Source organism: Crassostrea angulata, chromosome 2 (assembly GCF_025612915.1).
Source record: "Crassostrea angulata isolate pt1a10 chromosome 2, ASM2561291v2, whole genome shotgun sequence".
NCBI lineage: Eukaryota > Metazoa > Mollusca > Bivalvia > Ostreida > Ostreidae > Magallana > Magallana angulata.
Genome location: NC_069112.1, coordinates 528472 through 598121, shown reverse-complemented (window position 1 = coordinate 598121; position 69650 = coordinate 528472). Strand labels below are relative to the sequence as shown.

General features: G+C 35.0%; 1 protein-coding gene and 1 pseudogene across 1 annotated transcript; both read right to left on the bottom strand.

The window, feature by feature from the left end:
* Nucleotides 1-19651: 19651 nt before the first annotated feature.
* LOC128171867 (uncharacterized protein F54H12.2-like) lies at nucleotides 19652-20968 on the bottom strand. The gene has a single exon (XM_052837641.1). It carries the CDS (start codon nucleotides 20966-20968, stop codon nucleotides 19652-19654), a length of 1317 nt encoding a protein of 438 aa, XP_052693601.1.
* Nucleotides 20969-30038: 9070 nt separating this feature from the next.
* On the bottom strand, nucleotides 30039-31311 carry LOC128174952 (uncharacterized; annotated as a pseudogene).
* Between the last annotated feature and the right edge of the window lie 38339 nt (nucleotides 31312-69650).

Sequence of the window (69650 nt, the reverse complement as noted above, 5' to 3'; positions counted from 1 at the left end):
TCCCTTCACATATCAATAACAATTTCAATGATATCAATGATGTGTGCCATCATTTTTAAGACACCCCTAATTTACCCTCTCCATCAACCCGCCTGACCTGTTACATAAATAAACATTTCTAATGTCACGAGACATAAAATCAATAGTCTCGCGCGATTTTCCCGCCAAATTAAAATTTACCTAGCAAGGAAGATGTGGAAGTTGTTCATTGTGTTCATCTTGACCATGTTGACAGTTTTTGCAAACTGTTGCGATTTGTGTTTCAAATTTACTGGACAAATTGCGTACTGTACACACAGTACGAAATGTGTGAAAGTTCTGAACGCTGGCCAACGGTTGCGCGAAGTTCGAGTTAGAAACTGTAACGTAACAGTGACGTTAAGCCGCAATCTTATCAACAACGTTATTAATATTAAGGATCGAACTGGAAAAAGATGCTATGGTAAGTAATTTTTTTTTCTTGAATGTATGAACAATGTTCAATCTCCATATGCTGTTACGCAGCTCAGCGTAAGGTGAAAAGGCGTGTTGGCCGAACATACATCTGTGTATATCTTCGCACTTTTAGTCCCTGTAAATTGACGCTGATAAAAAAATCTGATGTTCATATTATCATTTGGATTTTTACTATTTTAGATTCTTACTAAATTTTCAATAGATAGATAATTTATAAATATTGGATAGATCATGCAGATACAAGGGCAATTGCGAGTAAAAAATAGCACACTTCCACAAAGCGTGGATGATTCAATTATTGGCCTGAATGGGAGGGGGTTGAAAGTTAAGAAAGAAAATTATCTGAAATTCAATTACTTTTACGTTAAAATATAAAATAAGTCCGAATAAAGTGTAATTCAACGCCCAGGAGTGCATTATGTACTTTGATTTTATTTTGTTCGGACGTTTTGGATATTAATTATAAAGACTTTACCGGAAAAATATATCTAGGTTAGAGTTGCTATAGAAATCACATCACCAGTTGTCCGTTTAAAAAGAACTTACGATTATGACCACAATTATAAGTTGACTGTAAAATTTTGCAATCAATAGTTTGAATTCGCTAACATTAAAGAAACCTATCTAGACCTCAAAAATCGTGAATGAAAAGTCACATGATCTACGTTGTCCAATGAACGATCGATATGTGTGTAGTGGCTGTTATGAATGGAGTAATATGTCACGTGATGAATTGTCGAGTCGTGTAGATCAAATGTAAACAACGCGTTCGTTTAATCAATGTATTTTTTGAAAGAAATGTAAGTTATTTTAATTAGTTACGGTCTTTTTAAAAACTAAAAATTATTTTTTAATTAGGTTAAATTAGAGAGTAATCATGGTAATGAGTAGAATAAAAATTTGGTCGTAGTCTTTGGTATAAATGGAATAACTCACATGATCTGTAATTGTTCAATCAAGGTAAATGGTGAATGATTGAGACGTGTCTAGTGGCTGTTATGAATGCATGAGTAATATAATGAACTGACATTGCTTTTTAGGTCTTTCCACCTTTCAGGTGAAAGACCTTTTGTTTTTCTTATGTTTTTTATTATTTTTTTTCTTCTCTTTTTTTCCAGGGACAGCTTTTTTGTTTCAAGAGATATTGAAACAATTTTTTCTTTATGTTATTGGCCATTAAAAGTTATGGTACCAAATGACCCTTTGCTTGATAACTCCCAGAACTTACAAAGTTATTGCCCTTGTGTACGAAAAGCTTGTTATCGCTACTCCTCTGAAACCATAAGAGATAGATACTTAAAACTTTTACCAATGTCTTCAGTACACCTAGAGGGTTCTTCAATCTACTAATACCGAATGGATCCGAAACCCCCTTCTATCAGTTATTGCCCCTGAAAGTATTTGAATTTCCATAAAACCACTTCCAACTTTTTTATTATTTATCATAGAGACGTCGGACCACTTGGGTTGGAAGCGTCTACCTTGGCCGAACAAAATAACATAAAGGTTAAAGGTCAAGGTCATTTAGAAATCTGTTGATTAATGAGTTTTTAGATCTCTTTTGTTAAGGGTGGTAGAGAAAAAACTTTTTCATGGATGTATTAGGACATCTTAAGACATTTTAAAATAAAGCCCTTCGGCTCATACTTTTGAATAAACACAAAGTTATTGCCCCTATTGTACGAAATGTTTGTTATCGCTACTCCTCTGAAACCATAAGAGATAGAGACTTGAAACTTTTACCAATGTCTTCAGTACACATAGACGGTTCTTCAATCTATTCATACTGAAAGGATCTGAGGTCCACATCTAGAAGTTATTGCCCTTGAAAGTATTTACATTTCCATAAAATCACTTCAAACTTTTTTATTACTTATCATAGAGACTTTGGACCACTTGGAATGGAAGCATCTACCTTGGCCAAACAAAATAATATAAAGGTCAAAGGTCAAGGTCATTTGAAACTCTCTTAATTAATGAGTGTTTGTATCTCTTTTGTTAAGGATGGTAGAGAAAAACTTTTTCATGGATGTAGTAGGACATCTTAAGACATTTCAAAATATAACCCTTTGACTCTTACCATGTAACAATTATAGAGTTATTGCCCCTATTGTACAAAATGCTTGTTATCGCAACTCCTCATTAACCATTAGAGATAGAGACTTGAAACTTTTACTAATGTATTCAGTATACTTAGACGCTTCTCCAGTCAATTCATACCGACAGGGTCGAAAGTCCCTTTCTAGCAGTTATTGCCCCTGAATTTTTCGAACATTCAATAAAGAAACACAAATAACTTTTGAATCAAAAATTATAGATACATCGGACCATTTGGTATTGAAGCGTCTACCTTGTCAGATGAAAATGACATGAAGGTCAAAGGTCAAGGTCAAGCATTAAAAAATTGAAAACTTAATCGTTTGACACTTTTTTTATGAAGTAACGCAGAAAAAATAATTTATTCTATTGAAGCAATCTTATTTCAAACATAGAAAACAATGAGGTGGAAAGACCTCTAATTGTTCGAGAACAATTAGTCTACTAGTTTTAAATAATTTTTTAAAAATAACCATCATATCTACAGAAACCACCCTAAGGACCCAACCCACAACCAAGGCCTCGAGAGATCTCGGACAAGCGTCCCAACCCACAACCAAGGCCCCGAGAGATCTCGGACAAGCGTCCCAACCCACAACCAAGGCCCCGAGAGATCTCGGAGAAACGTCCCAACCCACAACCATGGCTTCGAGAGAACTCGGAGAAGCCATCCACCCGAGAGAACTCGGAGAAGCCACCGAACCATCAACCGAAACCCCGAAGGAAATTGCAGAAACAACACTATCTGCCTTTAAACAAACAGGTAATTTTTAATATTTAAGAAGATTTTTAATATACATGTATCAATGCCTTACCTGTTTTAAACATTTTGGAAAATTGCATCACTGGATGAAATATCTGGTTTCAGCGCTGCGGAAACCCTTTGGAAACTCTGCGGAAACTTAAGGTTACTTTAAGTTTCCGACAGGTTTCAGCACGGAAACTTCAAGTTTCATTAAGTTTCCGCAGTGCTGAAACTTAGGCTGTCCATGAATCCAAATGGTTTCCGCAATGGAAACTTACTGAAACTTGAAGCTTCTGCATAGTTTCAATCTCCTTATACGTTTGGGATACATATTGTTTACAAATGGTTTCCGCGACGGAAACTTACTGAAACTTGAAGTTTCTGCATAGTTTCAACCTCCATATACAATTGGGAAACATATTGTTTACAAAGGGTTTCCGCATCTGAAACTTACTGAAACTTTTTATATTTTTGCTTTCACAAAAGCTGAGCAAGGTTTCTACTTTAAGTAAAAACAAAACAATTTCAAACAGTTCCAAATTTATTTTGTTCAAAAATCTGAAATTGTTTCCAATAATAATTAAAATACAGCCAAGATACAATAATGGAGAAACATCCATATGGCAATTCCCTTATTGGGGACTTTTATTTAAAAAATGATAAAATTGCACAAGAAGAAAACTCCCATAGAAATCTTTACATTTGTATTTTTTTTCATCTCGATTAAATGCCTATCAAATCTCCCTTTAAAATGCAACAAAGATCTTACTTTTTTAAAAATATGAATGCACTTTACAAAATAACTGCACGTACATGAATAAACAAAGAAAACTTCACTGTTACATGAATATGATACACTTGTCACTTGTCTCAATTTGTTTTGAACTACAATGAATATGTACACCATAAAATATTTTTGAAAAGTCTAAAGTATCCATCTTTAAAAAAAAAAATTACACTACATGATAGTAATTGACTATAAAGGTATGACCCAGATTTGATGTGAATATGTCAATAAATTCCAAAATGAGGTCAAGGTGACCTACTTACAAGTTGGGATAAACCTTTTCTTTGTTAGTAATATAATGTAATGTTTTACAATAGAACAGGATTTGATATCATTTATTTGATAATCCATTAAGTCCAAAGTGAACTTTTCATTTCCAACCATGATGTACCAACTGATCAGATTTTAATATCATAAGCCTGTCAGTATTTAATAGATGACCCAGAGGGAGATATGAAAAGCTTGTTGGCCAATAAAAAGCTAACAATGGAGCAGTCTGTCAAATCATGTGCAAAAATATGATGTACACATTTAATTAATTATGCTGATTGCAACACACTTCATTCCTGATGAATATTCTTCTTTACACACGGTTTACCTTCTACATTTCACTACTTTACCTACATTAATATTTTTAAATCCAAGACATGAAGTAAAAAATACATTGTTTATATATGACAAGTATTACTACATGTACATGTACTTGCTTTTTGTAGCATGAATGTATAAAATACAAAGTAACACACAGATCATTCACCTTACAATTCTCATCAATACCAGCATTTTACTTATGATATAAAAGCTAATTCCAATTATATATTAGTTACATAACACAGATTAAAATAAAACCCAAATGGAAACAACGTTCCATCAAAGTAATTTTGTTATATAAAAATTGTCATACATAGGGTATACGTTGTCTTTATATATTTTCATATACGACATAATTGAATATTGTTTAGTGTATTTTATCATTTCTATGACCCATGCATTCATCTCCTAATGCAGTGTTTTTACATTTAAGATTGGTTTTTTGAATTTTTCATATATTGCTGCAAATAAAAACTAAGTTATCAATAAATGTTTAAACAAAGAAAATGGAAAAAAAAGTAGTTAACACTTATCAACTTGGAGGTGTGAGGATATATTTTACATGGAGTCAGGGTTGGCCGGGAAATACCAGTGCTGGGAATTACCGGTGGTAAATACCGGTATTTCCCGTCCCGGTAAATACTACTAATTTTCACTAAACTGGGAAATACTGGGAAATACAAATTTTTAATCTTAATTTCTTTAATTTGTTCAAAGTAAAACGTATGTTTAGGATATAAGATATTAACAATAAGCATCAAAACACAATTTAGCATACTTTGCCATTTCACTGTCAGTTTATGAATCTTAAAACTCACCTATTCCCAAAGACTTCTATAGCTACTAGTGAACAAATTTTAGTCCAGCTTTTTGAACCCCAAGTTTTGTGTTTTACAGATTTATAATTCAAAGCACAAAATAAACTGTTATAATTACTGTAGGTATTACAAGTAACAATTAAATAATCATACATGTTGTTTTAATGAATAATTGACTCCTGACAGTTTTGTGCTCCTGTTTTGGGGAGATATATACTATGAGTGTGGTTAATTGGCTTCTTCTTGGGTGTGTTGCATACTGAGGTAGTGACACAGTCACACTTTAATTTTCATAATTTTCTTGGCCCATTTTCACATACATCAAATAACTAGAAAACAGAACTTTTGATATCATGTTTATGACAACTTATAGATACACCTATACATGTACCAGACTTATGTACCTTAAAAACAAATAACAATGGTGTATGAATGAACCATGTTTGGAGTATTCATGTAAGAAGATAACCAATGCATTACTGGCCATTTAAAACTTGTTAAAATCAAAGACAATTATAAAATGTCATTGCTGACAAAGTGTACTATTGTCTACATCTATACAGATTTGATTTAGACTGAGTATGAAGTACTTTAATATGTAGTTGTACTTTATTTCCCAGTATTTCCCGGGAAATACCAGTAATTCCCGGGAATTACCAGTATTTCCCACCGTCCTGGGAAATATGAGTATTTCCCGCTTTTTTGCCAACCCTGCATGGAGTCTAATATTTTATGCAATATTTGCAAATATGACAAATTATTTAAGAAAATGAAAGTTAATATCTGCAAGGTCTAATCAATCATTTAATAAGTCAAAACCATGTGATTTTCTAAGATTCTAGCTTATAGACAGACATTGTAATATACTGGTATTTGATTATATAAAAAAAGTACTTTTATAGTTTATAGGTTTTTTGAAATGAGAATACTTTACAGTTAAAAAGTCTTGTTCTGCAGAGGTTTAGTCGGGTCGTAGAGATGTGTCCATTCGAATCAATAAGGGGTGTCCTTGGCTGTTGTTGATGTAACCCGAGTCGTAGTTTATGAAATAGGCCTTTTGGGGGACTTTCGAGCATTGTCCAGACCGGTGAAGCACTCATATGATCACATCATGGCTACAGCAGACTTAGTAGTTCTGGACAGTGGTAGCATTAAAATTCTTCTTCTTGCGATGAACTTGTTCCTTTCACTGGGCTATACTTTATGTCTGTTCTATTTATCTTAAACATGAATAATAAAGTTTCATTTAGATTTTTAAACAATAAACATAAGTCATTCAGCCTAACATGTAATAAAAGCATTCTGAATAAAATTCTGAATACAGAAGCTACTATGCAGTTGCCAGTTGCTGTTTAAACTATGTCGTATAATGACTACAGTAGTATCTGGTCTAAAATGTTTCATTTCATGTTTGAAGCTATGTTATTTTCATTTTGATTCAATTATTGTTTGTTGAACAATGGAAAAACTTATCAACAATAAGTGTGTTTCACCCCCTCCTCCCCCCCCCCCCCCCCCATCAACCTCCTTTTCAAGAACTTTGACCTGGATTTCCCAAAAATTACTACAGTAAATTATAAACATCCAACACATGTATAAGTTAATGGTAAAAATAATCAATTTCAAAGCAATACCTTGCGTTTACATCGTCCAGCTGGTCAAAACATTCACCCGAATCACCGAACAGAGGATGCAACTAATCACCGGAAACATTGACTTTGTATGCTGTCATTGCTGAAAAAGAAAAACGTGAAAGATTTCATTTTCCGGATTTAATTAATAAATTTTTTTCCTTACATTTAGAGTTTGTAAATTGTATAATGTGCGAAAGATTCATTGTTCGTCTTGTTTACCAACCAAGCATTCATATATTAGGGACGTTTATATAATTATATATGTGTATACCCTGGATAATCTTGATTATTATGCATATAAAGTTGGTTAATGGTTAACTTAGTCAAAACGTATATTTAAAAGAGATACGGTAATAAAAATTAAAACGCCGAACCAAGTTTGAAAAAATGACGCCATCTTGATTTGATGGCGCGAGATCTCGTTTACAAATGAGAGATAAATTAGAGCCTTGAAAATATTATTGGGAGTATCTATATTGTGAATTAAGTTACCTTGACATGAGTTCTTCGTTCCTGCATTATCTCCTTGTTGAAGAGGCTATTAATGCTTCTCAATTCTCCATTTTACAACAGCACCTTCTTGTCCATTTTAACCTTCGCTCGGAATCATAAAGTTCGCCAATACTGACCAATCAGAACCCGCTAAATCTTGGAAAAGTGCATCTTGGGATAGTATAAAATGAATAATGTTTAATCAAAATTATCATTTTTTACCGAATAGTATACTTTTTACATGTATATTTATTTTTAATAAGAACTGTCGGAGTCAGTATTTCCTGGTTAAATACGACAAAGTATTGGCGTGTGTTTGTTACAATTGTATTTGTAACACGTGATTAACCCCCCCCAAAAAAATGGCCGACCGTTTGTTTACAAATGTCTAATGAAATTAAACAAGTTTTAATGAGACATATATATCAGATTTTGTCTTTAACTATATTTTATTTACATGTACTGATGATTTTGCCAAACTAAATATGATAGAGCCATATATAGTTTACCGACAAGTTAGTCTTGACTTGTCCAATTTTCATCGCGATTCTACACTGTTCTAAGCACGGTCATATTCTTATTCAAAATATAGAGGTGTGAGAATATTGTGTTCATCACAGAGCAGGTTCTGCATGAACACACAGAAATCACAAATATAATTAGATGCCGATCAATTAACGGGGTCCTGTTAACAGCGGGACCCGTACGGTGAATTTGCAACTACGATGAATTGATGGCAATTATTTTACAGTTACACATGTGCACTGGTTGGTCATGCGATGAACAGTACGTTAAGAATACTTGTGAAATTAAAATACAAACGCGTTAAACAAGCCAAGAAGTAAGACGTATACGTCGGACTGATATATAAAAAAAATATAATTTTAATTATTTGGTATACTTTCTACATCAAATGTAGGATGTACATAAAATGGGATTAAAATCACGTGCACCACATGGCTAGTGCTGGATTTTAAACTGATTTTGTAATATAAATAACTTCAGTAAAATTATAAATAATGCTTATTATATCTTATAACAGAACAATGTGCTTGTTTCATAAACATGTATCAATATCTGTGTTTACAGTACAGAAAGTAAATACAAAGTATAGAAATGCACGAATCACATAGGCGTCGAACCGGGGGGGGGGGGGGGGGGGGGCTTGGTGCAAAGTTAGACTTAACCAATAGGCATATAGCCCCCCCCCCCCCCACTTTTTATCGCCCGAAATGTAATTGTTCCTAAATTTACCTTGAAAGATTGAGAAGTTGGAGTAATAGGCATACTAGCCCCCCCCCCCCCCCCCCCCCCCCGGACACGGATTAGGAATTTCATGATTTTGGGAAAAAATTGGGTAGGGAAATTTATTTTCGGAAGTATATAGTATACGTATACCCCCCCCCCCCCGTATTAGGATTTTCATGATTTTTGGAATTAGGGTTTTTCCTCAATATTTCTGAGGATTAGTCTAGCCCCCCCCCCCCCCCACACTTTCAATTTGCTTCCGACGACAGTGAATCATGATACAGTCATACATGTAGTAAAGTCTGAAATGCATGTAAATAATTAAACAATTATTATATTAGACTCAAACTCCAAGTGGGTTTTACTTGTTATTATCAACTGTAGAATTTTTTAAAAAAAATTCCTGTGTACATGTGTTGGCGTGGTATTAAAAAAGAAATGAATTAGCTCTAAACTTCAGGCTGTACGAATATTTGGTACGATTTGTAAAAATTTACAACGACTTTACCTTAATTTGTTTGCTTAATTAGTTACTGTAGCTCAAGGTTCATTCAAATGATAACTAAATGATTTAAGAAGGAGTCTTACAAAATAGGTATATTAATTTATTTTACTAAATAATTATAATTTACTTATCAGTTTTACTAACTCAGGTACACACAAATTGAAAAAAAAATCCCGCCGGGCTCCAGTTATAAATTCACGCTTCGTACTGTGTATATGTTATGTAACAGTCTTTTGTTCACTCCTGACAGACAAAACATTGCAATCCACACAGAATATACAGGAAAATCACAGAGGAGGTCACCTGGACAAAGAATGTATATACACATGTATACACGTGCCCGAATACCTAAGATTAATGATTTCATCATATGCATTAAACAAGATCAGACATCAGTTTTTCTTTTCAAATTCAATTAATTACTTAGTAAGGTTCTTGATCGCCTTATTTGCCACATTTGAAGATAGTTACATGTATACATATAGTTTCAGTCACGCTGAAACCTTACTATACATTTTAGTATCATTAGGCTAGAATTAAACTTAAACCTGTTGAAAATAAATGATATCACTATTAAACTCAAATCAATTTTAGTAATAGTTTCAGCAATGCGTAAACCATTTGGAATCTTAACTTAAAGTTTCAGCATCCTGAAACCTAGCGGAAATGTTCTAAAACTGATTGATATTTCCATAATAATTTACACAACTTTTCACATGATTCAAATTTAGTTTCCGCATTGCGGAAACCATCAGGAATCTTAACTTAAAGTTTCAGCATACTGAAACCTAGCGGAAATGTTCTGAAACTGATTGATATTTCCATAATAATTTACACAACTATTCACACGATTCAAATTTAGTTTCCGCATTGCGGAAACCATCAGGAATCTTAGACTAAAGTTTCTGCTGACTGAAACCTAACGGATACTTGCTGAATCGATATAATGGTTTCCGCATTGCGGAAACTATACATGAAACTTCAACTTCAAGTTTCAGCAAGGTTTCCATATAGTTTCAGTTTTGCTGAAACTTGATTTTTCATCCAGTGCATAATCTATACCAACTGTTGTAATCAATAGGAAAAGACACTATTTATTACTCATTTAACTTAAAATGATACACTAATTGTTTCAATAGATTTTGAAAAATCATGAAAATGTTTTTTGTTAAGCTTTTTTTTTTTTTTTTACAGTATCTGCCACGTTCATCAAGAGATTCCTAGAATCACTAAAAACGGAGGATGATGAGAACATCATGGAGAAGACCTGGGGTAATTTGGTTCATTATATTACCTTGTATTTTAATGTTCCTTAATTGATTTTTATTTTTAATAGATAAATTTTAATTTTAGCTGTAATGCTGTTTAAAGTTTGGACTTTAAAATGAAAAAAAAAACATAATTTTACATTTGTGTATTTAGAAGCCATAAAATTTTTATTTGTTAAATGTAAGTGAAAATAAGGAAGACGTCATTCGAATGGAAGCGATTAAACTTTATTATTTTTTTTATTTAAGGACTTTTAACTTGGTTGTTGGCCACAACCTTTACAGTAGTTCTGTTGATTATTAAGAAATGGCTAGCAAAGAAATGCAACCAACTGTTGGAGATAAACTCGGTCAACAACAATGATGTTGAGACGCCCCCACAGGATGATGATGTTGAGCTCGAGACACCCCACATGATGAACCACCCACTCCTCTGAATGAGAGCCAGATCCCTCTACTTCATAGACCATCATCGGAAGCCATCACAACATCTGATGATGATGCGGATGAGGAGAATAACATTGCCTCCAGGACCCGTAGTCAGACAAGGGTAGTGAATTTGTAGAGGCGAATGACAGGACAGGGATCCTACCAATGGTCACTCAGTGTTCATATTTTAGGGCTTTTCCCCTAAAGTATTTTTTAATAATTTTTATATCTTTCTTTTTTTATTATTTGGAAGTAGAGTTGTTTGGAAAAATACTCTTAATATTTGTTGTGGCTTATATAATTTGATTATTAGTTTTTTATTTTTCCCTTAAAGTCATTTTGGCAATTTTGTTAACTTTTTTTTTATTGTTTAGAAGCAGACTGCGAATTGTTTCATAAAATACTCTTCAATTTTGTTTTTTGTTTTTGTGGCTGCATATATTTTGACTATTTTTGTTCGTTAATACTCTGTTTTTTATTTCTCCCTTAAAGTCAGTTTTGCAACTTTTATTATTATTTGGAAGCAGAGTTGTTTGATAAAATACTCTTAATTTTTTGTAGTTTTTGTGGCTGTATTTGACTATTTTTGTTCGTTCATGTTAAATGTTTTTCAGGTATAAAAGTGTATAAATTGAATTCATTGCTAAGGGGCAAAATCCCTCTGCTCTGAGGGATAACTTCTTTCCCAAGATCAGCTATAAATTTCAAAAACTAGATCTGTTGTATGACTCTAAAGAATTTGGCGAAAGTCAAAAATGAGATAATTTGTAAACTGCATTATGTCGCACTGTAAAAGGTTTTAATAGCTTAAAAATCATTCCAATATATTAAATTATATACATGTAGTTGATTTTTAAAAAAAACCATACATTACATCTCTTTATATACACACAGATATTTACAGGGCATTATTAAATTAAAAAAAGGAAGACAACTCTTGCTTTTTAGAAAAACATTTCAAAATTATTTTGTGAAAACAATGCACAATTCTGGTCTTCAATGCATCGCCTGGATATATCTTAAATTTTATGAGTAAGTAATAACTGAGGATAATATTCTTACACATTTTTATATTTTAAATTTATGTCTTGATTGTAAATTATTTATTTTTCTGTTAACTGTCACATATTAGACAAAATAAAAAAAAAAATTAAGGGGAGCTTCATACCATAAACATATTATCTTTAGCATCAATTTCTATTGTATTTTATGGAAATCAATATATTTTATAAATGTCTCATGAAATATGTAGCAGAGGGACATTGCCCTCTGGGTGCTTCTTTTGTATAAATGTTACCATGTCAGTATTTTTCTATGAAAGCATAATATGTGTGTGTTGATTTGAAAGATTTCTCAGACAGAGAATAGGCTGTATTATTATCATTTTAAATATTTTGACTGTAGTTTGTTGCATTGTTAAAGAGTTCAGATGTTATCATGACTCTATTTTTTTATTATAAAAGTATAATATGAACATGTTTTTGTTGGCTTTAAAATATCTCAAACAGAGAACTGGTTGTATTATTTTTTTTTTATTTTTCATATAAAAGAAAAAAAAATCTTATCTTTCTTGTTGAGTTTTGATATTTGATATATTAAAAACCTTATCTTATAGTCGTGTAAATTTGATGACTTAAATTATTACACATGCGAAATGGAGAGAGAGAAAAAAATTAAACTCGTCTAATTATAGACTACACAAATGATTTAAGATATATTAGAGGGGTATAATAGCGGTTAAGTGTTTTCCATTGAGGTGATGTAATCAAGACTTGTTCGCCATATTGTAGGTCAACATTCATTCTCATCAAGTTGTACTGGTTACTGTGGTCACTAAAATTATAAATAAACTGCATCTTCTTATTCATATTTTTTAAAATTAATAAACACGTCTATATATAATTATGTCATATAACGTTATATTATTTATATTATTAAAGAATGGCAGACGGTAGCATATTGAAAGAAATACTAGACTCCTTGCATGACGTGGATAGCATCAATTTCTTTGCGGCTGCCAATGGTTTAACTGGAGACGATGAGGTCGAAAACCGACTGAAGGAAGTCCACATTGATAATTTATGGGAGGAGCTTCTTCTTGATCTTGGATCCGATTTTAAGAAACCTAGACACTCCTTTGACATTGAAGGTCCCTCTACCAGCATTCAGTCAGGGGGTAGGGATGAAAAAGAAGAGAAACCTTTTTTTATATGGAAGAAGGATACCCGGATCTTCAGGAAAAACCTGGCCCGTGACACCACATTCAAAGTCAAGTTCAATGAGCAATGGAGGGGGGATAAATTAATAGATGTACCAACTAAATTACACGAGATGTTTGACGACCTGTTGTCGCTGGCAAGGGGTCACGATGCAGATCTTGGTAGGGTGGTCTTGAGTCATCCGAGTTTAAACAATCCTATCGTTGTCCCGTTACAGTCCTGGGAAATTTTAAATGCAGATGTTGTCATGTCTGAGATTACCAAAGTACTCAATTCGAACGAAAGTTTACCCATAGACGAAAACCTGATAGTCACCATCGGATCCATTGATTTGCTTAAAGGAGGAGGTAACCCTAGGAAACTACCCATCACTTCTCTTTTCGGACCCAAAAATAGCATAGAAAGAAAGAAATCACTTTTTCGCGTACAAAATGATAACAATTTATGTCTGGCCATTTCGATCGGTCTATGTTTTCTTAAAACGTGTAAAAAAGTGGACGCTAATACATGGTCATAATTGGCGAGGGATGATTCCAAACAGATGTTAGATCATGTTCTCAAATACCGCACCGTTTCCAAGACTTATTATAACAATATCTTAAAAAAGTCGAGAAAAAAAATGCAAATCAAGTTGGCGATGTGGCTGTGTGAAAGAGCCGGAGTGCCCACTAACAGATATCTAGGTCTAAATGACATCGAGCCTTTCGAAACCTTACTCGATGTCTCTATCAACGTCGTGTCCTCTAGAGTAGGAAACAAGTTTGTCAAGGTGACGAAGGACCAGGAAAAACCTCGTCTCTATCTGTATCACATCGACTCGGAAAACGAAAAACACTGGCACGGGATCGCCAGAATACAAGGGTTTTTCAAAGCCTCGTACTTTTGTCATACCTGTTTGAAACCGTATAAAGATAAATCGAAGCACTCTTGCGCCACCTCTTGTATGGTGTGTTTACATGACAAATGTCGAGAAACGGATGTCCAAATGGGCTGTCGTTCCTGTGGTCGAGTTTGTCGATCTTTGGAATGTTTTAAAAGACATAAAGAAAAACGAAAAGTCAAAAAAGAGAGTTATCCCCCTGCCTGTGAATTGTTTCACCAATGTACAAAATGTAGAGTCATTCTGGAATGTGCCAAGCGCTCTCCCGATTTACATGTTTGTGAAGAATGGCAGTGCCCTAACTGCCGAGAATATCAAAAAGGGGAACATAATTGTTATCAAAAGTCATTTGGATCTGAAATGGAAAAGCGAAACAAGAAATTTATATTTTACGATTTCGAGACGCGCCAAGATGACATCTTTCATTGTGAGGTTGGCTACAGTCCGTCTCGCATTAGATGTCGACAGTGCGTTAAAGAACTACGCCAGTGCGTCAATTGTAGATTGTGTCAGAACTGTCGTGATCCGTCTTGTGGTCTGATACAACACAAAGTCAACTTTGCAGTACTTCAGACCGCTTGTCACAAATGCAAAAAAAGGAATTGGTGGAGGGTGCCACCTGCAGTTCTTGTGGAACTCGATGTAGAAATTGTTCCCAGACTTACATGGGAGAATACCTATTGTCTCCTTGTTCCGACACCTGTGGAAAAAGAGAACAGGTGTTTTCAGGGGATAACGCCGCCGAACAGTTTTGCGCTTACGTCACCAGTGAGACCTGCAAAGACTCGATTTTAATTGCACACAATGCAAAAAGTTTTGACTTGTACCCCGTTTTAGAAGTTCTCATCGACCGTCACTCCATTCGACCTAGCAAGATCATATATAACGGTTCCAAAATTATGTACATGCATATAGCCCAAAAACTGAATTTAACTTTTGTGGACTCTCTCAATTTCCTTCCCATGAAACTAGCTAAAATACCAGAAGCTTTTGGTCTGCAAGAACTCTGCAAAGGATACTTTCCACATTTGTTCAATACCAAACCTCATCAAAATTACGTGGGACCGTATCCAGAATTACAGTACTACGGACACGAATTCCTGTCAACCGAGGAGCGAAAAAAATTAGAAGACTGGCATGCAACGAAAAGGAACGAGGCGTTTCGTTTTCGAGAAGAAATGCTGCAATACTGTCGCTCGGACGTCGATATTTTGCGACGCGGCTGTCTTGAATTTAGAAATTTAATGATTAACGTGACAACCATCGAAGAACACGTTACACAAGCTGATGGAAGTTTAAAAAAACAAACCACCTATGGAGTCGACCGGTTCGATTACGTCACCATTCGAGTGTATGTATGGGCATTTTTAAGTCTTTGTTTTTGAAGGGAAAGGAGAAATTACAAATAACAAAAGACGGGAACACGGAATGGTACGATATCGAACATTTAAGAGGGTTGCAAGTGGTCAACCTCGAGGAATCATGGGTCCCTGTTGTCCATCTTCAAAATGACGAAAATGTGAAAATAGGCAAACGACATTTCCAGAGTCCCATAGCTGTCGTGCCTTCTCAAGGGTACACGAAACGCGATAATTACAGTAAAATCTCAATCCAATGGTTAGAATGGTTAATGGAAAAAAGTCGTCAGCGAGGGAAACCCATTAAAATTTCACACGCCCTAAACGAAGGTGAATATCAAGTTCCAGGCACCAACTACAGATGTGACGGATATTTGAGCACACCGTCTGGAAAAGGAACCATTTACGAATTTTATGGCAAGAAGAAACACATATTTTACTTTAACAGTTACCCCTCTCTCCCCCCTCAACTGAAGGGGGGGGGCGGCGGCGGCGGCAGCGTACTGGATTATAGACCAATGGTTTTAAACGTTTTTATGCTTTACGGGCTGTGTGTTCCACGGTTGTCCTTCCTGTTTCCCAGAAGACCGGAATAACACCAAACATCCGTCCACCAATCAAGCAATCAAAGAATTGTACGATATAACAATTAACAGAGAAAAAGAACTTAAAGATCTTGGATACAAGTCGGTTACCATTTGGGAGCATCAATTTAAATATCAACTGGACAAAAATGCGATATTACAACAATTTCTGTCGTCATTAGACCTGCAAGATAGACTCGACCCACGTGAGAGTTTTTTTGGTGGCAGAACCAATGCCATCAAACTACATTACAAAGCTGAAGCAGACGAAACCATTCAGTACTACGACTTTACAAGTCTTTATCCATGGACCAACAAATATTGTCGATATTCCGTAGGACATCCTACGATCATCACGGACAATTTCAAGAACATGTCTCAGTATTTTGGGCTTGCCAAAATTAAAATTTTGCCTCCTAGAAAACTCTACCACCCTGTGCTCCCTTACAGTTCAAATGGAAAATTAAAATTTCCATTGTGTAGAACGTGTGCAGACAAAGAAAATCAGAGCGAATGTACGTGAAAAGGGCAATCACGGGTACGTGGTGTACTCCTGAAATTCAAATGGCAATGTCTAAAGGGTACAACATTTTGAAGATCTACGAGGTCTATCATTTTGCCGAGTCGTCCAAATACGACGTCGACTCATGTAAGGGGGGACTGTTTACTCAGTATGTAAATATGTTCTTGAAAATCAAACAAGCGGCTTCGGGATTTCCCGATGAATGTGTTACGGAAGATGCGAAACGGAAATACATCAGAGATTACAAAGAAAATGAAGGCATAGATTTGACTTACGAGAAAATAGAAACCAATCCAGGGTTGCGATGCTTAACTAAACTCTGTTTAAATAGTTTCTGGGGTAAATTTGGCCAGAGATTGGGTATGCAGCAGTCCATGTTTATCCACGAATCAGAGGCCGACAAATTTTTTCAAATGCTTTCGGATCCAACAAAGATACCCCACAATTTCCAAATTGTGTCAAAATACATGATTCACTTAGAATGGAGTAATAATCCTTTATTTGCTCAATTCGACAACAAAACAAATATCTTTTTAGCGTCGTTTACTACGATGTGGGCTCGACTGAAACTGTACAGTGTTTTCGACAAACTGAACGAAAACGTATTGTATTTTGACACAGACAGTGTCATTTTTAAGGCTAACAAGTCGGACGATTTGAGTCACCTTCCCATCGGCAATTATCTGGGCGAGTTAAAGAACGAGATCAAACCCAAAGACGGCTACATTGTTGAGTTCGTCTCAGGAGGTCCAAAGAATTATGCGTATCGCACTTTGTCGGGCAGAGAAGAATGTAAAGTGCGGGGCTTTACATTGAACTGGGCCAATTCAAAATTGATCAATTTTGACGCCATCAAGTCAATGATCTGCACTTCACACGAACGACGAATTGAAATCGTCAACCCTTGTAAAATGTCGAGGGAGAGTAGAAAGAGAAAATTGCTGAACAGAGTAGAAACTAAAAATTATAAAATTGTGTACACCAAAAGGAAAATTCTTCCCAATTTAGACACATTGCCTTTTGGATATTAATTGTGTTATAAAAAAAACACTGTTTTTTGGTGTTTTCATTTTTTATTGAATGATGTTCACAAATAAATGATAAACATTACACTTTTGTTCATAGTTATTACATTGTCAATGGGTAATCCATGGAATATGTTTTTTCTTTCGTCGAACATAACTGATTCCAGGAGGTCTTCCGACCTTTTTCGTACTGACATAACCAGTACCAGTTTGTAACAGATTCGTATCGTCCAGCTGGTCGGTGATATTTGGGTCTGGTTTTTCAGAGGTTTTCTTAGAAGTTTTAGCGGTTTCTAAAACAGCTTGAGTAGACTGTTCCTTGGTATGGTCCAGTTTATGAATTAGATGTTCATATTTCAGTTTCGGCACAAGTATCATTTCCCTCGCCATTTTTATTTAAGTTTTTGCACAATAGGTTTTAGTAAAAGTGATACTAAAGAAATATGTTTGAGTAATATCCGACGTTTTTCTCGGTTGCTGACTTCTCTAGATCCCAGAGATCGAATGTGTGATTCGTAAGGTTTCAATTGGTTTATATACTTTTTAGGCAAAGGATAAGTCCCCGTATAAATGTTGAGTGATATTTCACTTAGCACGTCATATTGTTCACTGGTCATGGCTTTGACGATCACTTTCTGTTGTGCACTGTCTGTATATACAAGAAATTTGAAAAAAGCCTCGTGTTTCTTTACTGTTTGCCACATGTTTAAATAATGAGAAATAAATACGAAATCATGGTTCTTTATATAGGTTGGTAAATGATCATATCTTCACCCGGGAGAATACGAGATCTAAGTTGATAGTCCCTGTTTTGTGTTGGTTCTAAGCAAACGTGCAAATAACCGAAATTTGGTCGAGTTGCAGATTCGTATGCTGCTTTGAAAAAGGAAACCTGACCTGGTGATATCTGAGATCCAAAGGTGATGACCTGTCTTGAGTCCCGGTAATTCCTAAACAAAATCACGTTAAGAAAATTTAATGAAATGGTCCTGGCATATTTACCCGGAGGATATAGGTTCTGTGACAACATCACAATGGTCACATTTCGATGATGAGATGTTACTGTGAACAATTGTACACAGTGCGGAGATTGTGCAACCTGCAGCATGAGATCATCCAGCACTACTACGGTGTGATCAATACCCTCTGTGTACTGTTCTATATCGTCTTTAGAGGGCAATCCTTGGTGTAATGAAAAGTTTGGTATCGTCTGCACCATTTCCTCAAACATAGGTTGATGTTCAGAATAAGCATAAACTATTCTATCAACAGGTGTGGAAAACATTCCATTTGCGTTTTGTAAAAGTTCTTTTGTGAAATGCGTTTTCCCGCTTTGTGTACTACCACATATCAAAATGGTGGTAGGTGCCGAAAAAGGAAGCAAGGAATGGTTGTTTATATTAACACTTTCTTTTTTGATGTTTCTCGGTCGCCAGACCTTTTCAAAATAATGTTTGGTGTTATGTCACACACTTATAAATAAGTATACAAGCATAAAAACTATTCCATATATAATTTTAAGATTTATTTAATGATACATAAAATATTCATGTATAAAATGCTTTACAAATCCATCATTCGATTGCATGTCAAGAGAAAAAAAATCATATACACGATTCAAAGATTTTTTGAAACACAATCTTGCAATTAGAAATACTAATACATAAAGTCCACACAGATTGGAATTACGAGGTTGAAGTCGATAAGATTTAAAACTACATTCTGCACTGTTGGTCTTCAAAAAGTTTTGAATATCTTGACTGTAGTCAGCTGGTGATTTCCCAAGGCTGTCGAAGAACTCGGCTTGCAATGGACTGTACACGATAAATGTCACCCAGTGTTCTCCAGGAAATGGTAAAGGTTGAGTATTGACGATGAAGGCGCTCGGAAATTCCGTAACCATTTGAGGCAAAGTATTACTAGCAAACACACCTTTTACGAAATGTCTTAAGCAAGGATCTGTCTTCACCATATTCAACAGTTGTGTTGAATTCATGGTTGAATGTAATTAATGTCACGTGATTTGTCAACCTCAAGTAGAGATGAAAATGTTGCAAATACAATAACATTGGCTGCTTTGGTTGTTGTTTGTTTGAACTTTAGTTCCAGTCTGGTGTTTCCCCTTCGAATCAGGTTTAAATACTCTTCTCCAAATCCACTCGGATCTATCGTAAACACGAAGAGTGAGTATCCGTTTCCAAAATTATCACGAGAGATAATCAGCCCAGCATCGTTGTTCCATTTCCCAGAGGCATCAAATAAACGAGCATAGGCGGCTGAATAATGTCCAGCCGTAAAGTCCGTCTTCAGTGGTCTTCCAGGTACGCTTTCTCCGTTGACGTATATTCCAATATCTGTTAATTCCATATGCTCGAAATTAAAAGGGTTGGCTGTGTAATCCCCATTTACAGCTTTCTGGTCCACCAGAGCCACCACAATTCGATCGGGTACTGCCTGTGGAAATATATTGTCCCAGTAAAACTCGGTTGATCCTTTGGGTATGGTATTCATTTTCAGTTCATTTCTTGATATGGCATACTTCACAGGAGTGGATTCGATCTGTTTACTGTGGTTAAGCAAAACACCTGGGTCAACACGTACTTTGGCCACTTTATACACGACGTCTTGTATTTCTAACTTGTAAGCAGGTGCAGAAGTGGAAGACATGATGACAAAAGGGGCACTGGATCTAAAGAGTTTGATGTAGATGTCTACTCCGTTAATCAAGTATTTATCTATATCAAAGATATCTTCCATCAGGTTCCCTTCCAGCTCAAAGACTTTACTTTCCCGAGTAAAACCATACCGCATGATCAGACCAGCATTGCCTCCACTGTAGGCATTTGCGTCACTAAGATTCCCCTCGTCTTTAAAGAACAGCTCAGATTGTTTTTGTGAATTGAGTTCATCTTTCCCACTGAACAAAATTGTTTTGAGGTAAGCCTTCCACGGATAGTTATTGGTATTGAAAGAGACCAACTTGTTGTTCAAGTAGACATCCATTTGAGAGAACATGCTTTGTAGAGGTAGGTTCACTACACCAGTTTCTTCGTTTGCTGACAGTGGAGATCCATCAGCTTTCAAAATTCGGGCCTTTACGTATAGTTTACTTCTTTTTAAATCAATGCATTCTGCTCCTGAGCCTGACACAACAATCTCGATGGGTGTGTCAGACACTCCTATGCTGGAAATTGGTCTTGCTTCTGTAAAATACACTTTCTCGACCGCTACTTGGTTTGTGGGGGATGCAAAAAGAGAGAGTTCCATTGGTTGAACTATGTCTCTATTGTCACTGCTTAAAAATGCCATTTTACAGCTTGAAGATACTCTTGTAGCTGTCGATATTAAATTTTTTCTTTTTTCTAGATTGTGTTTTTTTGCTTGGGACTCGTCGCTGTTTCTTAACAGACGTCTTCTTCTTTTCGCTCGTGGTCTTTCTTTGTTTTCTTGGTTTAAATGTATGTTTTCTCCTCAGAGTTTGAGATGTTGCTGGTTTTAATCTCTTTGAAGAAATGACAGAAGATTGTAAGCGTGGCCTTTTTATACCCCCATTCACTTTGACAAATGGTACACTCTCTTTAGGTAGCAAGGGACAGTTTCGAATAAAGTACCCGTCAATATTTTTGTAAAAATGAGAATTGCTGTACTTGAAGGCTTATGAGTGTTGCTAAAATTCATGAACTGATTTTTAATGATTATCATTAGTTAGAGGGGTGTCTCTTGTTGAAATTGATATGCAATATGTAGGCCCCTTATGTTAGGTACATGAGAATCAGAGGTAAAATGCGAAACCTGCGGCTATGACTGTTGTGCTGACTTTACACAGTGAAATTGCAAGTTACAGACGGGAGGTAAAATAACACGAAAAGTAGGTGGATGGGACATTGTAAACTATACAGCGGTAAGTTTCTGACATGTGATAGTGCAACATGCACGCGGTACGGAAGGTCAACCCTCTGCAGGGAATTAACTGGGGGAGGTCTAAAAATCTGAAAAATCATGAAAAATTAGCAAAATATGAAAGGGTCAAAATCTCATCAAAACCAGTATGTAGAGAATTTTACAGGTTTTGACTAGTAATTTTCTTCAGAAATTGGTGATTGGCCTTATAAAGAGTGAATTAAAGGTATTTGTGCTGAATGGGAACTGAGGAAATTCTAGTTACAGAGTTCCGAAGACATGCATCCCTTGGCTACAATGAATTGTATAAAAAAAACTGTCCCCTGCCACCTTCAAGACTACATGGTATTTTCATATTTCTCCTTTAAGTGTAATTTTGAGTGGATTTTGTACCATAAATAATACATTTTGTGAAAATGGATGATTTTCTTTGCTATAGATGTCATTACATGATTTTATTAGCTAAAATGTTCAAGGGGAGTAACTCCCTCTTAAATGTGTAGAATGACCACCACTAGAGTAAATTGGCTAAGAGAGTTGGTATTTCCTATCCTGATGACAATTAATAGGCTTAAGTTAATTACTGAGATAAGAATAAATAATTTAAAACAGTTTTTATCAATTAAATCATTAAATTTATGATTTTGCAGTCATTTTGCTGTCTGATTTTATGAAATAACATTAAGCCACCTGACTTATATCACCCAATATTTTTAAAACAGCATATTTTTATTTCAAATGAACTTTACATGTAGACAAATGCAGTTATCAAAGTATACAATATGTCAAAAAACTCAAGTTTTTGCTCCTTCCTATCAAAAAATGGTATTTTAGATGTATTTACAGAATTGAAAAAGCCACCCCCTCTTTCCAATGGACTCCATTACCATTACATGTAGGATGTGTAAATGTACATTTGACCTTGAAATAACATCTGCTATGATAATTACTCTTGAAATGAACAAAAAACAACATATTTTTACCCTTTTATTGTATAAATGCATCAAAAATGTAGAAAAACATGAAAAATTTTAACATTTTTCATGGAATTCTCATCCGTCCCCAGGAACCTGGGTGTGTTTGAATTTCATTTTAATTAAACACACACATCACACTCATAGGTCTTAATAATTTAGCAAAGTTAAAAGGAGACTAGAAACCAGAATATATAAGATATCCACTAAATATGATTATAGGCTTAGTTTTTCATGAAAACAAGAAATCACATGTAGGGCGACATGACTTTTTGTGAATAAAAATGCTACAACTCATCCATTTACCAAAAAAAGATCAATTTTAAATATCAGTGATGGTTGTTTTCAAATATGTGTAAGAAATGACTCAAGGAAACTGCCACAAGTTTCATAATATTAGGTTAAAGTGTTCAAACTAATACTTCTTGTGAAAATCAAAAGATAGGGGGAGGGTATACATGTAAGGGTATTTCTAAGTGATGTGATGCTTTTATCATGATAATATCAAGCAGATGTATGTAGTATTGAATAAGGTTTCTTATTTTAGGAGGTTGAACAACAGTTGACCTCTAAAAGATTAGGTAAAGATGCTTTATTTGTGGAGAGCCCTGTGAATCTGTGTTAAATAGAGGAAAGTGGAAATGGTGGGTTCACTTAAATGGCCATATTTTTCTTAAACCTCGATGGAATTGGCAAAATGTGGTGTACTTTTTTTCAGAATAGCATAAGCTTTTTAATTTTAAGACAAGATGACTTTTCGGAGAATGTTAGTGTATGTTAAAGGTAGCAAGGGACAGTTTCGAATAAAGTACCCGTCAATATTTTTGTAAAAATGAGAATTGCTGTACTTGAAGGCTTATGAGTGTTGCTAAAATTCATGAACTGATTTTTAATGATTATCATTAGTTAGAGGGGTGTCTCTTGTTGAAATTGATATGCAATATGTAGGCCCCTTATGTTAGGTACATGAGAATCAGAGGTAAAATGCGAAACCTGCGGCTATGACTGTTGTGCTGACTTTACACAGTGAAATTGCAAGTTACAGACGGGAGGTAAAATAACACGAAAAGTAGGTGGATGGGACATTGTAAACTATACAGCGGTAAGTTTCTGACATGTGATAGTGCAACATGCACGCGGTACGGAAGGTCAACCCTCTGCAGGGAATTAACTGGGGGAGGTCTAAAAATCTGAAAAATCATGAAAAATTAGCAAAATATGAAAGGGTCAAAATCTCATCAAAACCAGTATGTAGAGAATTTTACAGGTTTTGACTAGTAATTTTCTTCAGAAATTGGTGATTGGCCTTATAAAGAGTGAATTAAAGGTATTTGTGCTGAATGGGAACTGAGGAAATTCTAGTTACAGAGTTCCGAAGACATGCATCCCTTGGCTACAATGAATTGTATAAAAAAAACTGTCCCCTGCCACCTTAACATCCTTGGCATGTTCCACTTTAGCTCTTTCTTCCACGGCAGCTACTGGAGTCACCTGAGTGCTGTTCTCTTCTAAATCTAACTGTGAGTGATTTCTCAGTGGAATCACGTACGACTTGTAACTTTTCACACCTCTTCCAATTTGCTTTGGTTTGTATTTGTAAGGGTTGAATTTTTTCTCTGCCATGTTCTTGTAGAAAGCCTTCCATATTCGGGGATCGCTGACATAAGTCTGACTATTCATTATAAAACGTAAGGAATTTTCTTGAAATGAAGTGTCACGGTCACAGGTCCGTTTAACAAGAGGCCCATGGGCCACATCGCTCACCTGAGGAACAATAGGTATGATAAAATCAGCTTAATGGAGTCATAATACAAACTATCTGGACAATGTACAATAATACATGTTGATCCTGTATAAATAAAATCCATTTTCCCCTGGATATTCTTATGTTTATAATCATTAGTCCCTTTTCTAACAGGACGATTTTATAGTCATATCATATGTTGAGTATTTCAGTTCTCAAAAAGATCCTTAACAATTGTTTATATATGGGATATAAACGTACATAAACTCTGAACCTTCTTGTGAGGCCAAAGAATTGTCCTGGGGCCAAAGTCTTAACAATTATAAATAATCATCTGGCTGATTAGTTTCTGAGAAGAAGATTTTTAAAGATTTACCATATATATTCCTTTGTTAAACTTTGACCCCCCATTGTGGCCCCATCCTACCCCTGGGGATCATGATTTTCACAACTTTGAATTTATACTAACTGAGGATGCTTCCACACAAGTTTCAGCTTTCCTGCCTGATTAGTTTCTGAAAGGAAGATTTTTAAAGATTTACTTTATATATTCCTATGTTAAAATTCGACACCCCATTGTGGCCCCACCCTACCCCCGGGGGTCATGATTTTCACAACTTTGAATCTACACTACCTGAGGATGCTTCCACATAAGTTTCAGCTTTACTGGCTGATTAGTTTCTGAGAGGAAGATTTTTGAAGATTTACTCTATATATTCCTATGTAAAACTTCGATCCCCCATTGTGGCCCCACCCTGCCCCCGGGGGTCATGATTTTTTACAACTTTGAATCTACACTACCTGAGGATGCTTTCACACAGGTTTCAGCTTTCCTGGCTGATTAGTTTCTAAGAAGAAGATTTTTAAAGATTTACTCTATATATTCCTATGTAAAACTTCGTCCACCCATTGTGGCCCCACCCTACCCCCGGGGATCATGATTTTCACAAATTAGAATCTACACTACCTGAGGATGCTTCCACACAAGTTTCAGCTTTCCTGGCTGATTAGTTTCTGAAAGGAAGATTTTTAAAGATTTACTCTATATATTCCTATGTAAAACTTCGATCCCCCATTGTGGCCCCACCCTACCCCCGGGGATCATGATTTTCACAACTTTGAATCTACACTTCCTGAGGATGCTTTCACACAAGTTTCAGCTTTCCTGGCTGATTAGTTTCTGAGAAGAAGATTTTTAAAGATTTACTCTATATATTCCTATGTAAAACTTCGACACCCCATTGTGGCCCCACCCTATCCCCGGGGGTCATGATTTTCACAACTTTGTATGTACACTACCTGAGGATGCTTTCACACAAGTTTCAGTTTTCCTTGCTGATTAGTTTCTGAGAAGAAGATTTTTAAAGATTTACTCTATATATTCCTATGTTAAACTTCGACCCCCCATTGTGACCCCACCCTACCCACAGGGGGTCATGATTTTCACAAATTAGAATTAACACTACCTGAGGATGCTTCCACACAAGTTTCAGCTTTCCTGGTCTTATGGTTCATGAGAAGAAGATTTTTAAAGATTTACTCTATATATTCCTATGTTAAATTTCGACCCTCCATTGTGGCCCCACCCTACCCCCGGGGGTCATGATTTTCACAAATTAGAATCTACACTACCTGAGGATGCTTCCACACAAGTGTCAGCTTTCCTGGTCTTATTGTTCATGAGAAGAAGATTTTCAAAGATTTACTCTGTATATTCCTATGTAAAACTTCGACCCCCAATTGTGGCCCCACCCTACCCCCGGGGGTCATGATTTTCACAAATTAGAATCTACACTACCTGATAATGCTTTCACACAAGTTTCAGCTTTCCTGGTCTTATGGTTCATGAGAAGAAGATTTTTAAAGATTTACTCTATATATTCTTATGTTAAATTTCGACCCCCCATTGTGGCCCCACCCTACCCTCGGGGGTCATGATTTTCACAAATTAGAATCTACACTACCTGAGGATGTTTCCACACAAGTTTCAGCTTTCCTGGTCTTATGGTTCATGAGAAGAAGATTTTCAAAGATTTACTCTGTATATTCCTATATAAAACTTCGACCCCCCATTGTGGCCCCACCCTACCCCCGGGGGTCATGATTTTCACAAATTAGAATCTACACTACCTGATGATGCTTCCACACAAGTGTCAGCTTTCCTGGTCTTATGGTTCATGAGAAGAAGATTTTTGAAAATTTCTCGAAAATTTTCATAAATTCCTAATTATCTCCCTTTGCAAAAGGGCGTGATCCTTAATTTTCACAAATTTAAATTCCCTTAGGCTAAGGATGCTTTGTGCCAAGTTTGGTTGAAATTGGCCCAGTGGTTCTTGAGAAGATGTTGAAAATGTGAAAAGTTTACAGACAGACGGACAGACGGACAGACGGACAGACGGACGGACAGACAGACAGACAGACGGACGACAGACAAAATGTGATCAGAATAGCTCACTTGAGCTTTCAGCTCGGTGAGCTAAAAATGAAACTAAATTTCCATCTCTATCTGTTATATATATAGCAATCTGCTGTAACTGGCCAATTTTTACTGGAATATAATAAGGCTGGCTGTAGGTGATATTTTTTGGATTCTTTCCCAAGTAAACGCGTCTCAGAAGGGGTGCCTCTTTCCCCCCAACAATGGATTCCTCACAAATATCACAACATACAAACAATTCTGATTTCTTCTTAGATGAAATCCAACTCTCTGTAGAAAATTCAGTCAAAGCAACAGTCCAATACCCGTCAAATTGAATCTGTTTATTTAATTGGACTCGAAAGCAATGTGGTTTATTTTCAAAATATTCAGAGCTATCCGTAGACGTCAATACCATTCGGACGCTCATCTTGAATAGACAGAAGTGGTAAAAAATGACAGCTTTTATTGTTTTTCGAGAGAACTCTCCGGAATCCATGAATTAAATTTCTGTGGCCATCCTTCCCATTTTACAAATAATTCCTTAATTGGACCACGACGTCTACGTCTAAGTATTTTTTCCACTCTGTAAGAAACATCTTCCGACTTTACGACTTTTTGAAGTTCAGACTCATAAAAATTACCTGCTATAGGGTCGTCTGCCAAATCTTTTACTTTGTACACAGGTATTTGTCCTCTTTTGTACCTTTCACTCACTTTAAAAAACTCTTCTGACCATTTTTGCTGGTAATCTCTTTGGAAAGGGTGTTTAAAGGATTTGTGACACAATTTTTATTAACTTTATATATCCTATTAATATCTCTGATAAATCAGTTTCTGTCTGTAATTAATGTAACACTGGTCAGGTTTTACTGCATTCACTGATAACACAGAGATTAATGCAGCCTGCTGAGTCCAGCAGCTAGCGTTAATGAGCTCTGGCCATGACGTCAGAGGTTCGCCAGCACTCTCCCCACTGTTATCAAACATCACTCTCCTCTCTGTTATCAAACACACAGCAAATCATTCATTCAAGCAAGTTTAAAATAATGGAAACACTGAAAGATGAAATTCCAAACGTTGATCTTTCTGATGCTGAAAACATTAGACCGTATCAGTTTGAACCTTTTGCTAACACTAGTGAAACTCCAAGAAGTGCTACACCAGACAATGATAGTTCTGATGTAGAGGACTTTCAGGATAGAAAAGTCAATACTAATTGGTAAGTTAATTATTCTGATTTTCATCAGTTTTAATCCAGATAGAAAATTATAATTATGACAACAATCTATAGAAAATCACATAATATATAAAACAAGATTTTATTTTCTAATTGTAGGTGTGAATGTGGCATTTGCATTTCCATGGCAACTCAACAAGAGTGCATTTGAAACTATTCGCTCATCTGTCTGATTGGACCTTGTTCGTTGAGGAGGGTGAATATCAACCTGAACTTTTTTGTTTCTAGTTTCTTTGGAGGGTTCTGTGGGAAGGGTTTCAGGGATTATACTTATATTTTCCAAAGAAGCATCATATGGGAGTGACAAACTTTCGTTCAAAGCTTCATTTAGAACCTGTATCAGTATTAAAAACAAAGCTTCAGTTGCACATATTAACTATAAAGAATATGAATAAATACTGTAATACAGAAAAACAAATTTTTCTATAGTGTAAATTTTACTTTAAAAAACTTACCTCTGCTCGCAGCCGTTTTGCATATGCTCCTCGCACTTTACTAGGTTTTTTCTGAACTGCCTTGTTCTTCTTCAAACAAAAGTGGTATATCTGGCACAGCATCAGGTTTTAAACGTTTCCTAAAGCTGTACTCTAGGCCTAGAGTACTCAGCATCTCAGGTTCCTGATCATAACACTTGTTTGAAAAGTGTACTGAGCACAGTCTATGTCCATCTCCAGGTGTAAAATCCTTCCTTCTGCAGTATTAAATCCACTGCTTCCTCAAATTAGAATCTTTTGGAAAGTGGAAAAAACTAAGCCCACTACCCTTTCCTGCCTTGTTGTTGCAACCAAATGCAGCACAGTTGACCATTATACATTAAAAACGTGTGTAACCTCTATATCTCAATTGTAAACAAAGAACTGATGCTGATAACTGGGACGAACCTCTGACGTAGAGCCTCTTTATCAGTTCAAAATTATGCATATTCTGACCAGCTGTCTTATCAGCACTACACCGCGGGATATACAAACAGCTTAATAGAAATGCTTGGTTATCTCTTTTTTTATCAGCTCCATTAGCATTTTTTACAGGAAAATTAGCAAAATCGTGTCACAAATCCTTTAAGCTGTGATATTCTGACATTATCTCCAATTTTAAATTTGAAAAAGGGTTTTACTCGTTTTTGAAATTTTCTTTTGCCAGAGTCTTTGGGCTGAATGGGATCCTTTTTTGCCAGTTCTGCTTTTGTTTTCAGTGACATATAAGCTGCTAGTCTAATTTCATCGGCATTCTGCTGGTTTACATTGGTTGGAGCATTTCCCCCTAATGATCTATGAGGTCTATTGTTGTAACTTTTCACCAAATCTTGTAAGACATTCACAAAGCGATATGTTCGGTTCTTCATGAAATAGCGATACATTAGGTTCTTCATGGTACGAATAACCCTCTCAGCATAGTTTGCTTTAGTTTCATTTTGAGTGTATATGACGTTTATCTGCTCCTTTTTCAGAAATGTCTGTACCCAGCGATTTTTAAATTCACTATCCTTATCTGTTCTAAGAGTGTTTGGTTTTCGTCCATTTTGGAAAACTGATTTTAAGCCGTCAGCAATGCTTTGATGATGTTTATTTTTTATAGGGATTATAAACAAATATCGACGTAATATGTCGATAAGCACTAATAGGAATTTATAACCATCATAATGCTTTGCAATATTTGAAATGTCTGCCAAGTCACCATCCCACATAGAATCAATTGTATCCACTATCACCTTTGAACGAGGAAATGTTTTTCGGATTGGTTTATACAAGCTATAAGAATCTTCATTGTTCAAAAACTGTCTTATCCTCAGTCTACCAATTTTGAATTTCCCGTCCTTTTTAACAGCCTGATATAATTTTTCAGGGCCTGCATATGCCCCCGGTTTACCGGGAGTGTAGTAGAGCTCCCTTAAGTAATCCGTATAGTCTGACATACTGAGACATACTAACCATCTCTCTTCCCGACAGTAACATTTATATTGTAAAAATAAAATAACATATCATAGGCATTGAATCATTTTATTTGTAAATTGTTAAAATAAAAATATAGCACACAAATGAAAAGCACAATAAATAATATATACTATAAGGTTCACATAATTTATTACTTTCTTCAAGTGTTCATTGTCATTCAAGATCACTCTCGATAGTTTCTATGTCTGGTAGATCTCCTGTATTACATTCCATTGACATGTTGTCTTGCGGATCGTAGCCAAATGGGGTACATTCGGGACAGCTTAACATTCCAAGTTGATTTTGATGAGACTCACTGAGCATGCAAAATTCAGCATCTTTTAATTCTGGCGCATATCCATGCATTTCTTCGATAACATCTCTTAGTCTGGCAAATTTGTTTTTGTTTAGAGAAACACCTTTCCTTGTCGGTACGGGTTCCATAGCATCGTCTGGTTTCCAGAAGTGCCGTATGTCCACTGTCGGATAGCCCGGTGATAAGGAAACGAAGACACCCCACCAACATGCCACTGTACTTCTTTGTCTTCTTTCCCATTACTATCTAAATAGTCTTGAATATCGGGTAAAAGAGATTCAAACATCAACCAACGGGCTAAAGGGAAGGTAACTCCCTTCTTAGTGGCAATGAAACGGCCATGTGATTCTGTGAGGTGACGAATGTGAACGTAGATCTCCCCATTGAAAGGCATGACGGTGAGGAATAGGTCATTTGAGTCGTCCAAACTTATTCTACATCTTGGTCCCTGAGACTGCTGATGATCAGCGTTATTTGATTCGTTTCTGGAACCTCTTCTTTCTTTGGTACTGACGACAAATGACCTTGCCATTGCCAACTTCTTTTCGTACTCAGACTTTGTGTCATCATCCTTATTCATCAAGAGCCGGGATAAATCAGGTTGATTTGCTTTCATTAATGCCGTTCGAAGGCCCATAAAAGCTCTGGAACCTCGACGTAAAATGATGCTGATCAATTTCCTGTTTTTTGTCATAGCTGGTTTTCTCAGCGTCTATCTGTTGTCTCATTTCGTCAGTTATTATGTTGGAGGCGTAAAGATGGCCCGCAACAGTAGCTACAGCCATCATCTTCTTGACCAAAGTCGAGTAGTTTTTCTTAATCAGGTCTTGGTGTTTTTGCTTCATTTTCTTGTTGACTAGAAGGATTTCACAAGAAACTGTCTGCTTTTTGTTAAAGACTGATGAAAGTTTTCAAAATGTACAAAGTTTATATATACAAGATTTAAGTCACGTGACTTAACTGTAGACTCGCCCTTGGATGTAGATTGTGTCATAAGGTCAGTGACTGTAGACTCGGTCCGTTGTCCTTCTTCCTTGACAAATCTAACAGTTATACCTGCTACACTTTACATGTGAGTTTGTACTTTTGAAATAGATCCATCAAATATGATCTACTGATGATTTAAGGTATTGCCACTGTGTTTTACTCAAAGTTATTCCTTCGGTACTTGGTTTTCCAGACTGATATCGTCGCATGTCAATCTCTGTAGTGTTGTTGGCACATATCACATATACTTCATTGGAGAGAGGGTACCGATCCACGTATGAACATGTTTTAATCACGTCATTTTCCAACGTAGGGTGTAAAACACACTCTACCTGAGTAGGAGTTTTCTTCTCGTGTAAAATACCAACAGTGATGCACAAAGTTGTAATAAGTACTATCGCTAAAATGCTAGGTATTACAAAGGTGATGTTTTTTTCCAGCTTTTCTTTAAACATTGCTTTACACTCATTTCCACAATCATTTGTTAAGTTCCATCATTACCATTTTTTCAGCCATATTTAAATAAACTGTTTTGCTAGATGAGTTTGAAGAGTAACCCTGAACTGTGTAAATTTTTACCCAACATGTCTCATTATATAGTTCATCATGACCTTCAAGTCATTTGACCTTGGTGTGACCTCAAATTTGGAAAATGCCATGACGTTCCAAGGTCATTTTGGGTTACTCACTTGACCTTGGTTTGAGCTTACTCATCACTTAACCTCGGTGTGACCCATAAAGTCATCCTGACTGTCAAGTGACTTCCTGATTAGGTTCCAAGGTCACCTTGGGTAACTTATTTGACCTTGGTGTGACCTTACTCATCACTTGACCTTGGTGTGACCTTGGTATGACCCTATGACGTCATCCTCACTGTAAGTGACTGTTCCCTGTCCTACATACTACTTATCAATAAGACAGCCACATGTTGATAATCATTCATAAGATAAGAATACATGATACAAAGTAAATCGTTTCTGGCCAGTCTGTACCCTTTTAAAGCGATAAACGTGATATGATATTTTCCGTTTTCCGTTCCGTTCCGCTTTCCGTTCCGTTCCGCGTTTTAGCAACACCCGGCTTTAGGGTTGGGCCAATATGGCCATATAGTAAAAATGTATTTAATCTTTGAAAATCGTCTTCTCTACTCCCATATATGGTTTGAATACATAGTTATGATATCCACAAACTCCTCTACCTAAATTGTGAAATTCACGGCCCCTGGGTCAGAGGATTAGGACATGAGGGGGGGGGGGGCAATATGGCCATATAGTGTTAATGCATATAATGTTTAAAAATGTTCTTCTCTACCTGAGTAGGAGTTTTCTTCTCGTGTAAAATACCAACAGTGATGCACAAAGTTGTAATAAGTACTATCGCTAAAATGCTAGGTATTACAAAGGTGATGTTTTTTTCCAGCTTTTCTTTAAACATTGCTTTACACTCATTTCCACAATCATTTGTTAAGTTCCATCATTACCATTTTTTCAGCCATATTTAAATAAACTGTTTTGCTAGATGAGTTTGAAGAGTAACCCTGAACTGTGTAAATTTTTACCCAACATGTCTCATTATATAGTTCATCATGACCTTCAAGTCATTTGACCTTGGTGTGACCTCAAATTTGGAAAATGCCATGACGTTCCAAGGTCATTTTGGGTTACTCACTTGACCTTGGTTTGAGCTTACTCATCACTTAACCTCGGTGTGACCCATAAAGTCATCCTGACTGTCAAGTGACTTCCTGATTAGGTTCCAAGGTCACCTTGGGTAACTTATTTGACCTTGGTGTGACCTTACTCATCACTTGACCTTGGTGTGACCTTGGTATGACCCTATGACGTCATCCTCACTGTAAGTGACTGTTCCCTGTCCTACATACTACTTATCAATAAGACAGCCACATGTTGATAATCATTCATAAGATAAGAATACATGATACAAAGTAAATCGTTTCTGGCCAGTCTGTACCCTTTTAAAGCGATAAACGTGATATGATATTTTCCGTTTTCCGTTCCGTTCCGCTTTCCGTTCCGTTCCGCGTTTTAGCAACACCCGGCTTTAGGGTTGGGCCAATATGGCCATATAGTAAAAATGTATTTAATCTTTGAAAATCGTCTTCTCTACTCCCATATATGGTTTGAATACATAGTTATGATATCCACAAACTCCTCTACCTAAATTGTGAAATTCACGGCCCCTGGGTCAGAGGATTAGGACATGAGGGGGGGGGGGGGCAATATGGCCATATAGTGTTAATGCATATAATGTTTAAAAATGTTCTTCTCTATTCTTACACATCTGTATATAAACTGACTTACGATTTTGTTTACCAGGAAGTCCTCTACTGAAATTTTAATTTTCATGTCCCCTGGAGTATAGGTTTTGACTCTAGGGCAGGGCGAAAATGGATTTACGAGGTATAGGTGTTAATGCATTTAATGTTAAAAAATTATCTTCTTTACTCCCACACACCTGAAAGGAAAACTGAATTCATGATTTTGTAGACCAGATCTTTAAGTTTTTCGCCAAAATTATAAGTTTCACAGTTCTTTTTGAAAGATTTCAGGCAGAGAGGTGGTCGTCATAACAAATTTATAATTGTTATGCTCCAGAATGAAACCTAATTAATTAAACGCATATATGAGACTCCTCGACAAGTTTGTGTATGGTTTATATGCTACTCATGTGACCGTTAAAGCCAATTGGCCTCTTGTTAGAATTTCTGTTCAGCTCAAATTCAAGAGATTATGTTTCTTAAAACTTATTAAAAATATCTTTTGAACATTTATGTAGCTGTTTTCTATTTTATTATGATAATCAGCAAAGTAAGACTAATTTGTGAAATTATTTATTTACTTATTATAATATTTGAGACTAGTTTAACAAGGTTATACGGAGTCTTACTTCGCTAAGAGAAACTTCCCTTGAGAGTGTTCAGGTGTGAAACGTGTGAGTGATACCTTGCATTATTTACGGTAAGGATGTTATTTTAATGGTAAGGAATAACTATGCATTTGTATTTTATTTAATACACAGTAATTTAAATATCCTTTATGTGAGAATAATAAAATTGTTTAATATACAGACTGCTTTAGAGAAATGTATTAGCATTTTTTAGATAACTTTGTCCATTGTATTTCAATATTTAAACATAAATATATATGTTTTTTTAATTATATACAGTCATTACATTATGCGAGTGCGCTAGCCTACAACTTATTGTGTGTGGCACTGCCGCCATATATTGGAGGTTTGTTGGTATTGTCATATTTTGAATTAAATGCTAATTGTGTTTTATGAAATTTTTGTGTTTCTGTGTGTGCTTATTTGTAATATGTTTTATTTCGTTTATATAGTAGCTCATTGCCAATAAATTTAATATTCAATTGCGATACAGAACTTGAAGTGTAAAAAGCGATTTTATCTATTACAACATGGCGTCGTTGACAGGATTTAAAATTTTAATTGGCAGTGAGTTAGGGTCCATACACTGAGAAGACATTCAACGTTGTGATCTGATGTAACATACGTTGTGGATGTGGCAATTATGACTGAAGACTGTGTTTTTGTTTTGACAATTCTGATGATCATCATAGAGTAACGATCGACTGATATCAAGATCTACAAACACTTTTCTCAACGCAACGATACAAGGACCTTGGACATTTCCATCCTCATTGCAGAGTGCGCATGTTTCAATCAACAACCAACGCCCATTGAGGTGATAAAAAACAATTGCACCTGTTATTAACGATAAACACACTTATTACATTTTTTCTGTGCATTAATTTGTATTTGAAAATGCGTACAAGATGTTTTTAATTCTGAAGTTTCTAAATATCGCAATCTTCTGAAACGTTCATTTAGACACCTAAAACACAAGGAAAATTTTGCTTTTGCTCAAACTTGTCCATTACGTCTTGGCTCTTATTAGATGAAGGGAGGACGATAAATACATGTTTAAGATTATTTACAAAAATGTCGGTGATCCTGGTGAAACGATTGTTTGTAACTAATGCAAATGATTCTCAGTACTGTATTTCAAGTCATTGTTTTAAGAATATGGTAAAAAAAAAACAACATAACTTTGTAATAGTTTTCATTCCTCCAAAAAATAACTATGCATTTTTTGTCCCTGTGTGTAATCAATTTGAGGTTGGAAAGTGGGACAAAAGTGAGGGTATTCAGATAGCGCATCATTTTCCTTGTTTTCTTGGTGCTTTTAAACAAAATATGAATGTTTAAGTTTAATTACTTATCAAAAATTATAACTATGTAAATAAGACATTTTGAACATTTGTTTTAGTGCTAAAAAGGACAATTAAAATTTTACGTTCGTTGGTTACACATGGTGTCCAACTGGTTTCCTTGATGAGCTCCGTTTTTATTCATACTGCTATGGAATAAATTTAAGAAACAAAAGGACCTCTTGAAAGTATAATAACATTTTATAACTTGTCTGAAAATAAACGATGTATCTACCATCTATTTGGAAATATCGTAAAAAGTTTCGCTTAGTTCGTAATTGCGTCCAACTAGTAACGATCGTTCAGTCTGATCCATCAGTGATCCAGTTACGTCATTTCTATTCGAGATATTTCCAGAACGGAAATGTGTGTACACAGTTTGCTGTGACGTATGTGGTTTCCGCGTTTGTTGATGCTATGGCCGCCAACATGAGTTAAGGCAAGCGTGTCCAGATTTGAAACGAGCGCTAAAGGTAACGATCGATCACTATTTTTATGGCGTCGAGCGAAGCTCGAAAGCCATCTAGGGATCGTACGTCCGGAAGTTGCAAACTTTAAGGAGCCAAACAACTCAAATGAGTGCAAAGTTTTCTTATGTGTTTGAAGAAAAATAGATGAACTACTTCAATTTCGAGCAGAACCGTACGTCAACAAAACAAGTTGGCAGATACGAAATGGTTAATGTCTTTGAAAATGTTCATTTTTTATTGTAAACAGTATGTCTGGGTTTCAGCGGATGAATACACTTGCACGGAGACACATGCGATAGTTAGGCCTAAATACTCAATTTGGTTATGAAATATACCAGCCTGCAAAACAGATTATTTGTATCCATATCGAATATTGACAATGCACAAATGTTTGATCTTTTAGAAACAAAACTTCCTACATCGAGCGATAAGTATATCTACAACCAAAAGTTATTTTAAACCAACTAGTGAACTACTTTCACTTTGTAAACAACGTGAATGGGTGCTGTCTTTTATCTACCCCTGATCTTTTCGGCCCGTGTCATTTGGACCAAGATGATTTTTAAATCAAATTGATAATAAGAGACAGTGTGTTTATCAGCAGTATAGAATTTACAATATATAGAATTAAACACAATCATACTTTTAATATTTAATTCTATATGAATAGAGAATTAAAATGTAAAAAAAAATAATTTTAACTCCTAAGATATTTCTTAACTTAGATTTTTAATTAACATTCAAAACTTTTTAAGAATTAGGTGAGTCAATTTGTAATGAATTGTAATTTAATTATGTGTAATTAATTATTAGTTATGTGATAAAAAACATAATTTAAATTTTTTTTTTTTTAAAGTAAGTATAGTTGAAAGCAATTTCTAAATGAATGGTCAATAACCAAATCAGAATGATTTTTGAAAATATAATAAAAATCACACTTCATTTTAATATTTCTATTATTTCAGTTGACCGCGTAAAATCTATATTAAATATCATTTTCGTTAAATTGGTAGAATGTAGAAAGTTGGTCTCATGTTAAGTACACACATTACTAAGAGTTCCAGAATCATACTTTGTTTTAAGGATTATTTTTAATCTACACCCACATGTAAATTTTTAGCTGAAACATATATAAATTTCTCGCTGATTTTGTTCTGAATTTTATCTGAAATTTTTCTGAATTCTTTATCTCAATTCTGACTGAAATTGGAACATTCCAGACAGATTGCAGAAAGTGCTGAACAAAAAATCAGCTAAAATTTCAGCAACATTTCAGTATTTTTTCAGCAAATAATACAATTCTGAAATCTGTCTGAAATTAGAACATTCCAGACAGTTTTCAGAATTCAGTAAAGTTCAGAAAATTTTCCAGCAAATACTCAGCAATGTTTCAGCAGTATTTAAAACACGATTCAGCAACAAATCAATAATTCTTCAGCACAATTTCAGCTATAGTTCAGTGCTGTTTTAGCAATATTGCAGCAAATTTTCAGTAAAATAACAGCATCTTAATTTTCAGCAATATTACAAAACCTTATCAGCGAATATTCATCACTATTTCAGCACTATTCTGTTACCTCTGTAATCTATCAAAAATGAAAAGAAGTACAAATGAATAGGATTTTCAAGCAAATTAAATTTATTCATATTTTTCCAAATATACATTTTTCCCACATCACTTATCTGCCTCTCCCTGAAACTTCTTTAAATGTCCTTGCTTCTTGTGCAGTTTGATTTTTTACCATCCTGAAACAGAAATACAGGAATTTACATGCAATATTTGACATGTTTTCTGATAATCATAATGCTATTTTTTTAATTGTACTCTGTCCCGAGTTTTTGCTTCCACCACTTTTTGCTTGATATTTCAATAATAGTAAATACCTTTGTGCTCAAACTACGTTCATCCACTAATATGAAAAATGTCCAGATTATCTGTTTTGAAACGCCCCCTCTACCGCCTCAGGTTTCAATACACATCCAACAATTTAAAGACTACGGAGATTTTGCATTGCATCAGCCATTAATAAGCCCGGGTGATAATGTTGAAAAATTGCGCGATGTATTCCGAGTGTATTCCGAATAGAGAAAAGATGTAAACATTTCCCATTACAAATCTCCGTAACAAAATTGTTTTCGTTCTGTGAAATTTTATGAGTGAAAAGGGACAATTGTTCAATGAAGATATATTGGATATATTCCCTTTCATCGATTTCAATAGTATTTCTTTCACAGGTATGTGTATTTTTATTAAAAACCATCAAAAACTGATGGAAGCAATAACTTGCGACAGACTATAAGAGGTTTATAAACCTTTAATGCAAATTTATACATGCAAATTAGAATATACATGTACAATATAAATATACATTCCATTTTTTCACACTTTATCATCGTTATTTAGGAACAGTTTTTGCAGGTCTCAGCTTCTCTATTTTTTTCTGCATATGATCAGCAACTATGAGTGGTGCAAAAAACAATCTATATACAATGTTAAGTTCCTATGCATCATAAATTACATGAGGTTACAGCTTGGCATATTTCATTTAATCATAATACTTATTTGTAGCATAACACTAGAATGTGTGTAGATTACAAACATTGTTTACTATTCAATCATTAAATTATCTTTAAATACAAAAAAACCCAAACATTTATCACATTAATAAATGTCTCCATATATCAATTAATGGCTTTTAATGTATAGTGTACCCTACCTTTTTTTAGAAATATCCCTCTATAAAACATCAACTGATCTATAAATCCTTGAATTTTCAAGCTCCCATGCAAAGTGCGTCATCATTGGGTGGAAGTGACGTAGTGTATGCAAAACAACTCGATGATAATACAAAATAATTCCGGATTAAAAATAAGTTATAAACATTTACAGTTGGTTTAAATATATGCAAAACTATTATGAACATCTGGGAAATTGAATCAAATAGCTTTAAAAGCAGACATAGAACTGACAGAAACTAATTATGTTTTAATAGTACTCAAGTTGTTACTAGTCGATTTCACCCCTCCCCAATTTTTTGTTTAATTTTTTTAAATTCATTTTTGTAACATTGAAATCAATACGTTCGCACCCTAGTTTGTTGCTATAATTTGTATTGTAATTTTGATAAAACAGATCTTCGTTTTGATGTAATAGAATGACTTTTATGTATTGAAGTTCAGTGAGCGTTATGTAACGGTGACGAATTGCTTCGATACCTCATGAACAATGGTGGACACTTCAAAGTCCGAGCGAAGTTGCAGGATGAGTGCAGGTGTTTTTGCAGATAAGAAATAAATGATTTTGTGAATAGACCTTTTGGAAATGTCAAGAATTAGTTTTATTACGTGTCTGTTAAATGCTCATCAGTTTTTTGCTACAGCAATGCCAATCGCTCGTAAACGAAATTGTGTGTTTCGACTTGCACACTAGATAAACGCGGTAAATACAGATGAAGCAGAATCACTCGCTGAAACAAATTATATACTGTAGTATTAACTTGTATATTTGCTAGAGAGAACTAAGTTACAAAGAGTAGCTATAATAGTATAACTGTCATTATAACAGTTAGTGGTTCTGATTAGTTTGTAGAGTAACAACTTCTGAAATGTTTGAGCTAATTATTACTAAGTAAAATTATGATACACATTGATACGTGAATTCACATATTTTCAGCACCATCAGAAATAATCTGTTAAGTTTTTTTGTTTAAATGAAATATTGGTGAAATTTAATTCTTTTCTGAAAAATGCATCAGTTTGGAATACCAGGTATTCAGTTGCAGACACATTTCTGCATTTAAATAGCATTAAATTTCATATTAAGAATTGATCAGCATCAAAATTCCAGCAGATTTTAAACAATTGTTTCAGACAAAAAATTGCATTAAGATTATAGTAATGCTTAATATAGAGTATTTCAGTAATATTCAGAATAGTTCAGACTGTTTTATAGCACTATATATACAGATAGAGTTCAGACTGTTTCAGCAATTTTGAAAGCAGTTCAGATTTTCAGAAAAATTCAGATTTTTCAGGCAGTTCAGCAATATTGCTGATATGTGTTCAGAGCTGGTTCAGAGGCACAAAATGGTAGTGAGCATTTTTTCAGATATGATTCAGATATATTTGAGTGAATTTAAGGAAATTTTCAGAAAATTTCTTTCATGAGGGAATTATACCTAAGTGTACATTTGATCAATGAAGGAGAACCATAAATAACACAAATAAAAAATATATGCATTTTTGTAATAGAAGAGATTATTTTGACTTAAAAGAAATTATTTAGGATTTTATTTTTCAAATTAACTTTAACTCGACGCCATTGTGGCCCTGCAGGCCTTTGATTATAAGATTGTGAACAAATTGCTAGCACATTAGTTAATAATACTATATATGCTTGATTTTTAAATCAATCCTTATGAATATACAATAAAATTGTCTTCTTTTATCAAACGATCTGTGCAGACTCTTGTTCACATTTGCCTCGCATGACACAAACTATTGTTCGCTTGTTACAGATGGATACTAAAAATACTCGTGTCCTGCACATGTGATAAACGATCGAACTATAAAGTTTCATACTGAAATATATTTTAACATCTCTATTGATTGCAGGAAATACAGATTTTTTCATTGGATTTTTAATTTTTTTAAATTCAGTTTGTAAACAAACTTCGCAGTAAGATATAGTTTTCAGGGTTATTGGAATGCTCGTTACGAATTGACACCAAACTTTTAGTTCGTATGTTTCACAAAGACACCAATCCAATACTTTATGCACAATTGTTACACAGGACACAAAATTGATTCTTATTCTTATAAATGAATCAATTTGATTAAAATTGTAATTTTTAGGCTTTAATTACTTTAATAGCGCAGACTAAAATCATTAATTTTTTTAAGAATTAAAACAGTGAACAGTTTGTATGTATTACAATGTTTTTGTAACGCTGATTACAAATGGAAACCAAACTCAACACAACGTGTTACAGCCCTCAAATATAAATTCAAAAGATCTATGAGTATGTATACATCGAAGAAAAAAACCACTTGGCATATATTTCAGTAATCTTATTATTTACATGCATGATGCTATAAATTTCAAGACTCTAATCTATAGTGTTAAACTGTTTATCTTAAGAGAAAAAAAATATTAACATGATTGTTATTTTAGGTTGTGTCCCACATCTGTGTCGTTTATTCTGTTACATGTATATTGATGTTAAAATACAAAAAGAAAATTTTATAAACCCCACCACCTAAATATCAGATATATTTAAATTATAACATGCATAATTTCATCAATAAAAAAAATGTTAGTACTGCAGTGTCTGAAATAATATTTTCTCTTGAGCACATTTTTATGCATTTTCCACATTGTTACTAATTGTTTAGGGTTCTGAATATTCAGCCAATGAACACAATTTTTACCAGTGATACGAGGCAAAATGCCTGGGTTATCTCTGAAAATCATTAATCAGAACAACTGCTTATTATAATTAGTTTTTAAAACTCTGACCTAATACAAGTTGGTCATGTATTTATCAGATTTGGAGAATGTTAAGGATAAAGTTGCGCTCCTTTTTAAGGAGCAAGGCATCATAATCTGTATATGCTGATCATGAAAGCATACCAATTGTACACAAAATTCCAAAATCCAGTGCGCTCAGAATGAAAGAGTTTAGAGAGAGACTGAAGGAGGATAACAGTGTCTATAAGGCTCATCTCCTAGCAGAAGCTGCTAGAAATAGGCTCTGGCGGGCAAATCTCTTAGAAGAAACAAGAACAAAGAGAAAAAACAAGAGTTAGAGTCCAAAAATGGAGACAAAAGAGAAAAAAGGAAATTGCATGTTTAACAGAGAACACGAAAGAGAGAAAAAAAGCCTAAAACAAGAATGCAAATAGACAAACAGCGGGATTACTGGTGGAAAAAGAAGAGAGAATAACAGGAGAGTATGACATCACAGAAAAGAAGAAGAATTAACGAACGCAGGAGACAGATATATGCAGAAAAACAACAGTCAAAAGAAAACAAAAACAAAAAAATTGAAGAACCTAGCAACAGTAAAGGATACACCGAAGAAGCCGAGAGAAAAGCAATATTTAGGGCTAAAAACCTTTTGCCAACATCACCACAAAAGTTTGCAAATGTTGTTGCTGGACTTGCAGCCAAAGCATCTCCAAGGAAAAGAAAAGCACTGGATGAAAATGGTACCATAATTTTGTCCCCAAGGAAGAGAAAAAAGTTTGAACAGTTTCATGAGACCCTGTCCAAAGCAGAAAATGAACTTCAAAGCACGAGGAGGTTGCGTTCGAAGAATGCAGTGAAGACGAGAAAAGTACTTACTCACTTTTTAGGAAAGTATAGTAAAGAAAAAAGAAGTGGAATTTCATGGAAGTTCGCCATTAAATGTTCCAAACTAAGTCTAGATGATGTTTTAGATGATAGTAGTAAGCAGAGGAAAGATACACTATCTAAGGATACCGTGCAAAGGGTAGAAAGTTTTTACAAAGATATCGGGAACTCTAGACAAATGGCTAAGAAGAAGGGTTCAAACAAAAAATGTGATGATCCAATGCAAATCCTCCAGTTTTCTTTCAAAGAAGCATACAACAAGTGAAAAGCTGTCAATGTGACAGCAAACCGGGTTTTCTTTTATGTAAACTGTATCCATAATCCATGTCAACCCTTATCCAGTGAAATGGAGTACCCTACATGTATATGCAACATTTTGCCAAAAAATGACTAAGTTCAAAAGCTAGCATTTTTTTCATAAATTATCGGAAATCAAAATCCTAGCAATATGCACACCTCTGATATATGTACAATTGATCTGCAAAAGAACAACTTTCTATCTTGAGAACTGTAGGAGAAGTTATCCGTACAATGAGGGTACCCTATATGCAACATTTTGCCAACAAATGCTAAGTTTAAAAGCTGGTATTTTTTCGATAAATTATCGGAAATCAAAATCCTAGCAATATGCACACCTCTGATATATGTACAATTGATCAGCAAAAGAACAACTTCCTATCTTGAGAACTGTAGGAGGAGTTATCCGTACAATGAGGGTAGCCTATATGCAATATTTTGCCAAAAAATGCTAAGTTTAAAAGCTGGTATTTTTTCGATAAATTATCGGAAATCAAAATCCTAGCAATATGCACACCTCTGATATATGTACAATTGATCTGCAAAAGAACAACTTCCTATCTTGAAAACTGTAGGAGGAGTTATCCGTACAATGAGGGTACCCTTTTGGCAGCCGCCCGCCCGCCCGCCCGCCATTTTCACCATTTTAATAACCGGATTTTTCCGTTGGAAAACCCGGTTAAAAACTTCGTTGAGCAGAACGATTGTCCCGTGAGTTTTTCTAAATTTGCAGCACTAAAACCTAGATCAGTTAAAACGATGGGTAGTAATCTGTTCAATAACTGTCTGTGTGAATACTGTACCAATGTGGAGATGAAAGTGAAAGCCATTAATCAGAAGAATCAAAAATCACCTGTTCTTAGTAGATATGATTTATAAAAACTATCACTTTGCAAACAAGAGGCCCATGGGCCACATCGCTCACCTGAGGAACAATAGGTATGATAAAATCAGCTCAATGGAGTCATAATACAAACTATCTGGACAATATACAATAATTCATGTAAATCCTGTATAAATAAAATCCATTTTCCCCTGGATATTCTTATGTTTATAATCATTAGTCCCTTTTCTAACAGGATGATTTTATAATAGTCATATCATGTGTTGAGTATTGCAGTTCTCAAAAAGATCCCTAACAATAGTTTATATATGGGATATAAACGTACAGTAAACTCTCAACCTTCTCGTGAGGCCAAAGAATTGTCCTGGGGCCAAAGTCTTAACAATTATAAAGAATCATCTGGCTGATTAGTTTCTGAGAAGATTTTTAAAGATTTACCCTATAAATTCCTTTGTTAAACTTTGACCCCCCCCCATTGTGGCCCCACCCTACCCCTGGGGATCATTATTTTCACAACTTTGAATCTACACTACCTGAGGATGCTTTCACACAAGTTCCAGCTTTCCTGGCTGATTAGTTTCTGAGAAGAAGATTTTTAAAGATGACTCTGTTTATTCCTATGTAAAACATCGACCTCCCATTGTGGCCCAAACCTACCCCCAGGGGTCATGCTTTTCACAAATTTGAATCTACACTAACTGAGGATGCTTCCACACAAGTTTTAACTTTCCTGGCTAATTAGTTTCTGAGAAGAAGATTTTTAAAGATTTACTGTATATAATCATATGTTTAACTTCAATCCCCCATTGTGGCACCAACCTACCCCCAGGGGTCATGATTTTCACAACTTTGAATCTTCACTACCTGAGGATGCTTCTACACAAGTTCCAGCTTTGCCTTCGAATTAGTTACTGAGAAGAAGATTTTTAAAGATTTACTGTATATATTCCTATGTTAAACTTCGATCCCCCATTGTGGCCCAACCCTACCCCCGGGGGTCATGATTTTTACAACTTTGAATTTACACTACCTGAGGATGCATCCACACAAGTGTCAGCTTTCCTGGCTGATTAGTTTCTGAGAAGAAGATTTTTAAAGATTAACTGTGTATATTCCTATGTAAAACGTCGATCTCCCATTGTGGCCCAAACCTACCCCCGGGGGTCATGATTTTCACAAATTTGAATCTTCACTACATAAGGATGCATCCACACAAGTGTCAGCTTTCCTGGCCAATTAGTTTCTGAGAAGAAGATTTTTAAAGATTTACTTTTTATATTCATATGTTAAACTTCGACCCTCCATTGTGGCCCCACCCTATCCCCAGGGGTCATGATTTTCACATCTTTGAATCTACACTACCTGAGGATGCTTCCACACAAGTTTCAGCTTTCCTGGCCGATTAGTTTCTGAGAAGAGGATTTCTAAAGATTTACTCTATATATTCATTTGTTAAACTTCGACCCCCCATTGTGGCCCCATTCTCAGGTGAGCTGAAAAGGTTAAGTTTACAATTCAATAAGTTGGTTTCTGGAAGAACAGATTTTGAAAATTTTCGTAATAAATATTGACAATTTTTTTACTTTTTAAAGCGCTAAGCATAGCTCAGCCCTTTATTGTCGTTAGACTTCAACTTCCGGTGCATCGAATAACCGCCCCCTATAAGCAAAAGTATACATCATTTAAACTGGTTAGGGAACCAGTTTCAGGGGTTTATGCACATAACTGCACGGGCTATTGTGAATCTAATTTATGGGTTATTGTGAAATTAATGTACGGGGCTTACATACATCATTGCAGGGACTGTCATGCAGTGATGAGGAAATATAGTGAGTATACAGGGGCTGAAATGCTATATACATATATCTGTTATATACATACAGAAGCTGGGTTAGCGCTTTTCAGTACTATCAGTACTTTGATTTAATCTTTAGCTTTTAAGATCTGTGTACAAACATAGAATTGTTAGCAAATCTCTGTATCTTGCTTATAATTCGAAGCAAACACTCAAAAATGGTTAGTAAATAGAAATTGTTATAACAATTAAACACAAGAAACATGCACTACATGTATAACAAATAAAGAACACAATTTATTTTTTCGAAATGAATCATATATATACATGTATATACCTACATATTTCCGTAAGCGATATCAAACTCTATTTAAACTGAATAAACTAGAGAAAATGCCGAGCATCTCAACAAAAACCTATTGCATTAATCTACCATTACGCAAAAAATAATGCCGAATTACCGATAGAATGAATTGTATTTCAGTACTCCTACATCAGATTTTGCTTAATTTGCGCAGGTAAACAGTTAACGTAACTGTTTGATTTACCGAAGTCTCTGTTTGATTTGATACGTAAAAAGCACGAAATACAGACGACAGTTTCCAGGTTACAAAGCATAAATAATGAAAACGGAACGAAAATCAGAACAAGCTAACATCAACGTCATGTGTGACAACTGTCAACGCATTGACATATTTAGCCTCAATTTACTTCACAAAATCGGCACCAATATATTTTTCATGTTTCAAAAATGTCCCTTCATACGCGAACTGTTGCACAACAAGCAAATTCATCATAGTCAGATCGAGCCTTTTTCGTATAATGTCATGGCTGCTTTAAACAAAGAACATCGTTTTAGAAGTATGGAATACGAGTCTTGGTAAAATGGGTAAGCAAAACCGGGCCGTGGCAAAATAAAAGCCGGGGCAGATCGGCAATCGTCAATTCCAAATACGCATTATTTTGCAGCAATATTTACAGCAAATACAAATATACTGGTCCATCAAATATCCTGAAATTTTAATGAGATTGGCAGATTAATAACTGCTTATCTTTTGTTTTGCCCAGGCCAAGTCTTGTCTACCCATTTTACCGGATGCCGAATCCGAGGCTATTAAACTGATTGAAACACGCCTTTCCTTTATTATTATTTTCGTAATAACTCAGATTTGAAACAGAATTAGACCTTAATTTTTGCAATTTATATTTTCCTTCCCATAAGGATAATTTATGCTAAACTACGTTGAATTGGAATCAGTAGTTCTTGAGAAGAAGATTTTTAAAAATGCACCCCCCTTTTTCTACAGTTTCAAGGTTTTCTCCGCTTTGAATACAGATCGGACTTTTAGTTCTGCAATTTATATTCGCCCTCCCATAAGGATGCTTTGTGCCAAATTTGGTTGAAATTCAAAATGTAAAAAGTTTACAGACGGACAGACAGACGGACGGACGGACGGACAGACGGACGACGGACAAAAAGTGATCAGAATAGCTCACTTGAGCTTTCAGCTCAGGTGAGCTAAAAACCAGTAAAAATCTAAGTTTCATAAGAAAGAATGTGTAGAAAGAAACTGCAATGAGTGCGGAATAAAGAATCTTGATACATGTACGTTAGTGGGAAAAAGCTTGTAGAATGAAACAAGTGGGAGACACAGGCATACAATTACCAGGGCACGAGAAAGTCAAGAAAAGTGTTGCAACTGAAAAAGGGATCTGTGGAAGTGTTCATAAAGGAATTGAGGGCTGAAATTGAGGTTTTAGTGCACATTTACACAATGCTCATTGGCAATATGATCAATTTCTGTACATCACAAAGACTGTTCCACAGAATTTGGCAGTCATGTGTATGGACTTTGCAGAAAACAACACGTGTGTTTATCAGGATGAGGCACAGAGTGCAAATTGGTCTCATGAACAGGTCACTCGTTTCTCTATTGTTGCTTACTTTCGATGCCAAACTTGCAATGAGGTAGCGCATGATAGTTTGGTGCTTGTAACAGATGACAAAAAGCATGATAGTCATGCTGTGCAGCATTTTGTATCACTAGTGAATCAGTATTTAAAAGAAAAACACAAGTTGACCATAGAAAGAGAGATTCACTTCTCGGATGGAGCTGCAAGCCAATTCAAATCAAAACCACCATATTGAAAATGACAGTTTCCTATATATTCCTAAAGTAAATGTACCTCTATCTTGAGATGGTCCCTAAAAAGAACCAGAAGGTCGATTTTCTTGAACCTTCGCAAATAAACTAGAGCTGGTTTAAATTACATATGGTTAAAAATAAAGAGTTATTGTAGTTTTTCCGCAAAAAAAACCCAAATCGGCCTCCTTAAAAACAAGTTTATATATATTTCTCTTTCCGTACATTTTACGGTTTATTGATAAAAATTCAGAGGCATGTGCATGTACACACGTGGGTTTTTTTTTTATACAAAAGAACTATATTTCTGAGTGCAGCTTCTGTGAAGAGATACTTTACATCTTAAAAGGAGGCTGCCAATAGAAAATACAAAAACAAGGATGCTTTGCACAAGCAGAGGCAAGCAACATATGAGAGAAAGAAAGAGGCAAGTATTTTAAAACCCATTTTTAGAGACGTAATAAAGAACTTTGAAACTTCAAATAATGGTCATTGAGATTTTATTTTTTAAATTTAATTTAATTGACAAACATAACAGAAAAATTCTTCATGAACTAAATAATCTGATCCTCCTCAATCTTAAAATGCAACACAACAGTTCTCAACACTTTAAAGCCTCTGTTTGCAGTCAAACGTCATACATGTAACTATTATAAGTAAAATTTACTGAACTTTTTTATTTCAAATATGGTCAGCTTTTGTGTCCCTCCATGTTACAATAAGATGATGTATGTCTTATGTTACTGTTGTGTATCGATATCATTATTCATATTCAAGGTAAGACGTCGACTCCAGGCAGCTGAAAAGAAAAACTGGGGAGTGTAAAAGAAGAAAATGGTAACGAGGCTATTGAAGTCTAAGTCAGCACATAACCTAATGTCCAGTGATGAAGAGGCTGACGAGGGCTTCATATCACACCAATATTCATAGGAGATTAATACTTCGAGGACAGTGAAAGAAAGTTTGGACAAAAAAATATTTGGAAGTCTGTCTGTCTAGAAGCAGGAGGCTTCTCAAGAAAAGAACCAGGGGTTCCATTAAGGAGCAGCACAGGCCGGACATAGAGGAAGAGTTCTCTTGGATATTTGTGTAAATTGAAAGCTGTAAACCTTTTTGAAAATGATTTGTGAAGATTGCATGTACTCTTTGTGCAACACTTAATATATATAAATTATTTAAATGTAATTTGTTTTTATTTAAATAGCATTTATCAAAAGGAAATGTTTTCATTAATAAACATTTTTTGCACCCTTCTTATTATCTCTTTTTCATTTTTTTAATCCATGGTTATGAATTTATTAGATTCAAATAAATTTAAACTAAGAAAAAGTAAACTTCATATTTAAGTTTGGAATTTACAATTTGTATACATTATATTTACTGCAATGAAAGATGATGTTTAAGGATATTTACATTGATATTATTTTGTAAAATTTCTAGTAAATATTGTCCAAAGATTGACTGTTCTGCGATTAAAGTTGGAATTTAAGGTTTTTAAATATTGAATTTAATGGACTAAATCTATTATTTAAGAACAGATTAAAGTTGCTTAAATTACAGTAAAGTTAATTCAATGTGGGACATTACATCACATTTAAGGTCAAGTAAAGTTGATGTAAATATGACCTTTATTAACTTTGACTTAAAACAGTAATTCTACATAAATTTACAATACCTTTACTTAATTTGTAAAGCTGTTTGTTTTCCAAGCAGTGTGTGTTAAGTTCGTTGGAACTACTATTATTCATTTTGAATGGAAGATCTGTAGCGAGATTATAACCAGTGTTATCCACTGTCAAATTGTAAGGCACGGTGAGTTGAGCATTTCAGCATTGTGATTAGTTAAATTTTACGGGCTTTTTTCTTAGACCCGCTATATTACTAACATTTATGACCATCCATAGCACTTGGAAACCCCCTGATATTAGATTGAAAATCAAAGATGTCCTGAGAAGTCAACTAAGCTGACGATGATAGTTTTCAAAAGTATAGATGGTGACATGATTAAAAATTCATTAAAAGATATGTTTGTAATATTAAATGCATTGAAATATTTATACTTTAAAGAATTTTTTTAACTTCTTTATTTAAGAACTCATGTCAAAGAACATGTTGATAACCTCATTGCAAGCAGTGATTATTTCACAAGATTGTTAAATGAAAACGTGTGAATGAACATTCAAAACTTCCAGCCTTATACTACATTAGTTTGACTTTTACATGTAAGTAATTACGTCACAATTGCTGACTTGAAATACCAAGAAAAATGTGAAGACGTTCTGGGTGGAAACCACACAAGCAAGAGCAGCATTTTGAATTCTGATGAATGCATGCAAATGGGATAAATATGTGTTTGAATAATTGACATATATCAGAACTTGACCAAAGACCATAGTTTTGTTTCTGGCATTTGAACACTGGAGTTAAGTTCGGCCTGAACCCGACTACTCCATCACTTTCCCCTGTCTGCTCCCCAAACAACTTCTGGAAAGCTTATTTAGAGAGGTCACTCAATCCTCGTGTCCAACAAAAGCTCATCTTTTGCTTGCCAAGGGTTTTCGGTCCACTTTGCTCTCCATAAACCCTTGGTAGATTTCATTACGAAAACTCGGTGACAACTTCCTTTTTATGATTGGCTGCAGCTGAGAGCTGATCCAATCGCAGCATTTAAATTAGGCACTTGTAATTAATCTTTAGAAGAAACACATGTGGTCTTTGGAAAAACAATCTGTGCTTTTAAGAAGTTGAGGCACAAGTGTTCATGATAAGTGCCTCCCTTACGATGGTCTAATTGGATCACTTAAAAACGATATATTTTACTGCATGAAATTGAACAGAGATTTAACAAGTACTCCTTTGAAAGGAATGATCGGCAGTAATGATACATATATAGCTAGAAGCAATCAACATGATATGTTTGATGTAAAATAATTCAAAAAATACTGTATTTTTACAAAATATAGAATATTTTGAATCTGTACACCATTATTTCATCATTATAAATCGTCAACGAATTTAATTTTGAAATATATTTGGGGAAAGCCGTTCGTAAACTTCTTGTCTAGTTTAATATTTTTAACATAATTATTAAATTTTAATGTATCTTCTTCTTCAGAAATACTAGTTAGGGCTCTTCAAAGAGCATTAACACGTATACAAAGAAAGTGTTGTATTAAAATAATTTAATGCGACTGAAAAACATTGAATGCCATCATAACTTGCTATTGAGGTCGCATTATAAAGTAACATTATTTATAAATCAAGCCGTCTTCCTAGCTACTATTATGCAACATCAATAGATCGAGGTCAGTTCATGGAGCATCTTCTTATGATCGAGGTCAGTTCATCGAGGTCAACTGCATTACTGAATGAATCTTTCGATCGAAATTCTTACGCGTGAGACAAAATGTGCATTCTTGAATTAACAGGTCGAACTGTATTTAATGTATGTTTGCATCTCTTAAGGTAAATGAATTGAAATAAAGCTGAGTAAAATGTTATATATAAACTAAACCAAAGCTTTAAGAACTACTTATGCAAGCGTGATCGGTCGAAGCCGATCACAAAAACTTCTCATGCAAGGCTCGCGTGATAGTATGGGAAGTAAATATGGCGAATGTAGAAGTTGCATATCCCGTTGGTATTTATGGTTATCGCGTTTCAATGTTTAAAGACGTGTATTTTATTCAATATTGTTTGTATAGTCAGTAATCACGACGCTGATACCTGGTTTTATTGCATGAATGCTTTCTTTTATTAGAGACTTTTTCACTCCCGGCACAGGTCTCTAAACAAACACAATAAATAGAACGTTCCTTGCTTTCTTAAGGGATGTTTTCTGTCCTTTTCAATACCATCGTTAATTATGCCCCTTTTTCTTTGCAGATAATGGATATCAAACGATAAGTATTGGCGAGGGCGTTTCCCCGGTTTGTACAATAGCCACATGCCTTAACGTGTCTTCGCATCAACCTTTTCACAAAATCCTTAACACGCGTGGAATAATTTCTATTGTTATAGGACGGGTTGGGTCAGAATCACACTCTGAAATATGTTTACCGTTTCCTATGTATTATAATTTATTTCCCAGGTTCTTTATGATTTGAGATTCTGCTTGGTCTTAATTTTAAGTTAAATAATATATAGTTTTCACCTTTTGACACCGTTCAACACACTGTAATGAAAAACACCAGCCTCAACAGACAACAATATTTATTTACGACTTTATAGAAAATAACAAAAACAAAATAATTATAACAATGGTAAATTCCTGCCGAGTATAAACCAAAAAACTGTTACTATCAAAAATTCCTATCAAAATCCCTATGAACACCACCATCAAAATCATCAACAAAAACCACCCCCCACCCTAGCATACGGGAACGCTAGCCCACCTAGCCGGGGGAACGGCCTAGGTTTAATACAAAAATCCCTTTTAATAAGAACCTAACACTTAACTTTTAGTTTAAGGGCCAAAAATAATTCAACAGGAGCAAATGACGACGACAAAATGATCAAATTATTCTCCTACCGGGTGCAACCTGTTAAATACCTAATAAACCTTGTTAGAGAAGTGAGAAACTTACAGCAAATCATTGCTTAACAAGTCCCCAAGAAACTACGAATTTCGGGGCTTTATATATAGCAACCACGACAATATAAATATAACGTTAAATCTAGTGAATAGACTGTAGGGGTATGACCTTTGACTGTATTTAGCACCACCCGAAAAAGGTTACTTCCGGTATATTAACCAATCGAAAAGTATAAACAAAACTGGACATTATGATGATCGAACACGTGTGAAGGATTATTATCGATCTATATGGCAAAACAAACCTATTTATAGTAACCACGGAAGTAAGTATATTAACTAGAAACTTCCAACTATTATTAGAAACAAAAGTAGGGGCAAATAGGGAATACATAACGTGACTTGAACCCATTCCTGCTACACTCCCCCCTGCTTAAGAATAAATGATATAATCATTTATTTTAAGGATAAAGTTGCATAATCATAGCAGGAATTTATATAAAAATAAAACAAACGTTTTTCTTTCCCTACAAACAAAATATAAAATTCAACAATGAAATCAATATATGGCCAGTGATTAACAATCATTATTAAAACATAAAATAAAACTATAATGGCCAAATATTTGTATACCCTGCGTACCTACTAAATTTAATCTAACAGTTCCTCAATCTAACAACCTTCTCTTTACTATTCGGCCCCCAGAGTTTCTTTGTAACTACAACTGTCTCGGTGTCATATGCGAACACCACCTGGTCACGGGAGTTGGTGTCCTCTTTTACTAAAGGGGTCGCGATCCCCGCAACAAGTGACCTCCGCCGCCTGGCCTCTTCATCCCGAAACTGTCTCCTATTGTCTGTGATCTCACAGATTGGCATAAGGCCATTCCCTGGATTATGGTACTTTCTGTTGGGAAAAGTCTTCAGCTCCAGGTCCTCAGTTGGCTGATTTGGGTGCACCCGACCCATATGTCTGCTGACTTGGTTCTTCCTCATTGTCGCAAACCGACACAGGGTGCACTGATATCCATGAATATATTCTATATGTATCTCTGCCCAACGTCTCCGACATTTAGCCACACATTCCAGGAAGATGTCGCATCCGTCGGCCGGACATCTCATTCCTCCTTCATGCCAGACGGGACGGATATCTCTATCAAGCTCCATTAACTCCTCTTCGCTCAATAATAGGTCCAAAACAAAATCCTCCATAGATATTTCTGAAATTATTTATGACAATTAAGTACCTACAATATATACAGATCATTATTCATTGTCCGAGTGTACTAGTAATTACAGGGTTTGGAAAAGAGCGCTCAACAGACCAGCTATTTATATATATTCCAATCCCCTTCTTACAAACAAAAAAATTAACCATTAATCTAATGAAAATTTCTGCATAAAAGATATTGATATAAAGAATTTGTTATTATTTTTAACTTATCTGCAAATTATGGAGAATAGATCTCTCTTGGCTTAACTATTCTCCCAGTTCTTGTTTTCACAGGAGAATTATGTACAGGTTGCACCAGAGAATCATCAGAAATTTGTGAAGAGGAAGTTTCGCTCAGATTTTCTTCATCAGCCTGGAAGCTCTCTACCTCTTCCAGCCAATTGATAGGAGGTTGTCTCCCTTGGAATGGTTTCAGGTGATCCACATGGACGACTATGGGATTTTTTTCAGAATTTAACTGTATTTCGTATGTAACATCTGAAATTCTTTTTATTACCAGATATGGCCCTGTCCAACCTTGACCTAATTTATTGGAAATCGCAGGCAAATACCATCTCCAAACCCAATCACCAGGCTCATATTTTCTTTTGGTTTTAACCCTTTATCATAATATTGTTTTTGTCTCTGAGCTGCAATGCACAAATTATCATGAGCAAATTCAAAAGCATTATTCATTGCAATTTCTAACCATTTGACATACATTGAAGGACACAATTTCCGGGAAGTTTCGGGAGGTATTCCGACCATAATATCTAGAGGACAAGATATTTCTCTACCAAGCATAAGTAAATTTGGACTACATTTTGTACTAATATGGGGGGTAGCTCTATAAGCCATCATAAGGTAAGGCAAATGATCATCCCAGTCATCTTTATTTTCATTTACAAAAGCGGACAACATGGCAATTATGGTTCTATTAAAACGCTCTACAAGTCCATCAGACTGAGGTCGATAAGGAGTAGTTCTTGTTTTCTCAATACCCAGGAGTCTACAAAGTTCAGAAAATAATTCACTCTCAAATTCTCTCCCTTGATCTGTATGTATCTGATTTGGAACACCATAGTGTGCAATGAATTCAGTAGCAAGTTTATCAGCAACTGTAAGTGCAGTATGATTTGAAACAGCATAAGCTTCTTTCCACTTTGAAAAATAATCACCAACAATAATGATATATTCATTTCCATTATTAGTTTTAGGTAAACCACCCAAAATATCTATTGCAATTCTATCTAAAGGTTTTGAGAAAATAATTCACTCTCAAATTCTCTCCCTTGATCTGTATGTATCTGATTTGGAACACCATAGTGTGCAATGAATTCAGTAGCAAGTTTATCAGCAACTGTAAGTGCAGTATGATTTGAAACAGCATAAGCTTCTTTCCACTTTGAAAAATAATCACCAACAATAATGATATATTCATTTCCATTATTAGTTTTAGGTAAACCACCCAAAATATCTATTGCAATTCTATCTAAAGGTTTTGTAGATTGAAGAAGAGAAGATTGAAGTGGAGATTTCCCAAACCCTGGACCTGGTTTTCGACGTGCACAAAGATCACATGATTGACACCAAAGTTTTACATCGTGGGACATTCCAGGCCAATAGAATTTTCTCTTAATAGAAGCATATGTTTTGTCTCTGCCTAAATGACCTGATAATCTGGAATTATGGAGCGATTCTAAAATCTTTTCTCTAATAATTTGAGGCACTACAATTTGATTTAAGATGTTTCCCTGTGGATCTTTTTCACTTGTTCTGTAAAGTATCCCATCGGGTTTGATTTCTAATTCTTCCCACATTTGACATAAAATTCTAACTTCATAGGAGAATGACCCCATTGTTTGTCTGTTTGGTTTATGATCAGTTGTTGATTTGAGTGTTTTAAATTTGCCAACATTGCTATCTTCATTTTGCCATTCTTTTATTTGTTCAGGACCCCAGCATTCTACCCAATTTGAAACATCAGAAGAATTGTCAATGGCTTGCACAGGATAGATTCCCTGCTCAGAATACTTAGATTCTTCATGCGGAAATTTTCCTTCTTCAGCCACAACCTCTAAGTTTAAACCATGATTATTTGCTAAGTGTTCCGGAGAATCACAATCGGGGCATTTTTCTCTTGTACATTTACGTTTAACTGGAATTCGGGATAAACCATCGGCATTTAAGTGTAAAGTTCCCCTACGATGTTCAATTTCAAAGTCATACATATCTACAATGCTTATCCAACGAGCAATCATCCCCTCTGGATTTTTAAAGTTCTTAAGCCATTTGAGAGAAGCATGGTCTGTTCTCAGTAAAAAATTCTGACCAAATAAATAATTTCTGAAATGTTTCAAAAAGGTAACAATTGCTAAAAGTTCTTTATGGGTTGTACAGTATTTTCTCTGAGAGTTTAGTAAAGAAACACTTGCATAGGCAATAACCTTTTCTTCCCCATTTTGAATTTGGGACAAAACACCACCTAACCCAGTATCACTTGCATCTGTGTCAAGTACAAACTTTCCATCAGCAATAGGGTATGCCAATATTGGAGCAGAAACTAACAATAACTTCAGCTCATCAAAAGCTTTCTGACAGTTTTCATCCCACTTGAACCTTTTATTTTTCCTCGTGAGTTGACTCAAGGGAGATGCTATGGTTGAGAAATTTGGAATAAATTTTCGGTAATAACCTGCAGTACCTAAAAATGATCGAACTTCTGTAACATTGGTTGGAATTGGCCAATCTTGAACAGCAGAAATTTTCTTAGGGTCACAGCTGATGCCAGCTTTAGAAACCCGGTGGCCTAAACATGCAACTTCAGTTTGAAACAATGTACACTTTTTAGGTTTGAGTTTCAGATTAGCTTTCCGTAAACATTCAAAAACATCTTTAAGATTTCTTAATGCAATTTCAAATGTACTGCCAAATACAATGACGTCATCTAATTAACATAAGCATCTCGTCCAATTGAGTCCACCCAACACTAAATTCATAAGGCGTGAAAATGTTGCAGGGGCATTGCATAACCCAAAGGGCATAACATTGAAATGGTATAATCCCCTGTGAGTGGTAAATGCGGTTTTACTTTTGTCAGACTCTTTCAATGGACATTGCCAATATCCACTAGCTAAATCCAAAGTGGAAAACCATTGTGCACCTGATAATGCTTCAAGTGCATCATCAATTCTGTTCAAGGGATATGCATCCTTCTTTGTTATTGAATTAAGTTTGCGAAAATCTATGCAAAATCTGGTAGACCCATCAGACTTTGTAACCAAAACAACAGGAGCAGACCAGGGACTATTACTAGGCTCTATGATATTCTGTTCAAGCATTTTCTTAAGTTCAGTGTCAACAATTTCTTTTTGCTTTGGAGAAAGTCTACGTGGAGGTATTTTAATTGGATTTTCATTCCCAGTATCAATGTTATGTTCAACCAAATCTGTGTGACCCAACTTTCCATCTGGTTTCATAAAAATATCTTCAAATTCTGTCAATAAGTTTTTAACTTGATCTTTTTCTTTTCCATTCAATTCATCTGACACTTTACTTAACTCTGACACTTTACTTAACAATGTAGACAAATGATCTGGGAGTTTTGAAATTTTAGAATGAGTTTGAGATTGAGGCTCGATATAATGCACACTCTCCACTGGTTCTAGATCAGCAATGCAAGTATTTTTATTCAATCTAACTGACCTGTTTGTAAGATTAAGGAGTGAAATAGAAATCTCATCCTTTTTAGGATTGACCAAAGTTTTAGCCATCAAAAGACCATTTACATTGACAATTTGTTTGGGTTCCACTAAACCATAATCTGTACCAAGTTTCCCTTGAATGTACCCTTTACAATAGAACTCTGTGTCAGGGTGTATTTTAATAGTGTCACAGAGTCGGATTCTGGCACATCTATGCAAGTTTAGTGGGGTTTGTGAAAGAGGAAATATCTGTTTGCCAACCTGCAAACTTTCATTACGGAAATTAATAACTCCTGAATAACTCTTCAAGAAGTCTACTCCCAAAATACTAATATTTCCCTCTAACTTTCCAACAATCATCTCTTGCTCAAAGATAGTATCTGAGTCACATAAACTAAATGAAAAATTTGACATTCCCAGTATTGGAATTGATTCACCTTTCGCACACAACAGCGTTTTATTTACGCTTTTCAGCTGCTTAGGTTTTATCTTTCCATATAACATGTCAAATATATCCTCATCAAGAATAGTAACTGCAGAACCTGTGTCAACCAGAAAACTTATTAGAACACCATCCATCTTTGCCTCAACAAACAAACAACTTGGTTTTATTGTATTCAATGAAATTATTGGCCTATTGGTAAGTTTGTTTTCTTCACCAGTTTTAAGGGCTGAATTGTCGGCCTCGAATCCAACCCCACCTATTTTCCCGAATTTGAATTGACTTTGTTTGAAGTGGTTGGAACATTATTTTGATCCCTGTTAAAGTTTGGTTTATTTGGGGCATTTCCAATGAGGGTGATCTCTCCTTTGACAATATTTACACTTAAACCATCTTTCTGATTTAATTGATCTTATTTCAGATGTGAGCGTACTCATAAGTTTAGCCATTTCTTCAGAAATTATGGAAGCCAAATCTTTCCCAGAATTTTCAGAAGTTTGCGGAGTTTCAGAAATAACATGCACACTTTTCTCTTCACTCAAAGGTTTTCTGAGAATTGTTTTGGGCCCCTCAAATGCTTCATATTCAATAGCCAATGTAATAGCTTCATCAACAGATCTAGGGTGTCTAAATTGAACATGCTTTTTTATTTCAGTATGGTTAAGACCACAAATGAACTGATCAATGACATAAGTCTCCCTAGCAACTCTATCTAATTGTGGGTACGCTTTTGCTGAAAGATGTTTTAGTGCATAACCAAACTCTGAAATGCTCTCAGTTTCAATGCGCTTGCGATTTTTAAATTGACATCGATATGCTGCTTCACGACCAGGAGGGTTAAATCTCTGTAAGAGAACCTGTTTAATGTCATTAAATTCTCTAATCTCCCAAGGGTCCAAATCTCTGAAAACTTGTTGAGCCTCCCCTTTTAAACTAATGGCCAACTGTTGTGCTTTTTCAGCACTTGTCCAGTTGTTGTACCTAGCAACCCATTCAAAATGCTGTAAATAAATTTCCAAGTCTGTTGTACCATCATAAATTTGAGGTTCTTTTTCTTTTCTTGAAAGCCTATGAGAATTTACAAAATGTTCACGAGGAGGTAACTCTTGTGCCATTGCTTGCGGAATTAATCTCGTAGGAGTTATTCCCCTTGTCTGATTATTTGACATTCGGCGCGGAGTCTCAAAATTCTCATTTATTCGGGAACTCTTGTTTAATTGAGAAGCATGCAAGGACGGTTTAGTATTGAGAGTTGAAACAGAGTGTCTTTGAGTACCAGGTTGTGAAAACCTTCTGTCCAAAGTATCTCTTGAACTCTCACGCGAGTGAATGTCGCGTCGGGATTGACGGGAATCTGCGGACGTCGAGTCAAAGTGTACGCGTGCCGGTGTTTTAGGCATTTTATCTTGATTTGAAAATGAAGATTTATCTCCATAACTAATTGGAGTACTTGTAACAAACTCAGGATTTAATTTCCGAATGTCTTTAACATGTTTATTTTCAGTTTCCAAATTCATACTCTGAAATTTTGGATCATAACTCGAAGTGTCGGGATTTTCTGAAATACCTGAAAAATCTGAAAATAATTGTCTAAGTTCTTTTCTAATATCTTCCCTTAGAAATTCTGAATCAGGTACGCGTAACCCACTCTTTGTTTTTATAGTCCCAGAATATTCTTTAGGTTCTGTTAACTCTAAATCATATTGCGACAAAGTAGTTTCATCGACAAAGTCACTCGTGTCCGGATAATATCGGTCATTGAAAAACACTGTCTCTTCTATTGTGTCATGCATTGTTCGAACAGGTGCTCTGTAAACATCAGGTTCTGTGACACGTGGCGCACGGGCAATGTACGACTCGGCACTTTTTAGAATTCTGTCAGATATTTTAGCACGTGGACCTTTCTTATAAACTTCATCTAAATCAACAAAAGTTTGCTTTGATTGACCATCTGGTACACCGTAAAAATCTTGAGGTTTTGCTAAATTTTCAAATCGCGAATCTTTATCCATTTTTAGCGTGAATTTTTATTATGTTTATTGAAACAGGCTTTAACAAAACAGCTGACTGAAAAATACGTGGGCGTGAAATACACAAGTGGTTTTACCAACAACCCAAAAATCACTCAAAAAGCCAAATACAGCGGGCTCAAATCCTTGGTAGACGGCACCATTTTTGTAATAGGACGGGTTGGGTCAGAATCACACTCTGAAATATGTTTACCGTTTCCTATGTATTATAATTTATTTCCCAGGTTCTTTATGATTTGAGATTCTGCTTGGTCCTAATTTTAAGTTAAATAATATATATTTTTCACCTTTTGACACCGTTCAACACACTGTAATGAAAAACACCAGCCTCAACAAACAACAATATTTTTTTACGACTTTATAGAAAATAACAAAAACAAAATAATTATAACAATGGTAAATTCCTGCCGAGTATAAACCAAAAAAATGTTACTATCAAAAATTCCTATCAAAAATCCCTATGAACACCACCATCAAAATCATCAACAAAAATCACCCCCCCCCCCCCATCCTAGCGTACGGGAACGCTAGCCCACCTAGCCGGGGCAACGGCCTAGGTTTAATACAAAAATCCCTTTTAATAGTAACCTAACACTTAACTTTTAGTTTAAAGGCCAAAAATAATTCAACAGGAGCAAATGACGACGACAAAATGATCAAATTATTCTCCTAACGGGTGCAACCTGTTAAATACCTAATAAACCATGTTAGAGAAGTGAGAAACTTACAGCAAATCAATGCTTAACAAGTCCCCAAGAAACTACGAATTTCGGGGCTTTATATATAGCAACCACGACAATAGAAAAATATAACGTTAAATCTAGTGAATAGACTGTAGGGGTATGACCTTTGACTGTATTTAGCACCACCCGAAAAAGGTTACTTCCGGTATATTAACCAATCGAAAAGTATAAACAAAACTGGACATTATGATGATCGAACACGTGTGAAGGATTATTATCGATCTATATGGCAAAACAAACCTATTTATAGTAACCACGGAAGTAAGTATATTAACTAGAAACTTCCAACTATTATTAGAAACAAAAGTAGGGGCAAATAGGGAATACATAACGTGACTTGAACCCATTCCTGCTACACTATGAAAAAAACCCCACTAGAACTATTTTCAGACAATGGACTGCAATTTAGTTGCCATGAGTTTAAGTGTTTTGCATCGGATTGGGAATTTACACAGAACATCAAGCCCTCGTTATCTACGTTCGGGCAGAGCGCTGCTTTTCAGTACGAACATAGAGCATTGTTAACATGTACGTTGAATTATTTGTCGAAGTGGAACGAGCGAGTTATCTTTTGCATTTAACATGACGCATGGTTAACTTTTACGTTTAATTTGGTTGCCTGAGAGCACGGGCTTCCGTTGACCTGATCGTGAAAATGGCCAGCGTGTATCGGTCAGACAGATAAAAGCTGTCAGCTATGACCTCAATAACGAAAATTAATTGTCGACAACACACATTTCATACCAACCTACGCCGTGTGTTGACTACCATATAGTGCTAAAAAATGAATGAATCAATATGATTTTTTTTAATACAATTTAGATATAAGTTGACATTGCAGTACGATGTATCAGGTCACGTACAGAGATTTTACACTTATTGGATTAAGACTTGCTTAAATAATTATTATCGTTAATGTGTTATCCTTTGAACGGCAAAGACCTAGATACTAATTCTAGGATCTTTACGGTAACGGGTGGTTTCGCTCCGATCACTTGTTCGCGCTGAGTGGTTTCGCCCCTTTACAATATATTATATAAATATTATCAACGATCAAGGATTACCTGTATTTATCGATCTAAGCAAACCCCAAATAATTGCTAACGTTGTGTTTTATGGAATAATTTAAAATTATCGTGATTTCACCTAATCGAGATGTCTAAAATAATGCCTTTTGTAACATTTGTGTAGTGTAGGCATTTATAGCCAATTTTCTGTATGCCATTATATATCCGTGAATTCACTTAGTTATGTCAAATTTTAACATTACTTACATTGCTTTCTTTGTGCCTTTATGAACATTTGTCATGTTGGGAGTGAAATCAATTTTTGGTCAATTTTCCGTGATTTCAATTAATTATGTATAATGTTCATATAACTTGCAATGTTTTCTTAATTATTATGTAGTAATGCCTTGAATATAATTTTTTTTTACACTGGATTTCGATTGACACGCAGATAAAATTATATACTAAAATATATATTATGACTAGCTCATGATATAGATAATTGTGCTGTTGTGATCTTTACCATATATATCTCTTTAACTTAAATATATGGTGAACAGAAGAAGACATGTAAACTTTTATAGATTTATTGTAATAGAAAAGTCATAGAAAATATAGAGAAAACACATCAACATACATTAACATATATATTGAAAAAAGCACTAGTGATAGTCTATTGTTCACATTGAGGAGGTAAACCGTACACTTTGCACTATCAGAGTCAAATTAAAAGCACTAGTGATAGTCTATTTAGTTCACTATGAGTGTCACTCGCACACTTTGCACTGTCGGAAATCACAGAATCAAGTCACTCACATGGAACATACACGGCCCCGCATAGCCGCAGTAAAGGTCCAGTGGACATCTGTCCTGCATCGTACTACTCCCAGGCCTCCGTCAATTTCTTCTGGGTTGCAGATGAGGATTGCCTAACATCCCTGAAGAGGTTCTCGCTGGACACACGAGTCTCCATCAACTTTGCCTCATGCAGAAGAATAGGGACAAGCTTGTAAAAGGTTCATCCCCGATGTCCAGCTTTGCCGTTGGCCCAACCTTTAATAAATACAAATAAATACCGTGATTGTTTACATGTCATTTTACTTTATTTTTTAAATAAATACTTTTATGTTTATCTCTAGAACACAATGTTTAAATTCATTTTCCAAAAATAACAATTATTATTACAAAAAAATATTGCAATATAATCACCTTCTACATCATTGTTGGTCCTGACGGGTTAGTGGTAGACAGTCCATGATGATGAGTGGACGACGGAATGGTTCATCCACAGTCTGTCGATGTGGTTCACAAGGGACTGGAGGGGCTCTCTTTTAGCTCTCTCCGTCAATGTCTGGAATGCGGCGGACATGGCTGGTGCAGGTAAGAAGGATAAGGCCATAATCAGCTTCAGGTAGCGATGAGTAGCCTCCCTCTTCATGTTTGTGGCTGCAAAACCCAGCTCCTGTATGTGCCTCCGTACGGCCTGGCGCCAATGGAATGTGCATCCCTTAGTTACAGCATCAGGAAATATTTACTGATTTTGTCACTTTACTACATATCAAATTTGTACAAAAAGTTGTATTCCTATATAGAAGGATGTGTAGTATGCCAAACGAGGAGCAATGAAAACGTTGGCTGGTAAACGTAACAACACATTTGTATGGCTAACCTTTTCCAAACTTTGTTGGCCGTTGTGGTGACACGTGGAAGTTAAAAAATGTGAGTCCTGTTAGCCATTCTTATCGTTGTTGGGCATTTTTAAGGTTTCTACGGAATATAAGTAAGTTCTGGTTACCATTTCCGGTTTCGGGCTTTTCAGACAAATGTTGGCAAGGTGCCCACCATTTCTGCCTAGTTGATACATATCCATCCGCCATTCCTCGTCTCTCCTATAGAAATTGTTGCAGAATGTATCTGTTCTTTGAGTTTAGAGACCATTAATTTCAGTCACGCTATCGTTGTTGCCCGGAAGACCCATGGAAGAATCCCTTCGTATAAGCTGTCCAATGTCCATTTTTGTCCCAAACCGTAGATCACATATATTTAGAGAAAAAATGGTGGGGATAAATTGCTAAATAGGATTACGATCAATGTCATTACCACCTATTTGCATAACAGCGTTTTAAAAAGCTGACAAAGTGGACCAGAGGAATATTACTCTTAAGTCACCAATGAGTACATAATTCATTAAAATACCTGCTATATAGTTTCGAGAAATATCATTATATGCGGGTGTAAATTTAGCTTGCATACTTATTTGTAATGTAGGTAAGGAGACGTGTAGTGATGTATATACATGTATATAGTATAATTCAATTATAAAGTAACCTACAGTAACCATGCATGCTGTATAAAATTATAGCATTGCCAAGATTGGTCGACTCTGTGAACCCTAATTTGCAGAATATGAAAGAAACATTGTATTACTTGAAAAAAAACATATAAAACATTATATTTTACAATAGCAAATGTAAAAGATAAAATTGCTTCTTACTGTTTTATTTCTTCATTTTTATTAAATGTTAAATTTATTGGCAATAAAATATAAACAAAATAATTCATATTACAATTAGACATACAAAGAAACACAAAAAAGATTCATAATAAACACTTTGCATGTAATACAAATATGGCATATTAACAAACCTTTAATGTATGGCGGCGGTGCCACACACAGCCAATAAGTAGTAGACTAACACACTTGCATAAGGTATGACTGTATATAGAAAAAAAGGTATATATTTATGTTTAAATTTAGAAATACTACAAAGTTATCTCATAAATGCTAATACATTTCTCTAACGTAGTCTGTATATTAAAAAAATCGTAATATTCTCACATTAAGGATATTTGAATTACTATGAATTGAATAAAATACAATGAATAGTTATTCCACAACATTAAAATAACTCCCTTACCGTAAACAGTGCAAGGTATCGCTCACACGTTTCACACCTGAACACTCTCACGGACGTTAGCGAAGTGAGACTCCGTATAAACTTGTTAAACTAGTTTAAGTCTCAAATATTATAATAAGTAATTGAATAATTTCACAAACTAGTCTCACTTTGCTGATCATAATAAAATAGAAAACAACTAGATAAATGTTCGAAAGATATATTTGATAAGTTTGAAGAAACATAACCTTAATAAAATTTGCGCTGTACAGAAACTCTATAAATAGAATAAATACTGGTAAAAAAAAATGTGGTACACTTATGATTTTTACCATTACCAAAACATTATCAGAAAAGATATGAATAAATCTAAAGTTTTATACTACGATTAAACTCATTAATTGAAATGTAATCATATAAACTTCCGTCCTTCACTTTTTTCTTGTTTCTCCGCCATTGTTTGTTGGGAAATGCTAGAATGTTCCAGCCTAAAGCACTGGAGATAAATATTTGCTAACTCACGCGACAACCGAGCCCAAGTTATCAATTTATTTCACCTGTTCGTGTCGGATGATGTCCAATGGTTTTCTCTGGGTGTCAGTTTCAACTGTTACCGTCCTAAACAGGCACTATTTATTTTATTGTACTGAATCTCTTAATTTTAGAGGAAACCTAACCCTAACCCTGATGTTACCTTAAATATTACTGAAATTTTGCCGTGACTCAACAGCTTTTACATCAACAACCCGCGTTCATTATAAACGCGTTCAACTAAGTATTGGACTAAACAAACATGTACGACGTTGCCTATTTATGAGCGGCATCTTACAGTAGCAGCATTACGACCTTCATTTTGTATTAGAGTTTTCATTATGACCATTTATGTATTAAAACGGTCATTTGAATTTATTCAAACAAGGTGTCACACAATCAATATCATTTATAAACAAGAATCAGTTATTTGAAATCATCTTGCTTCTTTTTTTACAAAACTTGGTACAAAATAACTGCTGCTTTCCTTTAAATAAAAATAATAATCATAAAAGGAAGATGTTTTAATATAGTTCCCGAAATGTCTTTGGCAAATCACTGTTTGGTGTTTTAAGTTTGAGTTGGTGATAATGAGACTGTCCGTGTAGATGAAGTAACTCTAAAGGTTGGAGTGAGAGATTTGGACAGCAGTAGTTTTAAGTGGCTGTGCGTGATTGGTAAAATCAGGCTGTACAGAGTCGGAATTATTACCTTGGTCCATTGAAATTACACAGTTAACCCCCCACCCCCCCCCCCCCGGAAACATAATAATAACTTTTGTTTATTGTTTTAAATCATTTTTTTCTGTGCATGTGTCTCAAATTTATCTAAAAAAATTATTTATATATTGTCTTAAATCATTAAAGGTAAATATATTTTGGGGAATATTTTATAAGTTGTATAAACAATCGGAGCAGTGCCATTGTCTTTTTAATTAAATTTATGAATAAAATTTCAAAGCAATAAATTTTATTTTGTAGTTACCGCGACAATATTTTCTCCGCCTTGACATAATTTTCTTTTTCTACTTCCCTTCCGCTGTGCCTCTTCTGTTGATGTGATGTTAAGATTAACCGACTTAGAATCGACTGTTGTCAAGCTGGAGGCACCACAATCGTTTACGAGCGATTGGCATTGCTGTAGCAAAAAAATGATGAGCATTTAACAGACACGTAATCAAACTGTTTCTTGACATTTCCCAAAGGTCTATTCACAAAATCATTTATTTCTTATCTGCAAAATCACCTGCACTCATCCTGCAACTTCGCTCGGACTTTGAAGTGTCCGCCATTGTTAATTAGGCATCGAAGCAATTCGTCACCGTTACATAACGCTCACTGAACTTCAATACATAAAAGTCATTTTATTACATCAAAACGAAGATTTTCTTTATATAAAAATTACAATATAAATTATAGCAACAAACTAGGATGCGAACGTTTTGTTTTCAATGTTACCAAAATGAATTAAGAAGAAATTAAACAAAAAATTGGGGAGGGGTGAAATTGACTAGTAACAACTTGAGTACTATTTAAAAATAACTAGTTTCTGACAGTTCTTTGTCTGCTTTTAAATCTATTTGATTCAATTTCCCAGGTGTTTATAATAGTTTTGCATATATTTAAACCAACTGTAAATGATTAACTTATTTTTAACCCGGAATTATATCGGATTATCATCGAGTTGTTTTGCATACACTACGTCACTTCCGCCCAATGATGACGCACTTTTGATGGGAGCTACAAGCAGACGGATTTGAAAATTCAAGGATTTATACATCAATTGATGTTTTATAGCGGGATATTTCAAAAAGAGGTAGGGTACACTATAAATTAAAAGCCATTAATTGATATATGGAGACAATTATTCATGTGATGAATGGTTTTTTTGTGTTTAAAGATAATTTAATGATTGAATAGTAAACAGTGTTTGTAATGCTACAAATAAGTCTTGTGATTGAATAAAGTATGCCAAGCTGTAATATCATGTAATTTATGATGCATAGGAACTTAACATTGTATATAGATTGTTTTTGCACCACTCATAGTTGCTGATCATATGCAGAAAAAAAAATAGGGAAGCTGAGACCTGCAAAAACTGTTTCCAAAATAACGATGATAAAGGTGAGAAAAAAATGGAATGTATATTTATATTGTACATGTATATTCTAATTTGCATTAAACTTAGCATTATGATTATCAGAAAACATGTACAATCTTGCATGTTAATTAAATCATAAATTCTTGTATTTCTGTTTCAGGATGGTAAGAGAACTGCACAAGAAGCGAGGACATTTAAAGAAGTTTCAGGGAGAGGCAGATAAGTGATGTGGGGAAAATGTATATTTTAAAAAATATGAATAAATTTAATTTGATTGAAAATCCTTTTCATTTGTACTTCTTTTCATTTTTGATAGATTACAGAGGTAATAGAATGGTGATGAAATAGTGATGAATATTCGCTGATAAGGTTTTGTAATGTTGCTGAAAATTTTCTTAAAAGATGCTGTTATTTTACTGAAAATTTGCTGCAATATTGCTGAAACAGCACTGAACTGTTGCTGAAATTGTGCTGAAGAGTTATTGATTTGTTGCTGAATTGTGTCTTAAATACTGCTGAAACATTGCTGAGTAATTGCTGAAAAATTTTCTGAACTTTGCTGAATTCTGAAAACTGTCTGGAATGTTCTAATTTCAGACAAATTACAGAATTGTATTATTTGCTGAAAAAATACTGAAATATTGCTGAATTTTTTGCTGATTTTTTGTTCAGCACACTCTGAAATCTGTCTGGAATGTTCCAATTTCAGTCAGATTTCAGATATAGAATTCAGAAAATTTTCAGATAATATTCAGAACAAAATCAGCAAGTAATTCATATATGTTTCAGCAAAAAATTTACATGAGGATTCGCCAACTATCCGTCGTAAAATAATCTACACCAATTATAGGTGTAGTGTTAAAATCATCTGGCGAGTACCCGATAGTTGCGTTGTTGCTGCTGCACGACGGGGGTGGCGACCGGGGCGAGTACCCGATAATTGCGTTGTTTGAAATTGTTACAGACCAACTCGCTCGAGTCCTGTCTACCCCTACCCTCTCCTCCATTTTTTTTTAATCTTGAGGGTCCCCCTATCTGAATACCAAAGAAAAAACGGAAAGATAACTAATATTTTTTTTTCTTCAAAATTCAATAAAGTAATAACAGCTATAATTTATTTGCCAGATTCAAAAATTGGAAATTTATTTCATTGTATTATATATACGATAGTATATCAATGAAAATTAAAAAAAAATAATTGTCATAAAATGAAAACACACACACACACGCACACAAATATTCATATGTTACCTTAAGTTGTTAATTATGGTCTCGTCATACCTTCTTTTTTCATCTGTTCTTTTGTTTTGTTTAATTTGGTCTTCTACAGATAAATCAAATATTTACAAACTCAAAAATGCACTTAAACACTTAGTTGAATTATGAGGTAATACTTGTATGTAGTAAGTCTCAAAACGAAATGTTTGAATATGGTATAATATATTATATACAATTAAGCGTTAACATATATTAACAGGACTCAACATTACCCTTTAAAGGCACCAGACAAGTTGGGCTAGTACCTTAAAATTTTACAAGTCCAGACCTTATATATTTTCACTAAACCTGACCTTTATAAAAGCAACTAATTGAAAATCCTTAACTTATTGTATCGGTTTTTAAGCTAAAAATTAATTGTTGAATGTAAATTAATTTTCACTGATCATTTTAAAAAACTCTCTGTGTTGTTATGCTTAATAAAAGTGTAATTGAAACAAAAGGAAATGCTGCATACTATGGACATCAAAAATGGAATCGTCCGTTGAGTGTACCCTGAGCATGCTTTCTTTTAAACTGATGACATATCATATTATGATACTGTGATTGTTTTAATACATTGACAATACGGTTAAATAACTTTTAAAAAAGGGTACAGTCTGAGATTTCCGGGTTTTTTTTTAATATTGATTTAAAGTAACCGTCAGAGGTCTACTGAGCGTTTTGTTACTAGCAATGAAATGAAACTTCACAAGGTGTTCCGATAGGTTTCGTGGTACTCGACTAACTGGGTTGTTGAATTTTACAAGACAGAGTCGGTCAGACGTGCATTACTGTTGAGCCCTGACAATTAAATGACAGTCAAAGAAAATCATAAAAACAAAACATACCTTTGATTTAAAACGTATGAATCCTCCGTTTCGGATAACTGTCTCTTTCTGGGTTGGTTAGGGATATGTTCTTCTTTAAGAGAATTTCTATATCAATATCAATGTTTTAAACTATTTTATATTTTAAAAGTGAGGTTTCCTTGTAATATAATTATATAAAATTTGTTTAACATCTTTCAAACAGTAATATATCTCTTATTTAAAAAAATACTTTAATTTTATTTTTTTGTATTATTTTTTGTTGAATTTATTATAATACTCAATTTTCTTAGCATTCAACTTACTCTGGTTGAAATACATTTATACAAAGATCTTCTCCTAACGCCACCCACTCTTCTTCAAAATCACGAGTTCCCCTGTATTGCAAGGGTCCGTCCGTAAGTCACGGGCCTGTTTCACCAATAATGGTAAATCATTGTAGGCCCCCGCCCATATCTTTTCGCGGATGGCTACGGGCACGTGACTTCCAATGGGGTCACCAATGCACCTGTTACCCAGTAATGAGACCCCCAATACACTTGTTCTCCACGACAGAGCCTACACTCGACTGATTAAATGCAGAATTTTGAACAGACAATTCATCCGGACTAAAATTAGTGGTTGTACCTGTGGCTGAGGTACCCACACAGTGCTGCAGACTTTGGACCGTTGGTAACTGACCCTGAGGGCGAGGCTGTCTACTGGGGTCTTGGCGATCCGATGACGACTGTGGAATGACCTGTGGTGCTGATGGTAGATGATCCAGGTTGACGTTGATCGTCTCTCCTCCGCTGTTTGATGCAGGAGCGCATGGTCATGTACATCACTGGTCTCGCTCGCAGCCGATGTAGCCTCGAAACTCCTTCGACTCGGTCTTCTAATCCGTTTCGCCGGGTTCCCCAGAACGTTTTGGTTGACTTTCTTGTGTTTTTAGGAGGCATTTGACTTGATGGCGACCGATTTAAATTTCTTTTCTAAGCTGCTTTTCTGCCTTGTAACCGTTGTCTGATAAATCAGTATCTATTAGAGGCTTAGTCATAT

Excerpts from the sequence above, each read along its gene's own strand:
- LOC128171867 (XM_052837641.1), bottom strand. The coding sequence starts at position 20,968 with ATGGCATTTTTAAGCAGTGACAATAGAGACATAGTTCAACCAATGGAA.